The sequence below is a fragment of the Strongylocentrotus purpuratus genome, unplaced genomic scaffold (assembly GCF_000002235.5).
Source record: "Strongylocentrotus purpuratus isolate Spur 01 unplaced genomic scaffold, Spur_5.0 spur5_scaffold_6, whole genome shotgun sequence".
In the NCBI taxonomy this organism is placed as follows: Eukaryota; Metazoa; Echinodermata; class Echinoidea; order Camarodonta; family Strongylocentrotidae; genus Strongylocentrotus; species Strongylocentrotus purpuratus.
Window position 1 is genome coordinate 36,923,500 of NW_022145612.1, and position 72,089 is coordinate 36,995,588.

General features: G+C 37.9%; 4 protein-coding genes and 1 non-coding gene across 7 annotated transcripts; 2 read left to right on the forward strand and 3 right to left on the reverse strand.

Moving 5' to 3' along the window:
- Positions 1 to 2,658: 2,658 nt before the first annotated feature.
- LOC577618 (dnaJ homolog subfamily B member 9) lies at positions 2,659 to 12,469 on the reverse strand. Of its 2 annotated transcripts, none has more exons than XM_777833.5 (5): positions 12,239 to 12,469; positions 10,039 to 10,314; positions 8,212 to 8,600; positions 7,597 to 7,642; positions 2,659 to 3,251 (listed from the first exon to the last, which is right to left on the reverse strand). In XM_777833.5, exons 2-5 carry the CDS (start codon positions 10,262 to 10,264, stop codon positions 3,175 to 3,177), a joined length of 738 nt encoding a protein of 245 aa, XP_782926.4. In that variant the 5' UTR covers positions 10,265 to 10,314; positions 12,239 to 12,469; the 3' UTR covers positions 2,659 to 3,174. The 2 variants fall into 2 exon arrangements, with proteins under 2 accessions (XP_782926.4, XP_030828245.1); XM_030972385.1 differs by having other exon boundaries at positions 12,235 to 12,469.
- An 11,596-nt stretch (positions 12,470 to 24,065) lies between these two features.
- Positions 24,066 to 34,018, reverse strand: LOC577804 (retinol dehydrogenase 8). Of its 2 annotated transcripts, none has more exons than XM_030973005.1 (6): positions 33,883 to 34,018; positions 31,980 to 32,256; positions 29,540 to 29,719; positions 28,762 to 28,855; positions 27,323 to 27,587; positions 24,066 to 26,563 (listed from the first exon to the last, which is right to left on the reverse strand). In XM_030973005.1, exons 2-6 carry the CDS (start codon positions 32,242 to 32,244, stop codon positions 26,444 to 26,446), a joined length of 924 nt encoding a protein of 307 aa, XP_030828865.1. In that variant the 5' UTR covers positions 32,245 to 32,256; positions 33,883 to 34,018; the 3' UTR covers positions 24,066 to 26,443. The 2 variants fall into 2 exon arrangements, with proteins under 2 accessions (XP_030828865.1, XP_783105.4); XM_778012.5 differs by having other exon boundaries at positions 31,980 to 32,264.
- On the reverse strand, positions 31,289 to 31,361 carry TRNAK-UUU. Its single transcript has one exon. It is a non-coding gene; the product is annotated as a tRNA-Lys (tRNA).
- A 2,964-nt stretch (positions 34,019 to 36,982) lies between the features above and the next one.
- LOC589628 (kelch domain-containing protein 10-like) lies at positions 36,983 to 53,778 on the forward strand. The gene is made up of 7 exons (XM_030972248.1): positions 36,983 to 37,132; positions 37,898 to 38,049; positions 39,218 to 39,460; positions 42,160 to 42,429; positions 48,399 to 48,513; positions 50,441 to 50,580; positions 51,251 to 53,778. The coding sequence occupies exons 1-7, from the start codon at positions 37,051 to 37,053 to the stop codon at positions 51,458 to 51,460; spliced, it is 1,212 nt and encodes a 403-aa protein (XP_030828108.1). The 5' UTR covers positions 36,983 to 37,050; the 3' UTR covers positions 51,461 to 53,778.
- Positions 53,779 to 58,635: 4,857 nt separating this feature from the next.
- Positions 58,636 to 66,605, forward strand: LOC115930058. Its single transcript, XM_031000535.1, has 2 exons — positions 58,636 to 58,807; positions 59,486 to 66,605. Exon 2 carries the CDS (start codon positions 59,613 to 59,615, stop codon positions 65,076 to 65,078), a length of 5,466 nt encoding a protein of 1,821 aa, XP_030856395.1. The 5' UTR covers positions 58,636 to 58,807; positions 59,486 to 59,612; the 3' UTR covers positions 65,079 to 66,605.
- Positions 66,606 to 72,089: the final 5,484 nt, after the last annotated feature.

Sequence of the window (72,089 nt, forward strand, 5' to 3'; positions counted from 1 at the left end):
AACAATATAGCCTCATCCTGAAAATACTGTAACATCAAGATAGCCCGGAGTAAAATCAGTTCCAATACATGCTTACTCCCATGATAGATTGTTTATTTATGTTTGATGTGGGGTTGTGTATCTAGATGCTACACAAAAATAAAATTGGTCGCTTTTGCCATGGAATTTAACAAAAAATATTCATCAAATAAAATCTACAGTCATAACTATTTGTCCTTTACATTTTTCAGAATTTAAAAATATTTAATAAATATTGTTGTAAATTTCTTCAAATTAATGTTTGAAAAATCTTGGGGAATACATGATGCAAAGTCAATACAATGATCAATCCCAGTAAGACTACCAAGTAAGGCACAATACCAACTGACACTTATTTCAAAACATATAATACAAAATAAATAATATGCCAGATAATCCAACATTTGACAAATAGCACAGGAAAGGAGGGGGTGGGAGGAAAAAGAAGGGAGGCAAACTTTTTTATCACATTGACTCAGTAACATTGTTGAAGGTTGATGAAAACACTGTAATTTTTGTATGAAATGTTACTTAACATATTTCATCTACTGTACTAACCCTCTAACATGCAAAAAATCCTTTGAAAATTCTCAAACCACAAAGATATACTTATGGTTTTCTTTGAAGGCATCACTGTGCAACGCCCTTTAACTGTAAATTATCCCAACCATTTTTGAATTTTTCCAACCGTTTTTCCATGAAAATAAGACATAAGACAGGATTTATAAAATCTGTCAACACTGAAATGACTGGAATGGTATGTAGAGCCAATTCATTGCTTTGTGGCAATTTACATTCACCTAAAATGTTATTAAATTGTAATAATATAGTTGGGAGCATTAAGGAATCAATCAGATCAGTGTCCACCAATTTGTATCATTAATAATGGTTTGTTTTTACTAAAACTTTCAGATTATCTTTAATTGTACATCTAGCATTGAAGTCACTACCTTAGCACCATTTTCTCTCATCTGAACAATGTTACCAAGTCCCTTTAACATACTACATGATAATCATTTGAAACTTCCTACTTGACCAAGTATTTCTACAGATTCATGCTAAATTCTATAACCTTTCTTTGCCTTATGTAAAATAGTACCTTTAGAGAATACATTGAATTAATGAGGAAAAGCTTTTCCATATTTATATTTACCCTAATAAAGGGATCCCAAATTGTACCTATACATTTAGTAAAGGATTTTACTGTGAATTTTGTTGCAATTTCTTTTGATTAACATGGATATTAGGATTGAAGAATAATGTAAAATGAAGCAAGACTTATTTTTAGCCCATTAAGAATATATTATAAGATTTATGAATGTAGCCACCAAGAGAATATAATCAAATACAGCTTTTTCTTATAATACAAATTTATATGGACCTCTATTATACCCAAAAATAACATAATACAGTGTATTCATTTGCCACAATCACACACATTTGTTTTCTTTTGCTTTTTAAGTTCCCAAAACTCCAAATAAGATACTTACATGTACCGGTATATTATCTTTACAGATAGAAGGAAGAATTTACACAAATATAATGAAAGCCCAAGACAGTCCACATAAATGAAGGCTGCTGCTCTTCATAAACAAACATTGATCAAAAAGACGTGGGGCAGAGGCAATATGCCCTTCAAACTCCTGAAACAAAGCCACCATACATGAAAAGAACCACTATAAAATAATTTTTTCAATTCAACAGACTGCAATGCAAGAAATATTCAAACACAAAAAGTTTGAAATACATGTAACCCCCTAAAAGACACATTGAAACTTAAAAGAAAAAACAATGGGAAGTTACTGAAAGTACATTATTATATCTGATTCATGTAGAATGAAAAGAATACATCATCATGATCATTTTTATCATGTGAGGAACAAAAGCGTTAAGAAAAGAAAAAAGATACATTTTTTTGCTCTATCTTGTATTTCTTATCTTGTCATGGGACATCATAAGGTAATTATTTGGAAATTTTAAAAAGTAATTTAGTCACCACCAAATTTGGCTGTCTATGTATTCTAGTAACAACTCAGGCATTGATCCAGAACGACCAAACTCCCCTTTCTATTGGGCAGACACATGGTGTACTTCAATTTGGTTACAAATCTTAGTTATGCATATTCATGATGATTAAAGGTAAAGACCAGTTATGGTCATGCGATTGCATTGTGAAAGAAACGTTGTGGAATCGATCAGAAAAGGTTGATCATCTAGCATCTAGCATCTGCAAGGTTCTGGAATCATCAAAATGATAAGAAATTTGGCCCATTCTTCGTAAAGTTACAAGCACTATACACAGAAAGATGTATATGGGACTACCCTATATCTCTCACAGACCATGAGAGAAACAAATTTACCAAATATATGAATTAGTAGGCGGTTTCACAGCAAATTTTTTATCATCATGTATTAGTCAAAACATATTCTTTCACATGATTGGTAATGAGAGCTTCCATTTCATTTTTTGAAATTGGGGCGTTTCCAATACTGGTCTTTACCTTTAATATGCAACGTGTGTGCATGTACAATCAAATTGGTGAGTAGGAGTTCAGTATTAAAGCACTAAGCATGGTAAACTTCTTATAATTTGTTGTAATATTTAGATTTTCATGAGTTTCTTGTGTGACTATAAAAGGCAGAGGATGACTATGAACATGATAGTGTAGTGTAATAACATATGGTAAAATCACATTCCTGTTCTGTGCTAGATTGAAACCAAGAAAATACCTCTTAAAAAAAAAAACTCCATCTCTATCTCCACAAACTAGGTTGTAATCTCTGCATAGAGTAAATTAGCCTTGGTTAGCCATGATGATTCATTGAATTCCTCGAAGTATTTATTCCTGGGCCCCGTCTTGCGAAGAGTTGCGCTTGATCCAAATCAATCGCAAGTTTGCGGTCTCATATCTCTTACGTACATAGTTGCTATCAATCGCAAATGAGTTGTGATTGATATCAACTCTTTGTAAGACGGGGCCAAGATCATTTTGTGCTCTCCACGAAAGATGAATACGACGTCTTGGTGAGTCAGTGAATAAGATAATTAGTTGTTCATCTTCAAAATTCTCAGCAAGGAGAGCAGTGTGAATGATCCTATGATTTGGGAAAGTTCTTTTTCGTCTCTTGACGGTAGCCATTTTTCGGGTCGATGGTTTATGAGCAGTCTGTGTAGGTAGTGATCGTATTACCCACTCTTTGCGTCACCGTCCTGCAACTCCTACCACTGCTACCTATTGAGAAAAAAAAAAGAGAAGACAGATCAATAGAAATTGGTATTTATAGAAGACTACCGTAAATATATATTTGCTTTATATCCATCAATGCTATGTAAACATAAGGGGAAATAAATCCATAGAATAGAGTAACAGCTGGCACTAGATGTATGGACAAGGTTTTTTAAAGGTAGAGACCAGTACCGTATTAGTAAATGAACTAAAAATGATTTGTAATTTTATAACTGTGCAGAAGATTATCTTGATATATTTGATGTGGAGCTACATGTAGAAACAATTTCTGACTGGGTCCAAGCTGTTTTTCTTTACAATGCTTTTTTGTTTTTATACTGTATTTAACTATAAGTTCTGTTACAATTTGTATGGTTTTGAAGACTTATCCAGTAGCAATGGACAATTTATACCTATAATAGAAAGTTCCTTTGGATTACAAATTGCACAACTATCCCATGTACTCAGCAGGACCTTAATGGTTGTTAGGGCAACACCACCATGGTACCTAGAAACATAGTATTATGCGCGTTAAAAATCCATCTTATTATCATTAGTACTTGGCATGTTTACAAGAAGTCTACTTCAACAGCAAATATCATACAGCACATGTGCAGGTGTTCTCCCACTATATGAGCTTGTATGACACTATGAACATCACAGACAAAGAAAGCAGACAAAATATACAGTTCCTCAGGTAGACAAAGGAACATCCCTTCACTGCTATTATGTAAAAAGGTGAATATGCATGTGACACCTGTTCTACACATTTTTACCTAATAGCAGAGAAGGGATGTTCCTTCGTCTACCTGAGGAACTGTATATTTTGTCCGCTTTCTTTGTCAGTCATGTTCATAGTTTGAGTTGCATCATCTAGAAATTTACACCATTAATACTTTGCAAATAAATTAATGTAGGCAGTGTGTAGAAATTTAGGATGTCAATTATTAATACCTAGTACAAAGAATATCATACACGTATGTCTGATTGCTAGTTTTATTCTTTGAAGTAATTTATAGAATGAGGTGATCGCAACTAACAAGCCTTGGGACCTTATGAGCGGAGGAAGCATACCAATAATATCCTACACCTCTCTTTTTTCTTCTTCTAAATATGGCTTGCTGACATGCAGAACTAAGCAGAAGGCACAACAATCTACATATTCAAAGAGCTGTACATACTAAAAAGTGTTCTACTGGGGTTGCCTTTATTTTACTTTAATCTAACCCTATTTCATGCATTTTATTGACTTCCAACACCATGTAATCAATTCTATTCAGTAATCGTTCTTTAGATAATAAGTTGAGGGTAGGATTACATGTGCTTCATTTCCACTTCAACAAACCAGCTTTCTACACGTCACACTTTTTATGGACGTCAAATCAAATTTTAACAATTAAATTTGGTAATATTGACTGTCCTGTTAATAAGTTGAGGGTAGGCTTACATGTGTTTCATTTGATCATTTCAACTTGCAAAAACTGGATAGGTTTTTCAGTCTACCATCAAACAAGCTTAACACAAGTCATGTATGTATGTCACATGACGATTTATTCTGATCCTCCTTCGCGTTTTGCTAATAAGTTGAGGGTAGGGGATACGTGTGTTTCATTTCTATCAATTTTTTTCTCCCGCAGTCCATCAACAAATCAGCTTTATACACGTCACTTTTTATAATTATGGTACTGATTGTCATTCTGCTCATAAGTTGAGGGTTGACCTCGGGTGTTTCATTTCCACTTCAATAACTGAAAAGTCTACCATCAAACCAGCTTTACACACGTCATAGTTTCTATGCATGTCACATCAAGTTTTGGTACCGATCGTCTCTCAAGATTATAAGTTGCAGGTAGCCAAGCCTAAATGTTCATTTCTCTTCGGTCCAACAACAAACCAGCTTAAAACACATCATATCATCTATGCACATTACATCAGCTGTTCTAATTTGGGTGATAACTGTCATTGCCTCAGAGAAATATTTTAACTGTAGAGTAGACCTACAACAAACCAAGGTTATCACGTGTTTTAAAAGACCAGCAACATCATAAAAATTTACCCTGAATTATGTTATGGAATTATGTTGCATGAGAAACATAACTAATTATTTACACATCTAAACATGGACATTTTACTATATCTATCCTAGTCAAATCTTGCGAGTGAACTGGCTTCATAATGTTCAATATTCAACACTACTTTAAATAATCCTCTATTAACTATTCTCAGTTCTGACCCATTATGCATTATTAGACATGCAGCAAAGAATATTTTGAATCATTTGGGCTTACAACTTTCTAAGTACTTGAGGCTGCCTAACTACAATATAACCATCACCTTGAAAAAAATGTGACATTAATTGCTAATTCTCAACTAGAATCCTTACAACACCCTTTACCATCTACAATATGGGTGTATTTGTTATCTATCTATCTTGGAGCAAAATAGTTTTTATTAAATGGAGACCAGCTAGGACAGTACCAATGAAAACAATTGTCTTGATACCTGTAATGGACCACATACATGCATTGTAAGTCCTCATGGAGGAAAGAAAAAAGAAAGAAAAGAAAAGAAATCCTTATCATCAAACCATAGGTTTATAGCAGAAGTCAGGGAATAATTTTCCTGGTATCGCATCGCAATTTGCTATGCATTTTTGCATGACTGCTATACAAAATATCTTTTGTGTAGCAGTTTTCTTCCATAGAAATGTACAGAAATTCATTTGAAATATTTATCCATCGGCTGAAATTGCTAATCAAAAAATTTGAGGAAAATTATTGCCTGGAAGTTGTTTGGGAGCTAAACATGTTAATTATTTTGGCTCAAGATCAAGCTGGTATAAAAATAAAAATCATTGCTGTGACCAAATTGCAAAGCACCGTCTCTACTTCAGGTTGTTTTGATTTCTCACAAACTATGCTTATTTTCAATCAAGGGCACATAATTGATCCTTTTTATTTTATTCTGAGTATTTCCTTAATTTTAGACAATGAAAATCAATATAACCATGTCATTATTTTTAATCTTATGTTTACAAAAAGCTTTAAGTCACAACTTTTTTTTCTTCTGTAAAATGAAAAACAGTTTGTTCAGTGAAAAACAGTTTGTTCAGTGCAAAACTCCATCTTAAACTGCTTGGAAATCATGTAAGTTTCAGGTTTTTTTATTTTTCATTCAGGGTGTTAGCATTTTAAATCTTTTCGTATTCTTAATGCTTTTCAGAACCAAGCTGACATGGGGCAAAATGCCTAAATTACCAATAAATTCCATTTTTGAGAGGAAAATCTTTGGCAATTACAAACATCACAGTATCTTCACCATTTAGGTACTGTCCAAACTAGTACTGGAAAAGTATGAAAGAGTTGCTTTAAAAACATGGTAAATTGGTAAGTAAACCTTTTTAAAGATCCAAGAAAATCAGGAGATATTATTCACTACAAACAAAGCATAGCATTCATTCAGGCGCATAAAGTAAAACTTTAAAAGACCTTTATGGCTGTGAGCAGTGTGAGACATGTGGGCTGTTCTCACTGTTTGGGTGACTGTAGCACTTCTTCTCTTGGCTATATTCCATGTGTTAATGAAAGATGAAAGCAACATTCAAGTGTGCAAATAATATGTTTTAAACATCACATCTGGGTAGAGTTAATTTTATTAAATTCTATAAAACAAAATTGGCATTCCTGAATCTATTAACATTCATTTTCCCGGTTATAGGACAGCTACCCCCAAGAACAATACCGTACCTCCCTAAAATGGCCCACTTGGACAATCAGCCCCCACCCGACCACAAAATCAGCTTTTATTTAAAAAAATTATTATCAGGGTGGATTTCCCCTTTAATGAACAAGGGGGTAATTGTCCTCAGGGGTGGTTGTCTTTTGAGTGTAATTTTCCAGGGCGTGATTGTCCAGGGGGTAATTATCCCGATACACATTTTCCCTTGTTCAAATTATTGTTGGTACATGTATTTTACAAATAATCTGAACTGTAAGCTACATTACAATGTACATATATTTAATTGTACATCTATCAAATAGACCAAATGTGCTACAATGTATAAAAGCATTGATGCATCACACTCTATAAAACAAAACAAAATTAAAAACATCATTACAAATTATCATTTATACTATCCATAGCTGTGAATAAACTATTTTACAGATTCAACAATATAAATACAGGCAAGCATCACAGCACATTGATGCTAGAAAGTTTTATTATAATTATATCCTTTCACAAAAGCAATTATTTGATTGGGTGTTCAGATCTTTCTGAAAGATCAACCAGTTTTTGGATATTACCGAGTGCTCTTTACTTGAGAATTATAATCTTTTGTCCTGATTCTTACCTGCTTCATGTCTTGCATCATGCCTTGCTTGAAATGATGTTTTTTGCTGCAAAGGAAATAAAAATTAAATATCAGCTTGAGAATGATACAGATTCATTTTATCCTACAGTCATAAAAACACATCACTAATAATAACAATCTATACATGTATTGATTAATCTATGGACACATTTACATGAGCAATATTACATAGCAATCCTAATGCCTACATGATAATATTTTAACTTATTCGGGTTTGGATATAAAAAAACATAAGATTTGGGTCTACTGTACTGCTGTATAGAGATGTCATGGTTAGACATTTAACAAATACAAATAATGCTGTAGTGGGGTGGAGAGTGAAGACAAGGGACTTGTACAGAAATTATCTTGCACTATAGCAGAAATAGACTCATGGAACACTTGTCTTCAGTCTAAATACATGTATGAAAATAATTGGTGCAATTTCAACATTTAAAGTAGATATAGAGTTTTTTTTCTTCGCCTGTTTGTTGTGTATTTTCTTAAAATCATCTCCATGCAATATATTTTGGTGCAATACCAGAAAGGGGCTGGTACAGCTAGAGATATTTCCTTAAAGAATTCTGTTTTAAATCAAAGCCCTTTAAAACTTACCGAAAAATGCCCATTTCCAAAATGTCCATTTGCAAAGGCCGAGTCGAAGCCACCAAAACCGTGATCCTTGAAGCCACCAAAGCCATCAAAACCACCCATGTTGGCAAACATTTTATCGTCATCAAAGTCATTCCAGAAAGAGTCAAAGTCAAAGTCAAAGTTCCCAAACTTCTGCTTGTGACCTCTTTTGTGACTCTCTCGACTTTTCCTTTGATGGAAGCTGCTATCAAAACCACGGTAGAATTCTTTGAAATTGAAGTTCGGTCTACCACCACCTCCACCGCCGCCGCCACCGCCGCCACCACCCCTGGCTCCCTGGTTCTCATAGGCATTTGCTCCTAATCTGTCATACTGTTTCCTTTTGTCTTCATCTGACAGGACTTCATATGCTGAAAATGGATAGACAAATATAAAATAGATGTAGACAGTCACTCTAGTAGACACATACAAAACCCCAGAAATTTAAATTTGCTCCAAGTGATACAGGTAAAGAATCTGGTGATATTAAGCACGCATTTTTTCTGTCCCTCTTTTCTCTCTTAGTCCAGCTACATAAAAAATTAACTAATAAAAAGAAAAATTAAAAAAGAGAAATTTCATTTTCTCCAGGTGATTTGAGTATTAAACATGGTGAGTTTAAACAGACAATTTCTCTCTCCCTCTTTCTATTCCTTTTTCTCTCTACAGCTTTACACAAAATTTGGTAAAAAATTGGATAACCTAGTAAAACTTGACCAACACTAGTTTTTATCACTACCCTCTCAAAAACTGATCATATGAAATCTTTTAAAATGCAAAAGCTGAATATGAAATGAAATACACACAGAAACGATTACTCCATGCCACTAAAAATCTCCATGGGGTCGATCTAAAAAAAGGCTCCACAATAGCTTTTTGCCACAAGGTTATATTTCAACATATTGGGAATCTTTTTGCATGTTAGGGGTGAGCATCACATTTTCAAGGGGTAGTGTTGAGCCTAGCCAAACCTGCAGGTTGCTACTGGTCAAACAATGAGCAAAATTTCTCGATAGGGCACAGATTTGCGCAAAAGCAAAAATGGCATACCCTTGCTAAATAAAGCAGCCTTTTCTGTATTGCTTTAATAAATCACAATCCTGATTCTTAAAGGGATCGTTTAACAATGTTAAATCTGAGATACACGGCCCTACGTGTTATCAGAGCTTTAATATGGTGTAATATTGAAGCCCTAAAAAAAATGCGCTTCAAAATGATCAAGAAGTGCCTCAAAAAAGTAAAAATCTTTGAGTGACCGGTTTTACCATACTCGTTTTCCCCAATAGACTGTAGTGTTATGAAAACCGTCAGGCGAACGGTTTTCAAAATTTGTAATTCCAATCATAAAAATCTTGATAATCAGACAGGCGATCGGCTTGTAAAAGTCATGGGGTTCCATGACTGACCTAAAGGTTTATAATTATCATTGCATCATGAGCTAAATCCAGAATTTTGTTTCAGAATCTGAGACAAAGTTACCGGATCCCTTTAAACCAGGGCTCTACATCAACTCCTTTGACAGGGGTCTTGATTACAATGTCAAGGCCTGCATGCAACAGTGCTGTTTGAATTCTAAAAGTTTATAAGTCCAGGGGGGTGCTTCACAAAGATCCTAAGTTAAACTTATCTCTAAGTTGGCCTTAACAATTATGGAAAGCTGTTAGATCTATGAAAATATTTTGCAAAAGTTATTTTAAAAGGCATAAAATGTTGAGATTAAGGAGATTTCATGTTCTTGATGTGGAATTTAAGCAAGGGAGGGGATGTGAATGGATCCGTTCCTCACTAATTCTCATAACCAATAGTTACCTTTAGCTATCTCCATGAACTTCTCCTCTGCATCAGGTTCCTTGTTCTTGTCTGGATGGTAGAGAATGGCCAGCTTCCGGAAGGCTTTCTTGATCTCTCCTTGGGACGCACTTCTATCCACTCCCAGGATGGCGTAGTAATCCTTGGTAGCACTCTGCACGTAGTCCAATAGCATAAACGCTAGGACACCCACAGCCGCCAGGTGGCAGCAATTCTGACACCTCATGGTCTGGTCCAACTCGATGACGTACTTCCTTGCAAGGTATACTTTGATTCCTGTTGAATAAAAGAGAAAAAATAAGGTCAATAAATAAACAACTTAAAGAATAAACAAATAGATAAATAATAAATAACACAATATGCAAATCAATGCATAAATAGACATAGACCCCCAAAAGAGCGAGCATTTTCAAATTGACATAAATGTACATGTATATACTATATAGACCATCTTTCGGTAGTGTGACTTACAGCGACTATATTTCACGCATGAACAAAGTTCATGGATGGCCTTTATTTTAAATTATCTTGAAAGGAATATATCACAATTCTCTTTCTGCTTCTATCAAAACCATCTTAATATCAGGATGGACTTTTATATGTTTTACCAGTAAGGGGCTGGTCCGAGAATAAGGATCGCAATCTGATCGTCCGCATAAACAAGGATTGTCTTTGTAAACACAGTCCCCCAAGTCCCCCAAAATAAGGAGTCAGGGGTAAAAAATGGATACGAAGGTATACTAGCGCCACATAACGGCATATAGGTTATGACCATTATTTGAACAATTGAACAATTGATAGAGTTTTAATTGATTTTTGGATAGTTTTAGTAGGCTATCTCCACGCCGGAGTTGCGGCTCAAAAATTGATACGAAGTCGATAGTACACTATGAAGGGGTGACCAAAGTTCGCGGACATTTTAGAACATATTACAAAATGTGATATTCGATCTATGATTTCTCTAGACCGAAAGCTTCAGTCTCTATACCGTCGGTTGTTCCACTGAGACTACGTCTGGCTCCACTAGACCTCCGGTTATAGAGACTGAACGATCGCCTATGCCAGCCTATGTTGAAGATATCACGGCTGTGATAACGCCATTACGAACGTGTAGATGGGGCACAGTTTTTCCTTCATAATCATTTTGCCTTCAGCGTAGACTAGAAGGGATGAGATTGACGGCAGCGAGAGTTTAACACGGCTTGCAAGATTTTCAACATGGATGTCGATTTTGACCCATAATTTCCTTAAAAGGGACCATTAAACGGAATATTTCAATCAAGTTAGTAAGTGGAACCGATGTATTATAGCCTAGGCCTAATGTAAAATTGGATATGCACGAGGTAAAATGACATTTTGGGGGATTTTGGGGGCATAACAATACGGCCGTGGCAAGTTTGTTCATGTTTGTGGGAGGGGCCTAACGGCTAAAATCTAGCCGTGATATCTTCAACATAGGCTGGCATAGGCGATCGTTCTGTCTCTATAACCGGAGGTCTAGTGAAGCCAGACGTAGTCTCAGTGGAACAACCGACGGTATAGAGACTGAAGCTTTCGGTCTATGATTTCTCATATTCTAGGCCTAAACAAATTCATTTATTTCAACTATTACCAAATGGACGGCAAAGTTTTTAACTACAGATTGGTTCAACTAGAAAAATTTACCGTCGAATGATTTCGGAGATATCGCGATCTTAAAATTCGATGTCCGATCGTGCGTGCGCGCTACATCAAAAAAAGTAATAAAAACAACGAGACCTAACTTCACGCACGGGGGTTAACAGTTAATTTATCAGAAAAAGCGATCCATCACAAATAAGGTAATATCCTAATTTGCAAGGCAAGATATCATACAATCAGTTGGTACCACTTTTTACTTACAATTTTGAGGAAATCTGCTCTCAAATTGAAGATTTTCAGACCCTTATCGGTAAGTTGATAATTTTTCGGGACAGACGCAAAAGATTGCAAAATGTGCCGACCTTTTGTCAATAATTTCACAATTTCGTACCCAATTCCAAAGAAAATTTCATCATTGGGTAATTTTATGTTCCTCTTCCCATTGGTGATATCAGATTTTCGAAATCTTACTGATTTTTTGAGATAGCGAACTTCGGTCACGCGCGAACTTTGGTCACACCACCATACTAGCTACTAGCGCCCTACAAAGTGTTAAGTATACGGGACTGAGGTCACTTACTGACACGACGACGTTGATCGTTCGAAGCAACCCTCCTAAGCAAACTGTGTGGTAAAAATTACCTCACTTTATCCTGCTTGGTTTGAAGACGCGGGTGATTTCAACTAAGCCTTGGCTGTAGTCATGGTAGTACAATTAAAAGTGTGAACCGCTACAGCTTTTTCCATTGATTTGATTTTAAGATGATGTACAGAAGTCAGATTCACAGCTGATCATGTACGCATACGTAGATAAGGCTACGTAATGCATATCGATTCGCGATTTTGGGACATCAACTCTTAGGAAAATTACCAGTCGTTTTAATATTTATTAATGGTTTGGTTACGTTTAAGAGTACCTCAACGACTGGACTGATGAGTAACGTATCGAGTTGACTGACGGGGACTGTTTTGATTGGTCAAAAGTGCAGCGCGATGTTCGAGCACGGGTGCTAAACAAAACAAATCATACCGGTGTGGAGTTTTACTCAAAATGATTAATATAATATATATATATATAATTATGTATGGGATATATGGTACACTGGCTTACTGATGGGGGGGGGGGGGGGGGGGGAGGCTATTGACCCCCGAAATAGAATTTAAATGTTGTTTATTTCTAATTCGATACCAGTGATTTACAAATGTTGCTGAAATGACATGGTGGGGAGGGGGGGGGGGGGGGGGGGCACACTGTGCTCCCAATTTTTCAATTTTCAATTTTTTCCCCTAAAACTCGCTCGTTACGCTCGCTTGCATTTATAGATGTTTTAATTATGTTACTTATAAAAGAACTTTTCAGTCTTTCTTAATTTGATTTTGCTTAATACTCATTAGGTTTTTTTTTTTTTCTTCTTTTTAAGATGTAATTTTTTGCACTGGAACCTCAAAAATCTTAAATTTTGTGCGCGCTCGCTTCGCTAGCTCGCAAATTAATTAAGGGGTACCCTGTACCACGTAAAGAAAGAAACACATATTGATGTCATCTCTGGTAGTGTAAATACAATCATGACAATGTAGGGGTAATAATATTAATTATTAATTATATAGGCCTACCAATGTCTAAAAATGGTGTATGTTTTTTAATGTTTCCCTTTGTAGGTGCCCCTTTTTAGTTGGTGCCCCCCCCCCTATTTTGGAATGTTTTTAAATGTTTTTAAATGTTTCCCTTTGTAGGTGCCCCTTTTTAGTTGGTGCCCCCCCCCCTATTTTGGAAGAGGCTCCACCGCCCCTGCATTATGCTACTTGGTGATGATGCGGTTTTTGTTCTGACCCAAAAAAAGTTTTTACTCATTACGCCACATGATCTACATAGGATTATAGAGGATTATGTCATATATATATATACACATGTATATAATATGTGTGTATAAGGAAAGAGAACCCATTTGCGTTGCTATTTCATTTTCATCGTTGCTCCTTTCTGCTTTCTTTTGTTGGATTAATTGCAAAGGTTGCATAAACTGTCCCGGAAACCGAGCCCGGCTCTGTACGCCAAATAACACACAATGTCATTTCATTTCATTTCATGTATTCATTTATTCATTCAATATTATTCTGAATGCATGATTAAAGCAGTATAATTAAAAAATATAATGAAGAAATATAAATTTATTCTAAACAGAACTGGCCAGGGCTCCAAGATAAATGAAGATTGATACATTGTGAGCCCTGACAATATTATTGAAATACAAGAAAGAAAGAAGAAGAAATGGGGGGGGGGGGCACAATATATACTTGTACATGTATTTCAAATTGAGTTAATGTTTTTGATAAGCTGCCCTACAATTTTGTTTAGGAAGTTCTTATTATTATTAAATCATTCATTTATTGCAACCATAAGTTGGATTTCATACAGTAAAAAAGGCAGGCATATAAATGGTTCACAATATAGTTATATGTATATATACTTTGTACAATAAAACTGTATAAATTGACACTTTAAATACATAGATATGAAAAGAAGAAGAAAAAAAAACACTCAAGAGCAATCGCATTTAAACATAATTAAAAGGTACATAGGACTTCACAGGACCAATAATCATATATCAACTGACATCAACGTATTGTCCAACAATTAAAATTGAGAAAGATTTTGAAAGAAAGAGAGAGACAGTAAACCCAAATTGAGTGGTGGTATAATGCATTATCCGTATTAAAAATATATATATATATATCCAGTCAAATTCAATTGGTATTAAATTTGTTCTCTTTTTCTTTCTTTCGTCGCGACCGCGTGCCGAACAATATGTTATGTGCTGTCAGTAAAATATGATTTCCATAATTTTTTTGTTGGTTTATTTACGTTTTCATGATCAAAACAGTATGTCCATCACGCAATAAATTGTTATAACCCAGAATTAGTGAATACGTTGGATTCACAACTGGCATGTCCTCTAGCGACACCAGTCTATAGTCGGGGCAAAAATCGAAAAAATATCAACTGTGAAATCGTTGTATACACAAGAATATAAGGGGATTTATTCATAATTTTTGGTGGGAAAGGTTTGCATAAATTATCCAGGTAAGATTTTGCGCTGATTGACCCAACTCAAACTGTTTTGGTCATTTGGTCACTCAACCCAGGTGATGTAAATGGGTACCTGGCCGCTTTAATCCTTGAAATGCTAGAGCACCGTAATGGTAGCCGCGCTAATTAAGCTAGGGTAATAATCGGAAGCGCCAGGAGTGTCAAATCTGACAGACATAAGCGCTATACAAGAACCCACTATTATTATTATTATTATTTCGGCCAATTTTTTGGCCAAAACTGACTATTATGTTCACTTTGGTCAGGGATAATTTCTTTAATCGTTATTATCATCAAAGGAGATTTAATGGGAATATTTCATGTAAAGATGTGCCCTGATGCTATAGAAAAGAAATGTCGAATGGAGGAATGGACCCCCATCAGAACAAATATGGTCAATTCGGTCACTTTTTTGGCAAAAATTACCATGTGTATTTATTTTTTTGTCCAGAATCAGGCTAAATTTCGGCAGACAGAATAATTTGATGCGTGGGTTTTGACAACTAAATCAAATATGAAAATGCGCGCTGAACAGAACAATCGATCGCATTGAATTAATTTCCACAGTCAGTTTGGACCGCTTTAGTCACTTCGATCGGTGGCTATGGTTTTGCTGCGCTGCACTGGTTTAAAGATGTCGACCCGCGAGCTGTGACGGAAGGCAGGTGAGGGCGCTGTTAGTTGTGAGGACATACTGTGTATGATCGAATCTCTTTGGTGAATCCATCATAATTTATACACTGGCGTAGCTAGACTTATTGAACAAGGGGTTGTCACAAAATCAAAGAGTCATACTTTATTTGTCTATGAATAACACACACATGCACGCGCACCCACGCACACATACTAGTTACGTATAATATTTCCACAAGTTTAAACTTGCACATTAGCCAAACTAATGTGTAAATAGACATTTTGAAAGAAGGTGGTGCCAATCCGCCTTCAATAGCTAGGCCGATTGGCGAGTTTGACTCATCTACAATGATATTAAAAGCAGAACATGATCGCAAATTGTTTATCGTTTTACGATATTTATAGAATGACATTGACAATGCCGATGATAATTTATTTGTGGGTGTTGTTTAAGGGCTCAAAGTCCATTCACATGCACAATACAAAGGTTCCAGATCAATCATAGAGTCAATAAATTACTGAACTGAACAGTATGAAAGTTAAAGGTTCCAGTGACTTTGTATGATCTTTTGGTACTACGCACGTGATCCCTCTTTGGTCTATTTCAAAGAAGCAAACGATTATGATTGTTATTTGTTTATTCATCTATATGTCTTTCTATTTTTTGTTTTGGGGGGGGGGGGGGGGAGGGGATGTACTCTGACATACGACATAATTATGCTCAGGTATTATTTTCGTAAAAGATATAGGATTAGGGATAGGATCGCAACTGGGTCCAGGGTTGTTTAGTTAGGAATACGGTTTGTGTACAGGAGACAGTCGAGGTACTTTTCGCCGGAACATGCGAGGTGCTGCCCCACATACCAAGTGTAATTAGGGAGATAAAATAATCGCCAAAATAATGTGTAGGCCTATTGAACTACATAATTATCTGAAGTACCGGTATATACGGCACCACAGCATGTAAATTAATATAAAAATTATCAATTTGAGTTGAAGCAGTACATGATTATGTTGTTGATCCAATTCTCACCACTGTCAGTGAATTGTACCATGTACCAACACGCCGACCCTCGATTGAAAATATTCTAGCAACACCCTGACATTAACTATAAGTACCCAGTCAAGCGTATATTGATATTGTTATACCACAATTACGCCTGCACAGATATAGCATAATAACCTAGATAACATGAAAAGACGATGCTTTGTCGTGAGGCAAACACTATAATGATATTTTTGTAACCACCACGCCAGACTATCATAAACTCGTTGCAGCAGAGCGAATGACAAATTTCGATTTACATGATTTTACGTAGTCAATTGTTTCAAAATTTCTTCATTGCGCAACTCATCTTCGAGTCAAGAAGAACTACCGGATGCGCAAGGAGAGCCTATACCAGAACAAGAAGAAACTAAAGAGAGATTTAGAACGAAAACGGACGTCCAAGGACAAGGCCATTTGCTGCGGGAATGACAGATATCTGTGACTGCAGGTGCCGTTCAATCTGGCGCTATAATGCAACATTGATGCTTTGAGTCACTGAGACAACCAGTTCTTTTGTCCTGAAAGCAAAGATGGAAAAGTTGACTGTCGTTTTTGTGATTTTCTTAATCAGCACCATCGGACTACGGGCCATCAGAACCTTCAGTATACTCGGGGAAGAACTCCTCGTCAAGTTGGACACCGATGTCCGAACCATAGGAAATATTGTTCATCATCATCATGGATTCGCTACCGTTTTGGGTAGGTATATATCACTCGGCTGCCATTCATTAGAGTACGTAGACAAAGAAAGGGGGAAGTGCGGGATGGGGGGGGGGGGGGAGTGGAAGGGCGATTTCCCGTCCAGTGTTGAATTTATAGAAAATTGTTGGCAGTGTCAACACATTTTTTGTCGCCACATCAAATCGTATAGGCAATATTGTGAACCTATATTATTTCTGGATGATTCGTTAGCATACAGGACGGCTAATAATTAAGGGCGACTTAACGAGTTGAGATACTACGACGATGGCAGAGGTGCTTCTTAGGACTGGTGCCCTTCTAATGTATTCTTCTTAGCTTTACTTATATATGATATATCTCTCTATTTTTATGACAGGTCTTTGCTACGCTTCCGCAATAGTGGCCATAGTGGTACGCATCTATAAATCTCCATACGTGCGGACTTATTTCATCGGATGAGGGATCCGTGGCAGTTGAACGATTGCGGCACCATCGCGGCTAAGGTACGGGTGAAGAACATTGCTCGTCCAGGAGGTCACCGGAAAGAGGAACGCAGCCTCCTTTCAAGAGTGGCCTAAAGCAGTTGGACTCAGAGCATCAATGACGAAAGTTCTTTAGTCAGCGAACAAACACATGAAGCACAGCATAAAAAATTATGTCTGAAAACATTGCTCAGACCCAACTAAACTTTAGTTTGAAATTAATCGCAAATCTTAAACCGTTCCATGTCCACCGAGGCACAGATCACTCACACCAGAATCGATAGAAGAGTGTACAAACCTCGCTCGCAGCAAAACTCGTGGCTCACCTGAAAATTACTCGGAACTGCGAAACATCAGAAAGCCTTCATAATTTATTATCATGGATTTCCCTTATTTTAATTAAATTTCAGACTGTAATGATTGAAGGAATCACAATTGATTCGTAATTTAAGACGCAGGCCAGGTGTAGAAAGATGTCGATTTAGTTAGATTTTTTCACTTTTTATCGACTATCGTTACACTTGTGTTCCTTTTAGCGACGAAAATACTGTAGCACGTCCACATGACGTTTTTCAGAGTTTTTGTTCTGCCTTAACTTTGCATATAACCTAAATTTTCATTAACAGCTTATGTTATTAAAAATGTATATACATGTCAAACTTTGCTGTGTTAATCTGTACTTTTGTTATCATAATTATGACTTTTTAGATACAATTTCTTGCTCATCGAAACATAGAACATTATTGTTAGGAACGGGTTTATTCATAACATTTCTATACTTTGTCTTTCAATGAGCAAAATCATACTTCTCCAATTACTACATTAATTTTCAGCCGATGAAAGATAGTTCTCGGCTCTACACGTACCCACGAGCACTCACGCACCTTATCCCTTATTTCTTTGCCCTTTCCCCCTTAACGCGCATACACGCACACCCACACCCACGTACATGCACACGCACACACACGCGCAAACGCACGCACAAACTTAAAACACTGCTATAAAATAAAGTACGTAGAGTAGAGTACGTTTTGTTTTGAATAAATGTATTCGGTAACATTCATTTTCATGTTGAAGTAATAAGGTAAAAATGGCAACAACCGTTACAAATTTGCCAGCAAGATTATCAATTTCATACACTAACCGTGCCAACCGAATTATTAACTTTAAACCTGGACTCAAAATCATCCTCAACCCTAATCATGACCCTAATCTAAATCTCAATTGCAACCCAATCCGTGATCCTTTGCCTTTAACGAAATAAAGCCCGGTGGAAAATCACCGTCGCAGGAGCAAGTTAGGGAGCACCAACCGCATATTTCATAATTATTATGCAACCTACTCGCATAATTATGATTTAGCAACATCGATTTAACCTATTAATTTTGGTCTCGTTTTTTCCTCATAATTATGAAACCCGCTCTGGTATTGGGAAGTGTGATTGTGGCTGATTAAACTCGTCTCCATCAGTCTCCATCAGTAGCTACTCAGCTCGCAGTTTGCCGATCGGTCTACTTAGTAGCAATACTCGGTATGTAATTTGGAGAAATCTCTTGGCTGTCAAACGTCGAGTGTAGCTGTAAGATTGTTATGCTTGGCATATTTTGATAAGAGGATGATGACTACAGAAGGTATATCGTATAAGGAATGATAGGAGGGAAACGAGAAAGATTTAAACAATAATAATCACTTATTTTGACAACATTTTAACATCTAGCAGTGGACAGGAATTTGCTTTGAAAAAGTAAGAACTGACGAGTGAAGATCACGTAGGTGGTGGTTATTTTACCTGACTACTAAGAAAGCATAAATGCTTGATAGTAAGTAACCAGACGGCCGACGGCTTTAGGTCCTCTCCTAGAGACCTGGTAATGAGGATTAATGCCTCGGAAAGACACCTGATGACTTACAGCCTTATTCGTATTTCCCCTATATGGCGAAAAGCTATCAATATCATATTTGGAAGACTTGCACTGACTTCTCGATTGGAACGATATGTTTTTTAATTACCTGACTGGTATTTACCTCTTCCGATCCGGTAAGTCTTTAATGCAGCTTTACAAACCATAGTAACTCCAGACTCGGACTCTCACATGCTTTTTCATCTTGGATGGCTTTAAGTCCTGTTGGAAACTCATTATCTACCAAAATGGAGACCACTTCTGATCTGTTTACATCAACTACAACTTCACCAACAACACTGACTTCAGTCGCGGTCATACATGCTTTTTCATCATGGACAGACTTCTTGATAGCCGCCATCGGCGTCGTCGTCATTACCGTTACGGTGGCGGGAAACTCCTTAGTGATCGTTTCCTACCTACAAGATAACCATATCCGAAGGGTTGCAGGTAATCAGTTCATCCTTAATCTATCTATTGCAGACTTGTTGGTCGGCTTGGTATCATTACCCTGTACCTGCAGAATCTTCTTCTGAAGCGGTGGGTCCTAGGAGACATCTTCTGTAAACTCTACACCACTTTTGATTACTGTGTCGTCAGCGTCAGTGTGCTGACTGTGATTTACATCAGTCTCGATCGCTACTGGATCGTGATGAAGAAATTGGAATACAAGTCTTTCCTCACAAAAAGGAGATCGCAGATTATGATCGTCGCAGCCTGGCTTGTGGTCGTGCCTGTCATATCAACGCTCATGCTATCATGGTCGTCGATACACGGAGAGTCAGAACTGTACGTACTTGGAACCTGTACCGCCCAGATAATACATAGTCTCCTCGGTTCTCTGATCATTCTTGTTCTACTTATCGTAACCCCTTCAGCGGTTATTCTGTTTCTGAATACCTCTGTTTTCATACGCATCTGCATACAAGATAGGCGTTTTGGAAGGAACAATAAAAACAAATATATGAGCAAGAAACAGGCTTCTCGTTTACAGGGCGCCTTTGACGATGGTATAAAAGATGGAGACATTGTAAATCGAGGTGGAGCACCTTTGTCCATTGATGGCTTGGGGATTCGCAGATCTACGAGTTATAAAATTAGCCATGAAAATAACCTTGTGCAAAGTAAAGGACATACGTCTTACTTTGATAGAGACAACGCAAATGGTCAAACTGGAATGGTTGTAAATGCCACCAACAAGCGGGCGTTCGCAGAATCTGAATTGGTAGCCGATGAAATTGGAAGAAGCAGTCAGCTTCGTAGTGACATCTCTGCTGCACATTCTGCTGTTGAACAAGAGGACAGTAATATATTAGCAAAACCTGTTCGATGCCATTCTAGCGATGTTAGTAAAACTGTACAAAGTGTGAATGGAGTGTGCTACAGTAAATCTTTCTCTGGACTACAGGATATCTGTTGCAATTTCTGTGCGGATTGTAACAAAACTCCTCAACCTCAGGACATAAAAGATAGGGAAAGACGTTGTAGCGTCATTAGTAAAAGGGTAGAAAAGATGATGGTTCAACAGGAATCAACTGTTCATTTTCGCGTCCACCAAACGCGTGAGCTTTCGCGTGAGCTCTCCCGAACGCAACATGCTGCCTTCATGCTCAGCTCCCTACTCCTTGCCTTTGTCGTTTGTTGGACGCCATTCGCTGTGAGTCGTGTCTATGGTGCATTTTGTGGAGGGAACTGTCTGAATGCTCTGACTAAAGATTCGACTGAGATTCTAGTTTGGTTGAATTCGACCATAAATCCAATTATTTATGCGTTCACGAATCCAAGGTTTCGGAAAAACTTCATTCGTTTGCTGAGTGTAAAAAGATGTTGCCGAGGTTCCCAAAATGACGCGACTGGCTCCAGACGAGCCAATGTTTCAACAAATAGAAGTTAACACAAAGTTCGACACAAAGTTCATCTAGTTAATGGGTGGACAAAGTAAAAGGGCCAGTTCGTGGGAAGCATTGTTGTGCATCGGTGAAGGCTCCTATACGCTTATACGAGAGGTCCCAAGTTCGACCCTAGCTCGATGCTTACATCCTTGGACAAGGTGTTTTGCCCATTTGTGTCCCTCTCGACACAGAGGTAATAATAATCGCAGAGCCTGCATGAAGTGCAACAACTTTAATTACCTTACCAGACTCAGCAGTCAGTGCAACATTAGTGTAAGCCAGCTCAAATCCATCCTCGTGGAAATATTGGTACAGCCACCCCCTTCAGTACAGTCGATACCAGAGAGATATCATTACCTGGAGGGGCAAATTAGGATATCTTTATGCCTCAACATCGAATTAAACATCGAAGTAAAAATAGCAATGTAATGTGCGACAGTCCTCCGCTTGGCTACCGAGCAAGAATATAAAAATAGAAGAATAACATACTTGATTTTTTGGTTAAAGCAAAATGTGTGACCTATATTGTTCTCTCCCACCTTACTCGCTGTGGAATTAATCAGGTTTAGAGGGAAGAATCGCTATCACATCAGATACGCCCTGCATTTCTTCCTGAATAAATTTGGAAACTGATTCAGTAGCTACTTTCTTGCAAGCTGAAGACATCACATCTGCCCATCAGTGTAATGTAGTTGGCGGGATCGATGGGGCGGAAGAAAGAAAGGAAATGAACTATAGTCAAACCTGTGTATAGCGACCGCCCAAAGGAAGCACAAAAAGTGGTCTTTGTAGACAGGTGGTCTTTGTAGACAGGTTCCTTAAGTACATGTTTCAATGAGAAACCATTTTCAAGGGAAACAAAAAATGTGGTCCTTGTAGACAGGTGGTCACTAAAGTAGGTCTGACTGTTTATATAAATATATACACAAAATACCGTGTATACGAGAATGTATTTGTTTAGAAATTGTCCAAAAAAAGTGGATGCAATATGCTTAAAGAAGAAACGGAGGAACCTTAATACGAAGATGAGATGGTGTAAAATGGTACATGAAACGACGGAGGGATATAGTCATTAACCTCCTGATGGGCATCGTTTTCTTAGAGGTAGGGGCATTTCTCACGTGGATTGAACATTTTGTTCATTGTAGGAGGGTTTTTTTCTGAAGGAACATGTGCCCCTTTTACGCTCCTCGTTCTCTTGCATTTGTAACGGAAGATCTCGTTGTTATGTATTACTTGGGACAGAATAAAAGAAGATCTTTAATTTGGGTGAAAATAAGCATTTATTTCCATTGAGCGATTGAACAAAAGACTGTTCCACTGAAATAAGGTAATATATTGTTATACAAATAATTTACTCTTTACATATTGCAATTGCATGGATAAAAATCACTATGAGGGCAGTTATAATTATGCGCCATCAAAGTCGCTTTGAATAAGATCCTGTCAAATCACTGTCATATACAAATTGAGCACAATTCATTCGAGGTAATTATTATCATCATTATTGTTTTACATAGAACGTGTTAGTCAGATCTCATTAAACCTGACATAATATAGATTTTGTATTCCCATGGCCTCAAGTTGTTGAAGGTTGCAGCAAAATTGCATTTCCAAGCTTATAAGTCGTTTCTAATTCTGTCTCTTTATCTTTCCCTCTCCGTCTCTCATCTTCCCCCTCTCTCTCTCTCTCTACCTCTGTATTTATTTCTCATTTTCCTCTAGCTCTCATCTGGAGATGACTGTTTATGCCAAGTTCTGATGTGCGTGGATATGCGTTCCTGTCTCTATTTATGTGTTTACTGCCAAACGCTAGCAAAATTCATCCTAGTTGGGCATGTATAATTATTTGCCAAAAGTGGACGAACATAATAATTATCCTATACTGTTGGGCACTTTGTCACAGATTTCTCTTTTTGGTTGTGTGAACATGTCAATCAAACTTAATCATAATTTTGATGTTGATACATGCAGTTGACCCAATGTGAATTGTATGTTCTAATGTCGAACTGGATCGACCAAATCAATTGATTAATAATATATATATATATATATATATATATATATATATATATATATATATATGATATTTTTTCCCCTTAACATGAGAGTAATTATAATCGTTTCATTATTTTGATTAAATATAATGTTTATTGTTATTGTATAATATGTTAAGTGGGGGCACGCTATACAAGAGTCCTATCTCACACCCCGGGGCAACGTGTGTGACACGTCCGGTTGTAGCAACTACTCCGAAGATTAAGATGCATTAATCTTGATCTAAGGAGACACGAACGAACGAATATTACAAGTCTTATGATTTTTCAGGTTCCAACAAAATGAAGTTTTAAAGCTTCTTGGTCGTTTCTAAAAATGGAGCAGAAAAGTAGAAGATTTGAAAGCAGAAGAATAAGCACTATCGTTGTGTCCATGTCACTCCCCCCATGCCCTCTCTCTCTCTCTCTCTCTCTTTCTCTCTCTATGTCTCTCTCTTTCCCAAATCCCTGTCCATGTCTCTCCCCTGCCCCTCTCTCTCCTCACTTAAGATATTTTGTGTCATACTCTTGGCTCATTTATGAGGTTTATGTTACCATGGCTACGTACATTGAAATATGGATGGTGGCATCCGAAAGCGGATGTTCATTACGATGAATGATGAAAACAACTATTGGAGAAGCAAGGCTGGAGTAGCAAATTTCTTTAATATTTCAAAGACATATTTTGTACACATATTGTTACTGTTGTTCGTAAATAGATCAATCAAACAATCACTCAATCAAAATATATTGATCGTGGCGAAAATCATCCAACGACGATGAAAAACGCTATTAATTTCAACAACAACAACGGCCAATAAAATGATGACAACTTAGTCCATCGAAAATATTCCATTGATCCAATAAATCTGGTTCTTTGAACGCTGTCTCTAGAAAATATGGAAAGCGAATATTGCCTTTGTCATGACAGGTTTAAAGAAATAGAATAAGAGAATGGCAAATAATCGAAAGTTTATTTGTAGATCAGTTGAAGAACTCATCATGATATCTACAGAATATGATTTCAACTCAAACACAATTATTATATACAAGAAGTGTGCGTCATTCTCGATGAAGTATTTCACGTTTGTACAAGGATGAAGCAAAAGAGAGAGAGAGAGAAAGAGAGAGAGAGAAGAGAGAGAGAGAGAGAGGAGAAAGATGTATTACAGTTTCATCTTAATAAAGATCCTGGAAATTAAGGCCTTGTTACTATGGTAATTACCAAATATCATATTTGCGGAAGATTCCTCCCGATAACGATCAAATAACACTGATAATTAAGGCCAATAATAAACAGTTCTAGCAGAGCTAATACGGCTCTTTAATTGCAAAAGTTAATGAAGGGCGTCAATCTTGATATACAAGGGGACTGGGGAGGTTACCCCCCCCCCCCCTTGCACGGAAGGCACGTGAACCCAATAGAATTGGGGGGGGGGGGGAGAAGAAAGAGACGCAATCACATTGTAACCGAACTATAGCTGAAACATTACTGGGATAAATTGTCGGTATCTTGCCCAGACCGGTGAATTACAAACTAGGTGTAGAAGCTAATGTGATTCAAGTGTTCTTAGAAATGTTCTTTTTTTCAAACTGTAAAGTTCGCCTAGAGCAGCAAATAGTTAGATTTACGAAAACAATAACTGGTCCTGTGTCAGGCATTAACATTTATTAATTTATTTATTTCATTTCACTGACATCAAACAAAATTACAGGAAGTTTTAAAATAGCAAAATACAAAACATCAAAATTTAGTCAAATATTATCAACAGATAATATACATGTTTGCTGAAGTATAGACAGCAGCAAAACAAAAGAATAAAAGGCCCTAATTTGAGGCTGGCCCGAATTTACGTGTCTTGATTAGTATGATAGCACCATATAATTATTTGTAGTATAGTTTACACAACGTCTTTATTCTGTAATCTAATTTGAATTTGACTGGCATGGGTCATTCAGTGTTTTGTGGCAAGCATGCATTTGGTAAAAATTGGTTTCATTTCAGGTCCCTTTTGACCATGGGCCAAGTGCATCAGAGGGGCCCAGCAGACATTCACATTTGGATAAACACATTGTACTAGGTTCTTCCCCGAATGTTTCAATACTCAGATATTGGTATCTAACGAACCTCGTTCGTTTGATCAAAGTGCTGACGGCTGCCGGGCTATATCTTTAAATACATATTCATATTATCTGTTTTATACTGTGCTCCTGTATTCGAACATTGATCTTTGACTTCAAACTTCTTTCTCTCTACTATTTTCAGTTGGTCATAGGTCTCTCTCTCTCTCTCTCTCTCTCCGTTTTATTTTACCTTTCATCATGCTCTAGCAAAGCCGTGACCTTTTTCTTGTTTTGTATCATGTGTAATCTTTGTTTTATTTATATTGATATACTATTTATCTTGTTATAAAAAAGCATGTATCGTCTGTACCATGTGTACCTTTATCTCTATTAAAATAGATGTTGAGTGAACTTCAAACTTCAAGTGCGTAAATCACATCGTCAGAACAGTAATAAAATATAAGTTCTGTTTGAGAGAGGGGCGACGCAAGAAATAAAAACTGTGGGGTGCTGGTTAGCGAGGTTTGCTTTGTTGTCGGTGAGTCTGTTGACAGGTTTGGTTCCACACCTGATTCAAAATGCTTCAAAAACGCCCTTGAGTTCATGACATTTTTGGCCCGCAATGGTGATCCGAATAATGAAGAATGGTCCGTCATACCTTGGTAACAGTTACTCCCGGCTTTGATATTCGTCAAAGCTATTTAGTTATGATTAGGGTTAAGGGTCATCCGAGTAGATCGACAGCCCACGAGACTGACAAAAAACAAAAATATTAAAGAAAACCCAACCTGAGGAAAGATAGAAACATGTAGGTGCTCGATCTCGTGGGCTGTGGACATTTGGGCTTTATGTTATGCTTATATTAACGGTTATGGAGTTCGGTGAATTCGAATCAAGAATTGAAGATAGCAATTCGGTTATTCGACGGAGCATGTGTCTTTTAACCACCCAACATGATAATCAGTTTGCTTGTTTGTCTGCTAGCTTCGTCCTGAACGACTTGAGTTCAGCGACCTGGTAGTCGATGTGCGAATCGCCTGTCACATCCTTGAAGAATCGCTCTGCGTAAGCTCGACATGCCTGATATCGGAGAGAAGGGGGAGTAAGAGCGTGATATAACTTTGTGGTACATGGGCGATTCTACGGAAAATGTTTACTAGCCAAAAATCATAAAATTGCAAATAAGTCCGGAAATCAATTGACCCCCCCCCCCCCCCCATTTTTTTTTTTTTTTTTTTTAATAAAAAAAAAATCACAGATTTTCAAACTGTTAGCAGCAAACAAAACAAGTCCATGTTCACTATGACTTGTGTCATGTCCGTTACTCTTACAAAGAGTCCATTTTCTCTTAAACTAATCAGTAATGTAGTGTGAGAAATTTGCTATGTTTGTGATGTCCCTGATGTGGCAACGACATTCGTCAACAAGGTGAAGAATTATAACAAATAACACTGATACTGATCATTGTGGTGGTGGTGATGATAATGATGATGATGATGATGATGATGATGATGATGATGATAGGCTTAATGATGATGAAAGTATTAACAATCAGGCCCATATTCATGATAATATCGGTGAACTCTTATAAACATAGATAATTAGGAACAATGGAGACAATATTACTAAGAGGACATTGTCTTGGAAAGTAAGAGTTTGGGAAAACTCGGTCACAGAACTCTAATCCTAGTGAAATATCATATGGTTCGCGCTCTGCCTCTGAATGGAGCCCCACTTTAATAATCTGTAAAACTTAGAAACTAAAAGGGCAGAGGATAAAATCATACCCCGCCCACATAATAGCTAATCACAAGCAAGCAATGTGCTACGAACGTTTACCTCCGAAGTCTGGTAACGGAAATGTGGTTTGTCGGTCGTCGCCACTTTGAGGATGACTTCGGCAATGTCTGACGGGTTTTGAAGATCAGATGTCGCGAGAAGTTCGGGATGGTAGATGTCCGGGTTGTCGAAGCACTTAGACAGCGTGCCATCGATGTCGGTCGTACTAGTGTTTCTTTCAATCTCAGCATGTCCTCCTAGTCGCTGGGCAATCATGTTTTCCATGATGGCCGTGCTGACCCCTGCAGGTTCAATAACACTAACCCTATAATTAAAAAAAAGAACACGACATTATATATATATATATATATATATATATATATATATATATATATACATTGCTTTACTACTATAAGCTTATGCTAATTTGGATCTTTTGACAATAAAGATTAAGAAAAAATTGACTACAGAAAGCGGCCTGGTCCCAAGAATTGTATTGGGCACCTTCCCATCTTCTATACTTCCCGTAAGTTTACTCTAATATACTCGTGATGACAAAGGTTTTCCGCCCGAATCTCTCGTGACCTTATATCCCACAAGGCCACAATGAATACAATTTTGGTTTGCGCGTGGTGCTAAAAACATATTTGCGTGCACGATCCACGAAATTATTATGACGAATTAATTAGCAATAGTCTATCATTTACTAGTATATTATCATGATTATACACTCTTATTTCCACGGAGTCAAATTTCACTCTAATTGGCGTCAGCTGGGAGTCAACTCTATTCCTAGTTAAAGTGACACGGATTCCGAATCAATTTGACTCGGATTGTGTGGCATCAGCTGAGAATTGACTAATTCAGAGTCAAGATGACTCCTTTTCCGTGTCACTTTAACTAAGAATAGAGTTGACTCCCAGCTGACGCCATTCAGAGTGAAATTTGACTCCGTGGAAATAAGAGTGTAGCGTATATGAAATTTGCTCTGTATTACTGTAAGAATTGTTGTCATATTACAGGGGCAGCCGCAGTTTTTCCCAGACAAACATGACAACAGATTATATACAGGCGGCGCTCCAGGTGGGGGGCAAGAGGCACAGGGTACAGTGCCCCCATTTTTTCAGGTGCCTCCAACGTACTTTTAAAAAAAGAAAAATGCCCCCTCTAACAAAAGAAGCGTGGCCGCTTTTATTTTAGACAAATGCCCATTTTTGTTTTCCTATAGGTGCCCGTTCCTCATTTTTATATATAAGGACCCCTTACCACATTTTTCCTTTTGTTCGGTATGGCGTCGGTCCTGTTAGTGTTACTGAGGCGTAAATCAAAATAAGATGTAATTTAATGCATGCAGAATGAACACCGTTATATACACATGAAACTATGAGGATATTTTGCATGGGAATCTTGTCTCGAACTACACGAGCTAAACGGGCTGCGGTTGGCAGCATGCAGATCTGATATTTTGATGAAAATAATATAAGCAGTTTAAGTTTTACCATATATTGAAGAACCTGCCAATCATAGCTATCTCCTGACTGAAACCCACAATGGCCTGTTTAGTTGCACCGTATATACCCATGTAAGGAAAGGCTGAAAGGGAAGAAAAACGTACAGGAGCAAAGGTGTTAAAGAAATCAAGTGTTCAAACATTACAATAATTATCAAAATCTGAACATGATTTATGTAGGTGATACGTCATTAGAAATAGAATGGTCATTAAGTTGATTCCTTGAAAGTCTTTGCGACCGTGTTTAAATAAACAAGACGAGTTTTTTTTTCTCTGAAGGTTCATAAATCCGAAGGTTTGTTCCCCCCCCCCCGAAAGGCCGTTATTCCGAAATTTCAAAATTACAAAATCAAAATTGGGTTCGTAAATAAAATTAGATTCTATATTCCGAAGATTCGTCATTCCGACAACGATGCAATGTTCAATTTCACTTTAGGAATTACGAACATTCAGAATTATGAACCCCTTGGTATGGGAAATTTGTCTTTCGGAATTATGAACCTTCGGAGAAACGAGTAATCCCCAAGCGGGTAACATGTCGATTTGTTAACAGTAGAACACGAAAGATAATCTGCTCTCCCTTCTTAACAGTGATTGCAATAAAGGGCAGACTTAATTAATTGGTAACTAATGTATAATTATCTTCATAATTAAGTAATAGCCTAAAATCTTTGATGCTATCTAAACACAGATTTTGCGTTTGAAAAAATATGTTATGACTAATGTAGGCATATTTCTTTTCATGTTTGCTTCATTGTAGTGCTTACCTCCCAACCCATGGATGCTGCCCATGTTGATTATTCGACCTGACCTTTGCTTCTTCATCCCAGGAATCACTTCCTGTGCGATCCGTACCATGCCGAAGAAGTTGATATCGAATACCCTCTTCATGACGTCAAGACTAATTGCCTCGGTGACGTTGAGAATATTGACCCCTGCAATGCTAACTGAGAACGATAAATCAATAATGAAGTAAATATATAAGATAAAAATCAGGTCTAGCTGGCACATCTGTTCCATTTTTTGTTTGTTTTTTGCTCCAACAAAAAAAAGCACTTTCTGGAGAAAAAAAGGGGAAAACTACAGAGGGAAATCTGAAAGCGAAAAAATACAATTTTAGATATTATACCCCTACATTGTGATTAATACATCAGCAGGGATGATTTGATAATTTTTTTTTCTCTCTACATGGTCTAAGATAGTATTTAAACACCACACTATGCAATTCGGTGTGATGATCTGAATATTCGTTCTTTTGCGAGCGAGCGGGTAAAATGTAAGAATTGTGTGATCGCATTCAGTTGCAACTATTTAGATCTTATAAAGAGGAATAAAACAATCCTGATCGGATGTTTAAGCACGATCTCATCATGATAGACTGAAAAGTAACTTGATTACATCAACTGTAAATTAAAACAAGCGTAGCGAGCGAGCTTTGGGGGATATTGGTGAAAAAGTTGCCTTTAGTTGTTATGGAGCAATGAAAAGAGGGGCATATATCGGGTTGAAATGGACACTTATTAGAGAAGAAAAGCATGTGTCAAAGTAAAAAGGGCACTTATAAGAATGGAAAAGGGGCCCTTATTACAAAGGAAAAGGGGCACTTGGCAGAGGTGTTAAGGGATACATATAAAAAATGTGGAACAGGCACCTATTAGAAATAAAAAGGGCACTTATCTGAAGTAACAGGGAGCACTTTACCTCTGTGAGAAAGGGGCACTTGTGGGATACTTGAATAAAAAGAATGTCCCCCGTCCCCAGAAGCGCCGCCTCTGTGTAAAACACCCCATTTAGTTGATATTGAAGACTGTCCTCGTGACGTTGCCCGGCCTCCCACTCAGTGTTGTTTAGGGTACGTGTATGATTGTCCCTCCTTTTGAACGCACCCCCTATCTAAGAACTGGCAACATTTCTGACCCCCCCCCCTTTTCGCGGGCTTTTCGCGGCCTTTTCCAGCCTTGGAGACACCCCCCCCCCCTAAATCCGGAACACTGCTCAATGTGCCCCGTTGTATGATATTCAAGATATTTTATAACCCCCTTTTCAAACTTCTCAGGAGTCCAAAGAGAGAGAGAGAGAGGGAGAAAGAAAAACAAAAAACTTTTTCATATCATATAACCAGGCGCGTACGCAGGATTTTTTTTCGAAGGGGGGGGGGGGGAGGGTTAAAATGTTAAAATCGCGCCGAAAATTTCGCAACGACTCAGCTGATTAAGCGGGGGGGGGGGGGGTAAGAGGACATATGTTTTTTTGTTTTTTTTTGTCCTAACAATTTCGCCACGACTCAGCCAACCGCAACAAAAAAAAATGATGGGGGGGAGGGGGGTTCCTCCAAAACACATACACACACACACACACAATTTGAGGGGGGTTCGACCCCCCCCCCCCCCTGCGTACGCGCCTGCATATAACCCCCTTTAATAAATTTCACAGGAATCCAAACAGAGAGAGATTTGTCGTGTTGTTCAATGGTTTTTCCATTGTCGTTGGATGATTTTCGCCAAAATGTCTACTCTCGCCCGATGAGGGACTTGAACCCGCGACCCTCTGATTAAAAGTCAGATGCTCTACCGACTGAGCTAACCGGGCTTCGGTTAAGAAAAGAAGAAACACACCCATTTTTTAAAACAATTTTCGGGTCGGACTTTGTCGCGCAAAAAGTACCCCTTTATCGGAAATTGGGAACACGAATGCGGTCTCTCCGTTCCCGGAGTGAGGGGGAGGGGGGGGGGGGGGCAAAGACTAATGCAATTGCTGACGTATTCTATATTTTAAAAAAACGGACATCAAGGATGTCGTCTTCCCCTCCGATAATGATTTCAGAATAAAAAAGCATAACCAAATAATTATGTTTACACACCGGGACAAGTTTAATGGTGCAATAAAACTTTAGGCCGGGAAGAAAGTGATGTCCGGCATTTTATGCTTGTAAAAATAATGAAAGCTTTATAAAAACAGAAATCTTACAAGGCATGAATGTTATTTTTAAAAAATTCCTCAACAGCTCTGTAATAGAAGGTCTTGGGCTAGAGTACAATGGGCTTATATATATATATATATATATATAACTTTTTTTTTATTGTTTGGCTCCAACCTCTATCTTGGAATAAAAATGCAATAAAATGTTAAGGAATATTCAATACAGGTCTTTTGTGTTTATTAAGAAATCATGCTTCTATTATTGTTAACAAAAATACCTTCACGTACTTAATACGTCGATTCGTCCATGTTTCTTCATCACCGTGGCAACAGCGTCAACAATCATAGCTTCCTTGGTTACATCTACTTGCAGGGGAAACAGTGTATCGTTGAGGGCGTCCCCTGCCTGCAACCTGAACTGCTCTTCTTGCTCCAACGGTTTGAGGATGGTGGCGTACACCAGGAAACGCTTTTGCGAATCGTGGGCCAGGAGCTGGGCCGTTGCTAGCCCGATACCCGACGAACAACCGCTGATCAAAACAATATCTGGCATCTTTAGACAAACCTAAGGGACTTTCAATAAAAATTGAAATCACACATGAAAATGGAAATTAATCAATGGAGAGCATAATTTATGGAATGCTTAAGAGTGGATTTTGAGTGTATGTGACATTTAAATTGTCCTACACCAAGGAAAAATCTTTCCTTACTTCCACATGCCCATCTATTTGTCTACAATACTCGTAGGCCTATCATGAAGAGATCTTGAATAAAAGGACGCGTTATTTCGTTAAGACATCCCCAAAATATAAAAAACAAATGCAAATAACAGTCGTTTAGCCATTCCCTTCTTCGGCTAAAGAAAACGAAGAAACAAACCATAGTCAAAGTTTATTCATTTGGGGAAAGGTCACTTCGGAAGATATATAAGATGCTTACAGAATCTACACCTATGAATGACTAAAAATAAAATACATGTCCACCAGATCATCGGATTTGTATCGTTAGGCCTAAATATTATGATCAAGGTATTGCGAAAACGTCATGTCCTGCCCCTCCCCCTTCCCTGGGCGCCCCATTCTACCTCCGCTACCCCTTCGGATGAACTTCCATTAGAATAAAAGGACACAAACATGAACGACAGACGGTTCGCAGAGCCATTTTGATATTATAGGATGAGAGGCTGGGCATGCAAACAAACATAATTTCTAGTGTACCGCATGATAGAACATTGTCTACTAAAATAGTGGGAGCTACAGCTCCAACCCCCCCCCCCCCCCCGCTGCCCCCTCTAGTTCAGCGGTCCCCACCCCAAAAATGTGAGCTGTATCACTTTGTTTCACAATTACAGTGGCGGATCAATGCTTCTTTCTGACCAGTGGGGAGGGGGGGTGGGGTGGGAGTATCCAGGTACTTTTCATCTCAGTGGCAAGCAACGCCACTTAATTATTCATTTCCCTCTTGCAACAATACATTTAATTGGTCAATGATATAAGGAGAAAGAGGCCAAGGCCTAAAAAAGCGAGCTTGTATTGGGAATTAATACCAGGAACAAATAAACATAGATTATCGTACGTTGACCTATGAACGTTTAATTTGTTTAACTTCGATTCAAAGTCCAGCTTTTATATATAAAATGTGAACTTATTACGACTGCAACATACACAAACAATATTGTCTGTATTACAAGCCTCATACTACTGTATATCTTAACGTTCTCACATGACCCCCTTCAAAAGGAAATTGTTACTATCCATCCAAGTCAAAAAGTATAAACGTGTACGTGTATGAAATATGATTAGTGCATCCGAGTATATTATGCTACACCGATTTAAATGGGAGTTCTTACAATATTTGGTTTTCAAGAGATACCACCGTTCATAATCGGGGAGCTATTGCATTAGTGAGTTGAGTAGGTCTCATTTAATAACAACTTTAATAATCAAACATTCTATCAGGTCTAAATTGTAGAGGTCCTTTGGCAAGACATTGATCTACATTTGCCACACTCCACCCAGGTGAAGTAAATGGGTACATGGTAGGAATTTATTCCTTGAAACGCAGCGCGCGTAACAGCTGCACTGCTAAAGCCAGGGTAATTATGCTGCATTATTGTAGAGCGCTACTTCTGCTTAGCAAGTGTTAGGCGCTATATAAGCAAGGATAGTTATTATTATTAAATTCTACTCACCTCACTTTTTGCTAAGAATATATCAAGATTGTTGCAAGAGGCACTCTTCGTATAACTATTATAAAGTCACAGCATCAAACTTAGTCGTCAGTCTCAATACCATTAGGGACTTTTAGATTCGCAAGAAGACAATGGGGACTGCCTTGAATGGACGTCACACGTATCAGTCCACGCAAAATAATCTAAAAGTCCCTATTGTGACACTCAGAGCCGCAATCAGTCTCTATATACCATTGTCGCCCAACAATGTACACATAATTAACCTCGCTCTACGAACATCCAGGGGCGAGGTCCTTTTGACCCCCACCCTGCTCCACACAATGTTGGCGGGATTAAATGCAACTGATCTCCCCTTCTTTTCTCCCTTTTATTTTCCTCTTCCTCTTTTTTGTTCCCTTTTAGCTCTCCTCTTTTCCTTTTCATTCCTTCTCTCTCTTTTTTTTTAGCGGGAACGGGGGGGGGGGGGGGGGCAAGGGCCTTTTGCCCCCTTCCCCCCCCCCCCGATCCACAACTTGTTGGCGGGAAAATTGCAACTCAGTGACTGATATCCCCCTTCTTTTCTTTTCTTCTTCCTCTTTTTTCCTTCCCTTTATCTCCTCTTTTCCTTTTTTCTTTCCCTTTCCTTCCTTCTCTTTTATTTTTTGATTGGGGGGGGGGGGGGTGGGGAGGCAACAGCCTGGGAGACAAGTCCTCCCCCCCCCCCGATCTCCTTCTTCCCTCTTTTCTTTTCTTCTTCCTCTTTTTTTTTTCCTTTCTCTCCTCTTTCCCTTTCCCTTCTTTTCCTTCTCTCTCGCTCCTTTTTTTTATTGGCGGGGGGGGGGGGGGGCAAGGCCCGCTCGGCCCCCTGGATCTGCGTCTGACCCCCCCCCCCTTGTTTAAAATTTCTACTGCTCTTTAGACATTTGTAGACCGTATAATTAGCCAGTTCGCAATGGGAAGATAAAGGTCATAAATGCTGGATTCATGTTTATGAAAGTTATGTAATTATTATTCATTATGCACCGACATGTCGGTACAATCCAAGATACACAGACGCAAGGGGCAAACCAAAGGTATCATAATAATGAAACGCATATAGGAACTTTCCAGTAGTTTTCGCTATACAAGTATAATTTTATTATTTCAACATTATATACCTCCATCACGTTGACAGTGATTATTCTAAAATGCACAAAGTGGGACTGCTCCATGTTTAAAAGACTTGTGGACATTTGGGGGTCATTTTTGCATTTTTTTGCATTGAAGTGGTCTTTCGGTTTCAGGGAGTGCTACACCGTTTATATCCCCTTCCCCTCTTCGTTATAGGCCTAAAATTAAGTCGGGGCGAATGAGACACGGATCATCCTTTTACATAAAGGGACTGGGTAACTTTGTCTCAGATTCTGAAACTAAATCCTGGATTTAGCTCATGCTGCAATGATAGTTATAAACCTTTTGGTTAGTCAGGAACCCCATAACTATCTTGATAATCAGACAGGCGATCGGCTTGTAAAAGTCATGGGTGCAATTATCATTGCAGCATGAGCTAAATCCAGGATTTTGTTTCAGAATCTGAAATAAAGTTACCGGATCCCTTTAAACAATTTTTTCTAAGGCATGCAAACAAATAAGGATAAATTATTCTTGATTTGTAGTGGAATCGTCTGATTAAAAGCCGATCGCCTGTCTAATTATCAAGATATTTATGATTGGAAATCGAAATAAAATTTTGCGTTTGCCTGACGATTTTCATAACACTACAGTCTAATGGGGAAGTATGGTAAAACCGGTCACTCAAAGATGTTTACTTTTTTAAAGGTACTATGTCCCTTTTGCAGCCAACCTCAAATGCTGTAGAACTTTGCAGGAATTATGAATATGTCATGTATGTCCTATCTGTGAAATTTAAACGTTTGCAGTGTCCTCATATTCAAATTATGCAAGGAAACGCGTTTACTTGCTAGACTTCACTGTCAGACACTATTGAGTGACTGACTGGCTTTTTTTCTTCTTTGGTAATAACATACATGAAAAGAATTGTAAAGGGTACATGAGCATTTGTCTACATCAATAACCCACTTCTTGTGATGGCCAAGATTAAACTGATTGAATCTTTGGGCAGCATAAAACGTATTACCATTCGGTGCAATTGTCTGAAAATCAAGACTATTACTTTTGGGCTCTATAGCCCTAAAGTCGATTTGACAACTAATAGTCATTATTTTCCCACTTGAAGACATTTTCAAGCCCCACCTTTTTTAGGGAAGTTCTAAATTAGTATTATCTTTCAAATGCAATTGAAATTTAAGGTTTTCATTTTTTTGGCCTGCAAATGGGACATAGTACCTTTAAGGGCTTCAATATAAAACACCATATATCAAAGACACTGATAACACGTAGGGCCATGCATCTAAGATTTAATATTGCTAAAAGATGCCTTTAAAAAAAATAACTTCTCCTCCTAATATCATTAATTTCTCTAGTTTTTTTTTAAATTGATATTTCTTGTTATGGAATATAACTTAATGATAAGAGCCGACAACATCTAGACGAAGTAGGGGCTAATTTACACAAGAGCTAGAGCGGGATGGACATGTGCTCATTTGGAAGCTGCACATTTGTTTTTGGTCGCAGTCATGATAGGGGCACTTTTCTCTTTTTTTTTGGGGGGGGGGGGGGTAGCCGGGCGCCCAATTTGCCTCAGTCTCAGGCCCACCACTCATCCGTCTTCCGCGTCACTCACCATGCCTGCACTCTGCATCCAGGATTTCTTAGGGGGGGGGGGGGGGGGAATTTGTAATCAATTTGAAATTTAGTGTGCTGAAATTTGAAAAATCGTGCGGCCAATATTTCGCTCAATGGAGAGGGGGGGGGGGGGGGGTAGTGAGCACTAATTTTTTTTTTTTGCTCCCGAAAATTTGATAAATCGCACCCCACCCCCCCCCCCCCCATGAGCACCCGGGGGGGGGGGGCATCTAAAAAAAAGGTAAAATTAACGTGTTTTTAAACATATTTTCACAGGGGGGAGGCGGCCCCCCCCCCCCCCCCCCCCCCCGCCGGATCCGCCACTGGTTTCATCAAAGAGATTGCACTGCGCCTGTGTACTGTGCGTTCTTGCGTAACTTGTGTTTATAATTATGCTAATACATAGGGCTACATGTAAAGTACGTGTTGTTTAACGAGCTTGAAATGGATCATCTTTATCCCTTGAAATTAGGGTCTGCTGTTGTTCTCAACACCAAACCATCCATAGATTTAGAGTGCGAGAGAAGTAAGTAATATTTTCCTTAAGTGCCATTGTTCTATTGATCAGAAGTAACCGGGAATTTAGGGTTGGATTATCATATCTGCGAGAAAATACAGACCAAAATAGAAATGTTCTAACACCAGATTCAACGTGTGGGCGCATGTTTAAAAAAATAGAACAATAAACGATGGGTTAATCATTGCACGTGCAATTTGCAAGTAAAAGATTTCAAATTTGTAATTGTTAAGCTCTTTAATGTTCTATTACCTAGTTTCATGATGTGAGTTGTATACATATATGTGATACACTCATACACTATATTATTTCTGTGTGATTTCATTTTAATTTTGATGAGTAAAGTCTGGTTTTCAGCCGGACAGTCACGTCATCTGTGCATGCAGTGACTGTAACTTTTGTAAGGCAAATTTTCATGAAATTTTCAGTAACAAACTCAGGATTTTGAAGAAGTTTACACTTTACACACCAAATTTCATAAATATTGAAGACATTTGTTGGAAAATATTATAGACCCTCTAAAAGACAATCCATGATGGTTAGTGTTACATTACTGAGCTGTGTAGCAAGTGTCATACAACCTGATTCAAAAGTATTTGTCTGTTGTGATTTGTTCAATTCAACTTCAGGAGATGTTGAATTCAGGTGGAAAATAGAAATGTGCATAACTATAAACACAGGATTTAATGAAATTGAAGACTTTGAAAACAAAGTGATTCCATATATGGATTGACTATGTTGACTTTCATAATCATTTTCTGTTATTTATTTTAGTACCTGAACTTCCCTACAAGCCTTGCGCTCGGAGTGGACACTGTGCGGTTGCCGATGAACATAATGTATACTTACTGGGAGGTTACAACCCTGATGATGATGTCATCTCAGACTACTTCGGGAGCAACCAGCACGTCCCGTTGTTTGGCGAGGTGAGTGAAAGTGTTAAGAGAGGAATATTAGGGGTTTTTCATCATATACTTTACAAAACATGGCAGCCTTGAACTTGAAGTCTCACTGAGTCCACAGACACTTGTTTCAGGTTGTATGACAAATGTTCAATCATATTGTTTTGTTTAGTAATCCTATATTTCTGATCGATTCAATTCAAATCTTTCAGTGAAGAATCAGTGATACTTTTCAACGTGGAGATACTGAATAGTAGGTGTAAAGATATTTTCATGGTTATACAATGCAATTCTTTCAAAGGAATAAGAGCCCTGGATGACCTCAACTAAGAGCTCTTTGTTCTCAACCTTTCGATCAGTATGTCCTGATTGTCAGCAGGAGAATGACTGAAATAGTTCCCGATAGAGGCTATTTATTGTCTACGAAGGGATCAGCACCCATTGGAAATGTCAGAAAAAATTGTAATCGTGCATGGCAGCATTCACATTTTGGTCTCTGTTTGACACTAAAATTAAAATCTTGAGAAATATATATCAATTACTGCGCCTGGAAGAGAAATTAAAATAAAATATTGTTAGTTTTCCAAACAACCCAAGGTACACATTTTAGTCTTCTATGTGACTGAGAGAATATGAGTCCCAACTTCACATGCCATACATATTAAGCCGAGAAAAATAGGAATTTCAAGCTAGTTGTTCCTAACACCGCATGCAAAATATGGTAGTCTCAGTATACATTCAAGAATGAAAATCTGTGTATGTGATTTCCAGGAAATTCTGAACAATGTAAATGGTCTGGTTGTTGTGTTGTTGTGAAATAGATATGGGTATGAACTATGAAATACTAAACTACTATAAGTTCATTGCTGTGGAACATATTCAGTGCCCAAGCTGACCCAAAACAAAACATCACAAATCAAGGTCTTACATGATATTTACATTGGTGTAAAGCTAATGTACAAATTTGGTAGTAAAACGGAAATAGAGGTGAATTAAACAATGTTAAATATAGTTTCATCTTGGTTGGTCTGTTACCGATTTACCAGTATCTTCATATTTATCACCTAATCTCAAAGAAATGTATATTAAAAGTATCCAAAAACCTTTGTGGCAAAGATAAGGTTAACAAATCAAAATGGAATTATAAAGTAGGTTGTGAAATAATAACGTTTTTTATTCTTTATCCCATTAGGTTTGGAGGTACCACATCCCATCCAACAGGTGGCATTTACTCACAAACGAAGGAGAATCTCACTTCCGGCTTGCCTCCATGTCGGCCATCTTGAAAGGGAAGACGATACTGATCTACGGAGGCACCAGCTATCCCTTTGGTTACCGTAGCACAAACAAGATCAGCTGGCTTGATCTCAGGAGGATAGAATGGCATGTTAAACCAGAGAAGGGAGAGAACAAACCCATCAGAAGTTACGGTCAAGTGAGTTACTAAAACATTGAAAGTTGTACAACATGTTTTTTCTCATACTCGTCACTATAGGTATTTGTATTTGTTCCGTAAATGTACTGGCCGTATCATAAGAATTTTTAAGGGGTATTATACAATTCCAAATGCAGTCAAGATGATTAAGAACACCTGAATTTGCTCAAAATTTACTTTTGTCAAATCTTTTAATCAGTGAATTTCATAAAGTACAGTACTTCCCTTTACACGTTTTCTTCTTCAAAAGATGAGCGGACCACACTTTCTTAATAATGAAAAGTAGAACTCTGTTCCTGTATAGTTATTTCCATATATATAGTGCAATGCCTCTTTGTGCTTCAAAACTACTTTTGTAATCATTAACTTTTTGTATGACACTTATGATGACACATGCCTCATGGCCTTAAAGAGATGGTTTATTGATTTCAAACTTGACTGAATTTGGTATCATTGCAATCAAAAAATTACACTGAGTAAAATCATTACATTTGTGTAACTTGTACAGTCGAGCGAAATTTATAAAAGTTGATTGAACTTGACGAAAAATCAACCCACCCAACGCCCCGAAAACATCGTAAGTCAGCTGATTTTTTAAGTGACGTCACAATATGAACAGCGGGCCGCTCAGCTGAAATGATTGACGACGGTGCGACGACGTTGATGTAGCGTTCAAGTTTCCCGTAGCTAGTAGCTGTGCGTGCGTACTCTGTGCATGTACTATGTGTGCAATACACTGACCTCTATGCATGCATCACATCTAGCGCAGCTTGCTAGCCAGCCTAGCCCATGGCCCCGTGCTCGAGCTAGCCGTGAATCGCGAACCGGACTGATCTGTTTCTCTCGGTTTATCAGGTCCTATACGACTTAATTTATCAAAAATGTCTGGACAATCCTATTGACAATTTGTCGCCTATTTTACTCCAAAAGAGTCTTTAGGTCAGCATGCAAAATGTCGTTTGCCTTCCAAGATCAGACACATACACGCTGATCGAAGTGCCCTCAGAATATGTGATTATTTTTCTGATTTTTATGCTCAAATTTGACGGGGAAAAATATAAAATATACAAACATTTGTAGAAAGTATCATTTATTCAGTGTATCTCATTCAAAATGCCAAAAATAGAGGAAATATCACCCCTGGCGGTAAATATACAAACAATGTTAACCCATATCTGAAAATTGCAATGGGTATCCAACATTGTCCCGAATGTGTGATATGGTTGTTCATATTGTGACGTCATCGTTTCGCATGTAAAATAACGCCGTCAATTCACTTAGTGAGTGGGTTCAGGAAAAGGTAACAAAATTGCATTTAATTTATTCCTCACAACAGTGAGGGCTTCAAAAGTACTTTGCTCATTTTGTTAATGTTCTCAGCAATCTGTTGAGGTGTAATTTGCCCATTTTCTACATTTCAATGAACCATCTCTTTAACCCTAATAAGGCCCGGGGGGGGGGGGGGGGGGGGCATTATGGCCCCCCCCCCCTCCACGATTTTTCTGATTGTTCGGGAACGCATAGGGATGGCGCCCCGCCGCTCGCTCACTTTTTTCTTTCAAGTCTTGGACACCCAGATACAAGGTCACGTGACCTTTTGTCTTTTAATACATGTCAGCCCCAAAATGGCTCATTTTTGTGATTTGTGTACAAAACATATGGAAATGTCATTTTTCCTAAAAATAGATCAAACATTGGTTATTGGGTCTTATTTAAAGTTTAGGTGGTTGTTTTGGGAGTGGAAATAGTTGAATTGTAGTAAGAAATGAAAAAAAAACAAAAAACAATAAAATACATAAGTTAAAAAAAACAATGAAATACGTGAGAAATTATCAAAACAAGAGATAACATAAGGAATAAGCTGGCTCTTCCAAATTTTTATGTCGTATTATTATTGGTCTAATGAATATATGTGGTGAAAAAGAATGCTTAAATATGAATAGTATATGATTTATGGGTAAAAATGTGATTATATGACCTTATTTGCATAAATTACCATAAATATGCAAATGAGTGGATTTTTCAAAAAATTAAAAATTATCATATTATTCTATACACTTCACCTGACATGCGTGCAAATTTTAGCGGAGATCAATTCCATGCTCTGCTGTTCAGGCGTGAGGTCTGCTATGAACACTCTTATTTTTTCAAAGAGATCTTAAGGGGGGGATGCCATAATGCCCCCCCCCCCCCCCCCCGGCCGTACTAAGACCTCAAATAGCCTGGCCTTTTTAGGGTTAAAGGCATCGTTAAACAATGTTAAATCTAAGATGCACGGCCCTACGTGTTATCAGTGTCTGTGATATGGTATAATATTGAAGCCCTAAAAAAAATTGTGCTTCAAAAAATAAAAAATCTTTGAGTGACCAGTTTTACCATACCGGTACTCATTTTCCCCAATAGACTGTAGTGTTATAAAAACCGTTAAGAAAACGAAAAATAAAATTTCGATTTTCAATCATAAATACCTTGATAATCAGACAGGCGATCGGCTTGTATAAGTCAGGGGAAGTAAACATCTGAGGCAATGTTACCGAGTCACTTTAAGAATCCAGAGTAATCATTGTCAGCTATCCCCTGGGTCCCTAGGAAAAAAATTCAGGTCATCTTTTTTGTGGACGAATCTTTGCGGTTTGACTTCTGAAGCTAAGTAGACAGGAACAAAGGGATCTTATCAGTTGTCTGTGCTTATTTTTCAGGCAATAGCAGTCATCAATCAATACCTCTACGTCTATGGTGGGACGACGGGGTGGGTGTACTGTTCAGATGTTCACAGATGCCACGTACAGACCGGAGTCTGGGAGAGGGTGTTCAGCTTAGAGGAGCATGCCACAGCCATGGTGAAGTCGGGCAAACCACGGAATGAAGCCATCCCTGATCCACGTTACAGACATGAGATGCTGAGTGATGATAGAAGGTTGTATGTCATTGGAGGAGGCACTTCTGATTCTGCCTTTGCACTGGCCAAGGTGAGCTTTTTAACCGGTAGGGTGGTATTCTCGAAAGCGGACTAACTTTAGTCCACGGTTTAATCCGCTGACTAACTATGGAATGCCAAATGTCCATATGAATATTTTTTTGAATAATTTAATCTGTCACTGAATTAAAATAAAATATAATAACATAATTAATAAAGAACAATATAACTATGATATAATTATGATATCATGGTAATTTAGAGACATATCAAATTATTCAAAAATATATTCATATGGACACTTGGCATTCCATACTTAGTTGGTGGATTAAACCATGGACTTAAGTTAGTCTGCTTTTGAGAATACCAGCCGTAGGGTTTAATCTCATGGAGGTAGATAACATTGATGACATACAACTTGGGGAACTCCATGATACTGACAAAAAGGTCTTTGATGAACGAAAGTTATATCCGGACCCCATGGAAGAACAGGCGTATTTTGTTAATACACCTGAAATGGGCTATCTGCCGTTTATCTCATTTATGTATGTATTTGTATGTTGTGATGATTTTATACGGAAATAAAAACAAACAAACAAACAAACCTCAGACACACCACTAAACCTACTCTAGCCCAACTCCAAAGTGACAGATTCTTGGTCTTTTGGAGAAATTGGATTTTCTGTTTAGTCTGCATGTAGGTCTGGTGTCATTCTTTTGGGTGTGAATGAGATATTAATCACTGATGATGTTGTTGCATCCAAACAGTCAGTCCTCAAGCCCGAAAAAACACGTCTAGTTTATCCCAGTCCCCACGAGCGTGACCCCGATTTGACCTCAGAAGTCGCAAATGAAGACTAGTTTTGAAATGCTCGTAGCTCCGTTATAAAATGAGATTTTCAAATGATTGTTTTTGTTTTGAAGAGTTAAAAGTTAAAATCACGGAAATATCATCTTTATTTTTTCAAAAAAGAGGGAAAAAATTATGAAATCAGTAGTTAGAACGATGACTTTTTTTTGGAAATTTGAAGTTTTGATTTCCGTCTTAAATTCCACAATTTTTTCCGAAGGCCCCAAAAGTAGCTAAAAATTATGAAAGGAAATTTATTAAGCTTTAAAAATATGGTAAAATAGTAACTTGAGGACTTTTAGATGGGTCAGCAGCCAGCTAAATACATACCGATGTCGATTAATTTTTGGAGTGGAAGTCGCTCGCATCGTTCGTAAGCTCGGACCCTCTGTCCGTACAAAATGGCGACATTTTACATTTTGCAATCTTCGTATTTGCCCACAAAACGTCCTCTTATCCTTACAATTAAGGTAGATTCCCCTTAAATTAGTATGGATACGATCACTTCTTAATACTCTTTAATTATATTTACACACGTGCGATAATAAGTCGTCATTCCTTGTTCCTAAGTATACATCGGTCCCATGTGTCCAGTTTCGTGTATGTATTACCTCTGCCCATTGTTCGACGTCAACCTACACGTCGCTCATATTTGTCTCGCACTCTAGCTCTCTTCCCTCTCTTTCCCTTTGAAAAAAAACCCTATCTCTCCCTTATATATATATATATATATATATATCTTTCCCTTTTTATCTCCCACTCTCTCAAGGCCGTACGCAGCATAGGGACAGGGGGCAGCTAGTTGCCCCAAGAAATTTTCAAACCCTTTTTTTTTCATTAAAAAATTCAAAAAATCAGTTCCTCCCAGAAATGTTCGAACCCTTTTCTTTTTTCTTCAAAAATTTAAAAATCGTTCAATTTCAATTATAAAAATGCATTTTTGTCCCCCTTCCCCCAGGAATTGGCGCATGCATGAATTACCCCCCCCCCCCCCCCTCCCAGGAAAATTCATGCGTGCGGCCTTGCTCTCTCTCTCTCTACTTCTCTCCGTCTGTCTGGCTTTCTTTCTTAAAAACTGTCTCACTCTCTCAATCTCTCTCTACCGACTTCACTCTCTTTCAATCTCTCACTATATGGCTCTCTTTAAAAAAAAAAAACTTGTCTCTCTATCTCTCTTTCTAAATTTCTCCTTTCCTCCAAATTACTTGCTTTGAATTTTCTCCTTCAATCAGATGCATGAATGTTCATAAACTTAAATTAGCTCATACCTACGTACATCTCATATTTCCATCTTTCCACACTTTCAGAAACTGATACTACAGCAAAACAACAAAGATAACAACTAAAGTTTGTTTTTGAATATATATACATTTACATCCATGTATATTTATTACCCGGTAAGTATACCAAGTTACATGGCAAGGTCAATAAAAACAATTTCATAGTAGAAGTTGCTGTGTAGAATACTAAAACATAACAATTGTATGCAAGTATTTTTAAGTTCCACGTACACCTAAAATTGCGTAATGGTACCGTATAGTACATGAGATATACAAACTTTTTTCTCAAGCCTTCTTCTGCATAGCTTGAGAAAAAATATTAACATGTATATTGGTTAAAGAATAAAGAAGCAGATGAGGGTAGAAGTAGTTGGAGAAGCAGATGAGGGTAGAAGCAGTTGAAGAAGCAGATGAGGTAGAAACAGTTGAAGAAGCAGATGCAGTAGTATCAGTTGTTGAAGAAGCAGATGAGGTAGAATTAGAAACAGTTGAAGAAGAAGCAGACGGCAGAGAAGCAGGAGCAGTTGAAAGAGGCATATTTATCTTCTTCTGTTTTTTGAGCCCCGGTGTCCACATCTTAAGTTCCAAAGGAACATACTTGCTAGCACAAGTTGGACGTAGCACATGTATACATTTAATTATTGTAGCGTTGATATTCTCTGAAAATATCTTCTTTGCGAAGAAATTGAGATGTGGTCCATCAACGCAAAAACAGGTAACTGTATGTACAATAGCTTAAAGGCATCGTTTAAGAATGTTAAATCGGAGATGCATGGCCGTACGCGTTATCAGTGTCTGTGATATGGTGTAATATTGAAGCGCAATTTTAAGGGCATATCTCAGACACTGATAACACGTAGGGCCATGCATCTTAGATTTAACATTGTTAGACGATGCCTTGAAGATTATAGAAAACACTGGCTTCGTACAAAAGCTTACAATCCCAGCAAGGTAAAATACTTCTCCCTAACTGTAAAGTATAAATCTATGTAGGCACTGCTATCTCAATCCTAGACGCTTGTAGAAAAATTGCTGGCTCCAACGTGGATAAACACAGTTTTAATATCTTCAGTAGTTACAACTATTCCATCTGATATGATCTCAAGGACTGAATGCATGTTACAGCCAGGCAGGAACAAACAAAAACTTCACTCTGCAGTTCCAAATTGTCCTGAAGGCCACAAAGAATTGATTCCTCTTACACATGCACTTTCCAAAAAAGTGAAGATGGGTCTTGGGGAAACCTGTAATGTCATGATACAAAATAGAAAGAAAATTAGAAAAATGTAAAAATAAAATCTAGCTACATTTTTAAAGATTTTCCATGGTTGAGTAAATACAAGTTTTATCAGTACCCTAGAAGTAGAACAATGCAGGTTAGGGCAAGTGTGGTACATGTTGCTTTGTACATCTCCATTACCATAATAATAATTAACGAAATTGGTTGTACTTGTACAAGTTCTAGGAGTTCACGCCAGAGAGACAAGATCCTTTTTATAAAAAAAAATACAATTGCAACTTGCAAGGTAGTGTAGATTTAGGGGACAAATTTATAGCCCTAGTCAAAGGAAAAAATATTCCGACCAAATTCTGTATTCAGAAAATGGAATGAATGAAAATTGAAATTGATATATCAATTGGTTCCATGTCAGGTCACCCAATGTCAACCCGCCCCCTTACAAAATCGCCCTCAATTGGTCATGTCGCCCCCGATTTTTTTTTGGCGATTTTGAGATTCTTGGTCAGCTCGCCCCAACTGTTTTGGTCATTTCGCCCCCTAATTTTTTGTTTCAGTTTGATGTCTTTTACAAGTTCAAAGTCACCCTAACCTTACCCTAACTCTAACCCTAACCCTAACCCTAGGACACCTGGTCCCACGTTACCCTAGGACACCGGGCCCAGCGTTAACCTATAGGACATCGGACCCCGTGTTACCCATGGACACCGGGTCCCAATGACAATGACAATTTATTCTCATGTCACTCACATTGGAGTATTGGAGAAGTTTACAATCAGTTTGAATTTGTCAATTTAACACTGTAAAATATACAATACAAATCGCATTGGGCGCAGTGCTGCGCTAGTGTACTGACTTTGTACGTAGGGGGCGACTGTGTATAGGAGGCGACTGTGTAAAGGAGGCGACCGGCTTGGGGGTGACCTGACCAGACACTCAAATTAGGTAATACTATTATTAGGTGGAGTTGGGCTCCTTCACGTTTCATTACGTGAAATTGTGCTCAAATGCGTGTGACATTGTTTTTGTGAATGTCCGGTGCAGCGCACAAGCCACAACCTGGCCCTGCCCTGGCTCTGTCCTACAAATACAATAGTAATACAATTAAAAAGGTACAAAGTACTAATGTAGACCCAAATCTAACTCAAGAGTCAAGACCAAGTCGTAGACAAAGTCACTAAAAATTCATCCCAAGATCTAACCTAGCGCTAGACCTCTAGCATACATGTAAACTTATCAATAAATAATATTAATTCTCTTCCTTCCTTGCATTAATTTAATCCTAATCTTAGTCTAGACCTAGATCTATTTAAAAAATAAAAATAACTTTGAAAAAAAATACTGGCAAGCAGAATGCAGCAGTAGTCTAGCAAGGCTAAATTTCAACATCTGTGGTTATATTCATTACCAGGGCTAAACGAAATACCTACAAGTCCTTCTTACTATCCCTAACAGTCATCGATTTGCAGTATTTAATTTAATTACAACCAAATAGTATCATATCTTTTTACTCAAAACACAGAACGTGAGATCAAGAGGCACTAACACAGATTTGCACAGGTGGGACTGGCTTTTTACCTCCGCACCGATTGCAAACATCAGTGCATTTACGGCCCAAAATAACTCCTTATCCCCTAATCTCGATCACGTGACCGCTCTAGCACCCAAGAAAAACATATTCGCCCTCAAAATATGTGATTTTCAAGCCTAATTTTCAACAAGTTATAGTTCGAAGGCACCGTAAAATCTGGTATCTTTGGTTAGGCCGAAGTCTGGAGAATACGAAGGAAAAACAATCTAATAATTTGCGTTTTTAAAAGGGTCAGCAGCCACTTACAAACTCAGGTATGCTCAAACGAGAAAAATATACTCATGCCACTTCAAGAGACATTTTCAGTGGTACAAAATACTCATTTTAAACGGGGAAAAATACATTATCAATCACGAGAAATCGGATTCACTACTTACCCTGACATCTCCGTTGGAAAGTGAATGTAAACGGCAGCAATCAAGTCATGACTTCAGCGGTGTATTATCTCGCTAATGGCGAGACCCGAACAAAGTCCGAAAAACGTACGAGACGACTGGGATAAATCTTGCGCATTTGCTCATTAGCATACGGACTTGCCGACTGACTGCAAACTTGCAGTAATCCAGCTATCTGACCTACATTTTTACTATCATTTAAAGTGTTCCAATCACCAAAATATATATATTTTGTATAATGGATCTATCAACATATTATGTTGATAGATCCATCGCATAATGCTACTATATGTCCATAAGTATGCCATGTAACAACTTTTTAAAGTCAATATATAATGTGGCCTCAGTAAAGTATAAAATCACTTTAAACTCCTGAATATGTTGGTTCATTTAAATTTGGTTTCATTGAACTCTGAAGTGTTAAATGTTTATAGAATATAAGTAGGGGATTAGTTAGAAAGCTTCCTTTGGGCTTAGAAGCTATCACAAGACACTTAACATTTTGTTAATTGCACACAAACATTTTTGTAGTTTTCAATTTTTAATGTGGCCTCAGTGAATTATAACATTAACTCTAAAAATTCCGGATTTGTCTGTTCATGTATTTTGTTTTATCGAACTCTGGAGCTTTCATGAGACAGATTGTTTTGTTATCTTCATCTCTATAGGTAAATGCATTTGACACAGAATCCAGACAATGGGAACTACTAGATACAAGGCCCGATGAGAGGCATGGTTTCCCAGGACCTAGGCGCTGTCATGGATGTGCACAACTAGGGACAGGTGAGCCCAAGACCCCTTTGGTTACTGCAAGCTACATCTTTTATGACTGTAGGAGCTGGGGGGTGGGGGGTGTTTCATAAAGCTGTGTGTAAAGTTACGAATGACTTTACAAATTATTTGAATATGAAGAGTCAAATGGGATTCCCAAAGTTTTTCCTAACATTTTAACAAAGTGTGACTGTATTTCGCATAATCTTAATTAAATTGCAGCCAAAAATACACTTTACATTAAAATGTTTTGTTAATAATGATAAGGTTAATCTATATCTGCATATTTCAACTTTAGCTTATGCAATTAAAAGGATTTGAGAGTCCCATTTAGCTCTTCATATTCAAGTCATTCGTAAAGTCATGCGTAACTTTAAGCACAACTTTATGAAACACCCCCAGGAGAATTTGTAGTTAGTGTTTTACTTTTATGAATTCTTAAATGTGTCCAAACACGATACATTTTGTTCCATGTTAATAAGCCTTTGTGTCGATGATAGCAGCCTGTAAAATTTAATGTTTGCGAAATGGTCAACTTGGTCCCAATTTGCTGAAATGTATTTATGTGAAAATCCCCACATATTTGTTAACTCTTTGATATTGTGCCTCAAAGTTTATAGATATGTCACAGAAATTAGATATCTGTAGAGCAATTTTCAATCGAATTGCCATTGTTCTTAACTTAATACAAGTATTGCATGATAATTAGGTTCGCGATTCATGAACCCATTTTTGAATTTTCAAGTTGAACAGCAAACGTTTTTGTTTACAAAGGTAATGGCCATGTTAAGTTGCTTGTCTATACACACTGTCAAAATAGCAGTCTAAAGTCTCATTCACACGTGTTAAACCATTTAAGAAAACCTACCAAGGTATCCAGTTCAGTTTAGTTCATTTACTTAACACATTCATAAACAGCCTGAACTTCAAAACAAACAAAATAATATCCAATTACAATGGTAAATAAACATTAACAACAAAAACTTTGTAAGAAGTGTTGGGGGATTAGCTAGAAGACAGAAGTCCTATTGAAAGTTAATCCCCCTAAAATGTAAAAGACATATAAAACATATAAAAACAGGGAAAGTGAGTATGCTTTAGGGCCTTCACTGTGTGCAGTTGATGTTTTGCTGTAGCAGTATTTTTAGTTGGTTTACCACCTCACATGTGAACGAAGCTTCGATGTGTTTAAAATCCACATAAATTTTCAATACAGTGAAACCTGTATATAAAGACCGCTCAAGGGAAACAAGAAAAGTGGTCTTTATAGGCAGGTGGTCTTTCTTTACAGGTTCCTTTAGTACAGGTTTCTACGAGAAATGATCAACAAAGAAAACAAAAAACATATTTTTTATAGACAGGTGGTCTTTATATACACATTCAGAGATGCCAACCAGTATGATTATATCGTATTTAGTACGATAATAAGAGTGAAATACGATCTTAAAGTCTTAAAATACGATTTTTCATCTTTTTTTCAACAAAAAAACAAAAAACAAAAACAAAAAAAATCTTTTTTTTTAAATAATTTTTGTTAACCCATAAAAAAAAGCAGAATCGCATAGAAACATGAACAAGTAAACCCCAGCAACGGTGAGCAACCCCAACAAAACCTTTGCTTTACAATTTTCTCATTAAATTTTAACGAAAGAGCTAACATTTTTCTGAAATTTTACTGGCCCAAGACCGACGAGCCAGTGGTAGTATCGAATTTTCGTGAAAATCTGATTTTTTTGGATACTCGGTCTGTTTTTGTGTGTCAAGAGGTTGCCATCTCTGCACATTACATTAGTACAGGTTTCTATGAGAAAGGACTGTCAAAGGAAACCAAATGTGTAGTCTTTACAGACAAGTGGTCTTCATAATACAGGTGGTAGCTAAAGCAGGTTACACTGTTTATCAGTCTTAAGAGCTTCCCATTACTTTCCTTCACTCACAGTGGGATATGTCAGTGGTGGGTTCGATGGACGGAAGATCTACGATGATGTCTGGATGCTAGACTTGACAACGCTTCAGTGGACTAAGCTAGACACCAAGCTTCCTAGACCAGTGTACTTCCATTCATCAGCTATTACACCGGTATGTCACACTCCTTCAATCTAGCCCATAAATACTCTTTGCAAGTAATCTGATCTATAAGTCCTGTTTCTGCAAAAGTGTGCTCTGTGGAGGCATGGTCAATTTTCTGCACTAACTAGATTCCAACCTTTAACACTGTACCAAACATGATGCCTAACTCTAAATGCATCTTACACCAAATCAAAGCCTTGAAGAAAATTTGAGTTGTGATATAAGTTTGTTCTTTTGCTATTTGTTAAGTGCATAGAGATGGCAACACATTATGCACTATATAAGCCTGACATTAAAATTATTAGTTATAACAATTTATTCCCTTTGTCATTCTTTAAATTGCCATGTTGAAGGCCACACGAAAAGGATTGCCCTTGAAATACTCTCATACTGCAAATATGACCAGTTCAATAGTTAAAAGCTTTGGACCAAATTTTGATGCCACAAGTGTGTGTACCGGTAGTCCAATATACTTTGCAGCTTCTTGAGAATATTCAGATAATCAGTATTTTCTTGCAAGCACCTGGAAAGAGAGGTGGTCTTTTTGTTGTTCTTTATACCTTATCCAAATATTTAATGTCATCAACATCAACCCTCTGGCAAGATTATTCCTGTAGACCTATGCCTTCTATCACTCTCTCTCTATGACCATCTTTCACCATTTGTTTCCCACATCCAGAATGGCTGCATGTTCATATACGGAGGGGTCCTGGATCCACAAGGCACCGAACGGAGCGATACCTTGGTCAGAGTATGGGTGCGGATACCGTCCCTCCTCCTCATGGCATGGAACAGGGTCCTCTCTCTCCTTAGGAACCCCACCGGTATAGAGAAACACACCCTCCAAGCCATGGGCGTGCCCCCTTCCTTACTACCAGACATTGGATGATGATGGTGGTGGGGGTGATGATGATGATGATGATTATCTTATATCTACTGGGCCGCGTATTATAAAGAGTTATGATTGATCTTAAGTTTGATCAATACACGATGAGCTATAGACTTACGCTCAATATTAACCTTACGATTAATAAAAAGGCTTTATAATACATGGCCCTGTTCATGTACATGTTGGGGATAGCTAAAGTGGTTTCCCTGGTATGTAGATATCTAATACTGAATATACAGTAGAAATATAGGAATATACTACCCCTCAAATCTGACTTCACATAATATATGCTAGTAACTACTAGAAATGATAAATTCCTGATATAGAAGCTGTAGGCCCTGGAATTAACTTTGTAAGCCATGTCATTTTCGTCTCACTTGCAAAGCCGAGCAAGACATAGATGTCACTATTTCCAGCTGCGTTGTTGTCGTCTTCATCAACAATCATGCTGTAGTCGCAATATTCTATAGCTTAGAGGAAAGATTACCAGTGGTGTATCTCTGTAGGTGCAGGTCAAGCTCAAAAATAGGTACACGCAATAACATTCTATAGCTTGGGTAAGTATCTCAAAGATGATCCACTACAGTTTCAATCATACCTCATAAGTACCTTATGAGGAATCACCAATCTCATGAGGATTTGGGGTCATCAGGTCAACAGTCATGTCAGATGAAAGCCATTGCACTTGACGGATATTGCATCAGAGGCAGAGGCATAACCCTTAACACACAGGCGAGACAGTGCTTGAAATATACCTTGTTATCCATTAAGTGTTACTTAATGCATCAAACAGCCATACAAGTATCGTATAGCTATACGATAACTCCCTACCTTTTGTTTAGTCTGAACGTCGTATAGAGAAACGTCTTATAGCGAATTGCAAAAGTATCATTCCAAACAAAAACAAAGTTTAATAAGAATCAGGGCCCCGCTCTAAGTCTCAATGTCATATAGTGCGAAAACGATATTAATCGATGGAGCTTATTGTTAGCATGCACTGATGATTGGCTAGCTGTCGTGTCAATTGACCTTTTCAAAATTTGAATGTACTTTATTCAAACATTGTTGTTATTTAGTCTGTATGCTTCTGTTGCTGTACGATTATTCTTTATAAAACGTTTCTTTATACAACTTTCATATAAATTTCCTCCATTCTCAAGAGGCTATGAAATTAATCTATTGTGAGATTTTTACATCGCCCGCCACCCACCCAACAGACCAGGACAGGGTTTTAAATGGTCAGTGGTTGAAAGAGTCAGAGGTATATATTTTTGTGCATTTAAGAATTTCTATAAGTGGGCTTTCCATTTAATGGCATATGTAATTATTTCCATCATCAATGTTCAGATTGTATAACATGTCTGTTTCTTGACTTTGTAATTCAAGTGCCGGACACAATATATTGTCTTAGAGACAAATAATGTAAATGATGCGTGAAGAATTAACGCATCATATTTTCAGAGCTAGAATGGCATTACTTCTTGTCATTTTACAGAATTAATGGCCTTCTGGCTCTCAGCTGACAATATTACAAACCTTTGACTGCTTAAGATTTTCTTAAATATACTAATGCAATCAAGTAGTCATTCTATTACCTCAGGTAAAAGATGTTCCTCAAACTGAATTTCTCAGTCCCATGGATCAGTAGACTTGCATATCTTTGGAGAACTAGGTTGTAGCCATTGCATAAATAAGTTCATTATGCAATCTATCTGCACACATTAGGTGCATAAAAAGCCTCAACAAGAACAGGTAGATCCTGTAATGAATGAATGAAATCATGCATCACTTTTTTAATACAATAAAACTCCTAGATCCTTGTTATTTAATGAAAAAAAAGGAATTGATTTTAAGATTGTTTCAAGTCATTATCAACAAATAAACCCAAGTTAATTAGGCTTACCGTAGCGCATACACAGAGACAGCGAACCCAATACCTCAACAAAAGTGCATTAACCTCTTGCTGCACATCACGCAATTAAAAAAAATCATTGGATAGAACTGGAAACTATTACGTTTACACTAGTACATAAGATTACTATAGTGTGATAGTCTCAGTAAATACATCACATGTGATCGCGGAGAGTTGAATAAACACCATATAATTGTACCTTGTCTCTGGGAAGTCAAGACAATCAGTCATATCCTATTTTGGGAACATGTAATCACAAGAAGGGAAATGTACTCGTTCTTCTGATGGAAGTAAAAATGAATTTTATTTTGATGAATGAACATGCTGTGTAATCATAATTGATAAGGCTGCATGGCATTTTATGTTTTGTTTGTACATAATAAAGATTCTTCACATGTTAAAGTTATTTACTAATTTCATTTTCTTTTGTCATTAAGCATCTCTGAATTGATATTTAGTATTTTCTTTCCTGTACATGTATCTGAATATCTAAATGTCATGCAAGGTTCTTACACAATGTAACAAGACTTTGTTTTTTCAAGTACTTTAAATTTTCTTTTTGTAATCTACACTTTCCACAGATTAGTTGTTGCTACTTTAAAACCAATCTCCGACAAGCCCATGGGGCTAGCAAGGGGCAGATTGTGTCTGCAAAGCAGGCATCACATTTAGATAAACAAATTAGATGAATTGCCTTTTTTTTCTTGCCATTTTGCATGATTTTAAAAAAAAGAAGACAAAAAGAGGAGAATTAAGAAGGAAGGACAATAAGATGAAGAGAAAAGAGAATAATAGAAAGACAAGCAGAAAAAATGATAGATGTAAATGAAAAGATAAGGAAAAAGTAGAAAAAGAAGTACATTTAAAAGAAATAAAACATTTGATAAATGAGAAGACAATATGAAGCAAAGTGAAAGTGAAAAAAGAAGGGAATAAAGAGAACAAGAAGAAGAATTATATTGAGAAAAAAAAAGAAAATGAGGAGCATAATGAGAAAAATCGAAAAGGAAATGTTCAAGTGAAATCGGAGAAGGAAAGAAGAGAATATTGAAAAAAATGAGTAGTCAAAAGGAAGAGAAGAAATGAAGTGAAGAGACAAAGGAACATGAAAAGTGAAGAGGATGATAAGTGAAAATGAACTTGGGAAGAATAAAAAGAGAAGAGAAAATTAGAATAGAGCATACAGAGGAGAATGCGAAGAAGAGACTGGGATTTAACGGGGTAATGAAGAGGAAGATAAGAATATGGAAAGGAAAAAAAAGAAGAAGAGAATGTGCAGAATACAAAGAGCAACATGAAGATAATTGACAGAAGAAGAGAAGAAGGAGAATAACTTGGGGATATCATGATGTGCTTCTTTCCCTGTAGGATATTACCGATGGATTTTTAAGTGTGTGCTGTTTTTTTTTATGTACATGTAGTAAATAAATGGATAATATTAAGATTTTTTACTCAATGTACATTCATTTTGCTGTTTTTAAGTACAATTGGAAAATAGTTATACAAGAACTGAATTGAGCTATGTTAAAATCATCTTAAATGTATACACAAGCGAGAATACGCAATGCTCTTAAATATAGGGTCGATATTCTTATCACTTACTAGTAATCGACTTTTCATGAGAGGTTAAATATTTAAGAAATCCTGATTTGATTTTTAATTTTTACCGGTGCCCAATCACCGGTACATGTAAAAGACAGACTCGCGTAATATACTTTCTGAATGGTGATAAATGTAATCAAAATGAAATTGTGAGAAACAATTGACTTGGGTATGTGTCGGAAAAATACCGGCTTGAATCGCTTGCCACGTTTGTGCCTAAGTTCATCAGTGGGGGATCTAGGGGGCGGGTCCCCTTCCCTGGCCCCCCAAAACAGGTACATTTAACCTTTTTTGAATAAAAAGAAGACGGGCTCCCTCCCCCTGACGCAAGGGGTGCATGCTAATTCGGCGCTAAATATTTTCCCTCGAATTTGGGAAAAATAATTAGTGCTCCTTGAACTTGACTTGGTCTTAATTTATTCAACTGTATCATTAAAGTGTCTGAGAATAAACAAAAACATTGTATTATTTATATTTCCTTGCTTTTTAGACAACCTAATTCTTTTAACCAGACTAATGATAATATAACTTTTGTTATTACGGTATCCAATAATCGATCTTGCGCCACATGTAAAATGCAGACTCGTATAACAAGACATCTTTCTTTCTAAAGGCTATTGTAATTAATTGATTAATTAATCCATAATGTTAGCTTTCTTGGGTTATCCTGCCCCCCCCCCCCCGTACATGTCTCCGACATAAATAAGCATAGTAACAAGAGATCATCACGTGAACTAATGATTGTTTCGTCATAGATTCGAGCTCATGCGCAATGTGAAAAATAAGCGCATTAAAGCGCGTACGGTGAATATCCTTGGCAATTTTTGTTTACATTCCTCACAATATCTATATTGTTCTCGTAGTGTTTATTCACTATACTTTTCTCTGCCTTTTCAGCCAATTTTGCCTAATTTTGGTCGATTGTGGGTCTCATTTCTCGTTATTGTCAACATCTAAGCAATTTTAAGCTCTAGATCCGTTGCCAGATTGAGAATTTGAGAATTACCAGCGTTATGAGTCCTCGAACTACGGTATGAGTATGACCAGTAACATTATGACCGTAGACACAAAGTTAACGTGTATCAAGCGATACATGTCGGGCAATGCCGTTATTTATCCGACAAACCCCGAGTCATTTGTTTCTCAAAATGTTATTTTTGTTACTACATTTACTAGACTTCAGAAAGGAAATTCTTTATGCGAGTCTGACTTTTAGACGTAGCCCACGATAGATTATTGGGTATCGGCAGATAACCGAATTTAACCCATTTTCCACTTTACTTCTGTTCCTCCTATTTTAGATTTGTTCTTCTTATATTCTCTTATTTGTTTCTTGATTTTCATTTTGTATCTTCTTAGTAGGTCTACAGTCTTTTCTTTCTTCGATTTCTTCTTCCTTTTCTCATCCTATTCACTCTTTCCATGGGCTCTACGTTTTGTTTGTTTTTCACTTTTATTTTTTCCCTCCCTTTCCACTTTTAATGTTTAGAATTGCATTGCATAATCACAAATGAATGAATAACTTCGGATGTTGACGCATGAAGCATTCTAACTTGATAAATAATTTGTTTGAGCATAATTACAGTTGAAGAGAGGGGTGCTAATGAGTGAGATAAGAATATTTAGAGAGGATGGACTCATGAGAAATGAAGAGAAAAAGATTAAGGCGTTAATTTTATCTGTTCACCCTCTTTTTGTCTTGTTTCTTTTTAACGTCTCTTCCTTTTCTGTTCTCATTCTCCTTATTGTCTCATTTCCTTTTGTATTTTACGTTTACTTCTCAAGTTTCTCTAACTTTCACTTTTCTCTCTTTCTCTCTCTCTTTTCATATTTTGCTTCATTTCGTTCACTCTTATCCCTTTTTCAGTCTTTATCTCATATAATTCTCCTTCTTTTATTTCTTCTTATTTTCCTTCTTTCCCTCTCTTTTACTAATGTTTCCTTCTTTTGAAATTTCATTTCATTTCATTCTTTTATTTTGCATGACGAACGCCTTCGTTTTTCACTTTATCTACTTAGTTGCTTTTATTACTGTTTTTATTATTATTTTAATCAAACTCATGCAGATTTTAATCTATTTCCTTCTTTTCATCTTTCCCTGCATTTTTACGTATTCACCAGGGTCATCTGAGAGCAGACGTCGAGCTTCAGGGTCATCTTCTTCACCTCGCTAAGAGCGTGAAAGACGAGATGTCCTATCTCGAGTTTGTCGAGAAGCGGAGACTTCCAAACCACGAAAAGGTTTACATCTACATCCCTCGTCGCTATCGTCATCGGACGGATAGACACTCTCTTCACTTCTACGGCTACTACGAGTACCATCATGGCAAACGTCAGCTCATCATCCCGTTGTCGAAGCTCCTCAACCAAATCGCGGTTGAAGAGCTTCATCGACTCAAGTCGGAGTCAAAACCGTCGACAACGTCGGCTACTCCATCGGGGTGTCGACGTCGGCTTCCACTCAACGATGTCCTTGGATTGGAAGTGAAACTCAAAGAAGAACCTCTCTTTGAGTTTCCCCAACACAAGGACGTTGTTGAGTGCAGGCCTGCTCCCTCCACCAACGTCCCTCTCGTTCCATCTTCCGCCTCGAGTTCGAGGAAGCGTAAGATGGATGATGAGTTTCGTCAAAATGAGGACGTTGTTGAGAGCAGGCCTGCTCTTTCCATCAATGTCCCTCTCGTTCCATCTTCCACCTCGAACTCGAGGAAGCGTAAGATGGACGATGATTCGTCATCATCTTCCTCTGCGAAGAAGGTTTGTTATAATAACGTAGTTTCAGGTCCACCACGCACTGGGTAGAGGATGTGTTTCCTCATACAGGTTTAGTATTCTCCTTTCAATATTTTTGATAGTCATTTCGAAATATAGGTTCGAAATCGACAACAAAACTTGAAGAAGAAGAAGAAGATGAAGAGGAAGAAGAAGAAGAAGAAGAAGAAGAAGAAGAAGAAGAAGAAGAAGAAGAAGAAGAAGAAGAAGAAGAAGAAGAAGAAGAAGGAGAAGAAGAAGAAGAAGAAGAAGAAGAAGAAGAAGAAGAAGAAGAAGAAGGAAAAAAAAGAAGAAGAAGAAAAAAAAAAGAATGATGAGGCGATTCATTGCCAAGGGATGGGGGTCAGGGCAATATTATCATTGACATCACTATGATGTCAATTAAGAAAAATTAGTTCTTAAAGCCCCTCTAAAGTGTTTGGAGCCCCAAATTCGCCCAAAATGGCAAAATTTCACTTACATTGTATACAAATGTGAAAGAGGATGTCATTAAGACACGCTTCTGCAAAGATTTCCCCCAATAATGAGTTTGAAGACATTATTATTGATAATAGAATACATAATTTGGGTTTGTTGTTGTATGCAGAAAACCTAAATGTTGTATTTTTCATCAACATTCGACTTCAAACACATTGATTTGAAAATCCTTGCAGAAATGAATCTTAACGACATCCTCTTTCGCATTATGATACAATAAATTTAAGAGAAATTTTGCCATCAAATTTTGGGGCTCCCAACACTTTAGAGGGCTTTAAAAGGATTGGGGGGAAACAAGGTAAGAGTGATTTTTTTTTAAACCGCCAATGATAGGGGGCGGTGAAGTATGTATAGAGGGTCAGTTTTACATTTTGCAAGATCGCATATAACAAAACAAAACAAAATCATTGTAAGTGTAAGATTTAGAAAGTTTTCTGTCATGACGTCGGTTCAGATTAACCATAATTTCATTTGGTCGTAAGAGGGCGTTTGTAGTTCGCCAGCCTAAAAGTCACGAAATTTGAAATGTTTTGTGGACAGTGATTCCATCAGTAATCCCCGACAATCGAGACAAGCCCAATGTTGTAAGTACTATAAAGCTGTTATTTGTATAAATCAATCTTTAATTGTTTGTATGAGGCCAAAAATGGCACAAGATATAAATCTAGTTTTCTGTAATTTTAAGATGAAAAGTACGTTAAAATGTTGTCTGTGCATGTAGCACCACATATAGACAAACGTAGGATAACGTGTGTGAATGCACAATTTGTGCATATATCAGTTTGTGTTGAGGATAATCTAGATTTGTGTGTAATGAGTGATGATAATTGACATGAAACAAGAGTATGAATTGTTTTCCTTGGTTATAAAGAATGTCAAGGGTGTAGAAGCAAATAGGAATTTAGTTCAGGAACCAAGTAAAGAGTGTAAGATAGAGGCAGGAAATAAGGCTGGTCGAGGGTTTATTTGTGTATGACGTTAACCTACCAGATAGAGAGGTATGATTTGTAAGGGTTATATTTGTAAATAAAGGTAGAATTTGAGACAGTTCATTAGAATAAGATAAATGAGGCAGTTATACAGTTTGTGTTTGCACAAGTGAGCTTTACTCACATAGTTTATTCTTGAAGGTTTTCTTTACTCAGTTATGCATATTAAGGTCATTTATGGCAAGCTAGTTGTGCGATACAATAGATGTTTGTTTATTCATGTGAATTTGTACACATGCTTATGATTGCTTGTTTGTTTTATTGATATTACAGATGAACTGCATTTTATGCACGTATCTCAACTTGGATGTCGTCGTCCTTTCTTTAAGCCTACTGTTGGGGTCACTTCAGCAGAATTTAACGTCACACAAAGTTCATAACAGCTTTAGCATTCGTCACCATGAGTCAAGTAGGTGTTGATGATGTCAATCCAGAGGATTCTGCAAGTCAGGTTGGGAAGAGTTCCACCACGTCATCTGGACTTAGGACCAGGGCCAAGAGGGCTGCAATAGCAGCAGAATTAGCAGTTCTCCAGGAAGAACAAGAGATAGAACTCGAAGAAATACGCCTTAAGCAAAGGAAGGCTAAGTTACTCTTACGTGCCAAGCTCAGCGCAGCAGAGGCAGAAGAAGACGTGTATGAGCAACACAGGAGTGGCAGTAAGGTGTCGAGTATAGGGAATAGGAGTTCCAGTCAGCAGAATGTCAAGCAGGTGCATGAAAGTGCAGAGCATGCTACGGAACATCATCATCATGTCAGCAATCATGATGTCAAGGAACCTGCGCTCCTACAAGAGACTATTCCTTTTCCAGCTCAGCAAATGGCTTCATCTCCCATTTCAGGTCAAGCTTATCAACCACGAGACGACCGAGAATTTTATCTGCAGACCCAAGTTCAGCAACAACGATGGTTGGAAGCTATCAGTCTGGCTAATGTAGAGATGATGAAGTTTGATGGGAGTCCTTTGCACTTCCATGAATTTATGATGTCGTTCGACAACTTAATTGGTCGATCTTCACTCGATAGTGGGACAAAACTTATGAAGTTATATCATTGCTGTGAAGGAGAAGTTAAGGGCATCATACAGTGCTGTATGGTCATGGAACCACTGTATGGGTACCAACGAGCCAGAGAGCTGTTGGTGGAACGCTTTGGCAGCAAGTACAAGATAGGAGAAGCCTGGATCAAACGTATAACCACTGGTCCAATCTGCCATGCGAATGACCGGAAGGGGCTGCAGAAGTTTGCAGATGAGTTGAAGATCAGCATGGAAACTCTTCGAGCAATGGATCTACTGCAGGAAATTAGTAGCCAGAGAGAGTTGCTGAAGGTGGCTGAGAGACTTCCATATTACCTTAAAGGTAGATGGTTAAAGTTGGTGAGAGACATCAGACAGCAGGAGCGTTCTCCCGATATCTCGGACATGGCAAGGTTTGTCTCCAACGCTGCTGAGGAAGCCAATGATCCTGTCTTTGGAGATCTGACAGCAACAACAAAAAGAGTTGAAACTTCAAACCCAGCTTTCAACAAGAAGAGTACAAGAAGTAACTACATGTACGCTACAGAGGTAACAGAAGTAGCAGTCAACCTGAAGTGCCTGAAGTGTAGGCAAGAACATTCCTTGTTTGGGTGCGACAGTTTTAAATCCATGGCACCCGAGATGAGATTTCAGTTTGCTCAGGACAACAGACTATGTTTCAACTGCCTGCAATCTGGCCACACCAGTAGGTTTTGCAGATTGAATAGAAGATGCTCAGTTCAAGGATGCCAGAGAAAACACACAAAATTTCTCCATTTTGCACAGGATGCATCTTCATCTGCAGGAAGGATGACAACGACACAGGCTCCAGTTGAAACCCAGAACAACGAAGTCCATCAAGTCCAGAATGGGTTCGTTAAGAAGTGTGTCACAGGGGCCGGAAGGTGTGTGCTTCCCATTGTTCCAGTGAGGGTTAGAGCTCAAGGAGAGAATGTATTTGTGAATACATATGCACTGTTGGATTCTGGTTCAACCAGTACATTTTGTACAGCCACTTTGGCCAGAGAACTCAATGCTACTGGAAGGAAGCAAGGTTTAAGCCTGACAACACTGGAGAAGCGTAATAGCCCCATAGAGACCTCAGTGATTAGTCTGATTGCAGACACGGGACCAGATACAGACTGTGTGAAGCTACCCTGTGTGTATACCAGAGACGCCATTAATATCAGAGACACACACATTGCCAATGTGGATGACATTTCAGGATATCATCACTTAGAAGGAATCAACCTCCCGATCATTGAACGACATGAAGTTGGACTGTTGGTAGGGCAGGATTCACCTGAAGCCTTGATACCTATCGAGGTGAGACGAGGACAGCATGGCCCTTATGCTGTTAGGACCAAATTGGGTTGGTCAGTGAGTGGACCTGTAGGTTCCAGTTCAGATGGTGTACCCAAAGCTACATCTAGCTTCATTGACAGTAATGATAGACTGGAGGAACAAGTCAGCCAATTCTGGAAGATCGAAGCTACAGATGTGCTTAAGAAAGACAAGGCAATGTCAGTCAATGACAAGAAGGTAATGGAAATATGGGAGAGGGACATCCAGCGGGAAGGTGCACATTTCCAACTACCGGTGCCCTTCAGAAGGAGACCACCTAACTTGCCTGATAACAAGTGGAGTGCAGAACAGCGTTTGAAATCGTTGGCAAGGAGATTGCAAAGAGATCAAGCAATGTATGTGAAATACAAACAGGGCATAGAGGATCTCCTCAGGAAAGGCTATGCAGAGGAAGTTAGTATGGAGACTAGGCAACCCAAGGACACCCCTGTTTGGTATTTGCCCCACCATCCAGTCTTGAATCCCCAAAAACCAGACAAGATGCGAATCGTGTTCGATTGTGCGGCCAAGCACCAAGGGGTATCTTTGAATGATGCAGTGTTACAGGGGCCGGACCTTATCAACAATTTGATGGGAGTTTTGCTTAGATTCCGCCAGCAACCAGTAGCACTCATGTCAGATATAGAGGCAATGTTCCACCAAGTGAGGGTACCTCCAGAAGATCGAGACGTGTTGAGATTCTTGTGGTGGAAGGACGGAGACTTCAACAAGGAACCGCTGGTCTACCGGATGTGCGTCCACCTCTTCGGAGGTACGTGGAGCCCAAGTGTGTGCAGCCATGCACTTCGTCAGACAGCAAGAAACGGTGATGGTAATGGTAAAGTGGAAGCATCTAAGGCCATTCTCGAGAACTTCTATGTGGACGACTGCCTGGTGTCAGTTGAGAATGAAGAAACAGCGGTGAAACTTGCTGCGGACTTGATGGTCTTGCTCAGTGAAGGAGGCTTCAGATTAACCAAATGGGTCAGTAACAACCCATTTGTCCTGCAATCCATACCAGAAGAAGAGAGAGCTAAAGATGTGAGGGGTCTGGATCTCAATCATGATGCGCTTCCAGTCGAGAGAGCACTTGGAATCAGCTGGGATGTAGAAACTGATTGTTTGCTGTACAAATTTAGACCCAAGGACAAACCCCAAACCAGGAGGGGTATCTTGAGTGTTGTATCTTCCATCTACGACCCTCTCGGTTACGCCAGTCCTTTCATCCTAAAGGCTAAGATGATCTTGCAGGAACTAACCAGACTTAAACTTGCATGGGATGAGGAGATTCCAAGCAAGGAAATAGAGAGATGGAATGAATGGTTACAGGAACTACCCAAGATGACTGAATTCCAGGTCAACAGATGCATCAAACCACACGACTTTGGCAAGGTAGCAGAGTATAAGCTACATCACTTTGCAGATGCTTCAGAGAAAGCCTATGGAGTCGTTTCCTACCTGCGGATGAAGGATGTTGAGGGTCAGGTGCACTGCAGCATACTATTTGCAAGGTCACGTCTTGCACCCCTGAAGAGGATGACAATCCCACGGCTTGAACTGATGGCGGCTACACTCTCTGTCACTATAGACAGTATGATACAACGGGAACTGGATCTGCCGCTCCAAGAGTCAGTGTTTTGGACTGACAGTTCAATAGTACTTCATTATGTGAAGAATGAGGATAAACGTTTCCATACGTTTGTAGCAAACAGAATTACAACCATTCATGAGGGATCTGAACCAAGGCAGTGGCGACATGTTAACACTGATGTCAATCCAGCCGATGATGCCTCGCGTGGACTGACAGCTGAGGAATTGACTGGACGATGGAAAGAAGGGCCAAAATTTTTGTGGTCAGAAGAATGCGATTGGCCTAAAAGCTTGACAGTGAATGAGTCTAGCTTAGAGCATGACCCAGAGGTAAAGCAAGACAAGACTGGAGTGTTTGCTGCAGCCGAATCTGAAGTCAAGGCGACAGATAGACTCCTTGAAAGTTACTCGTCCTGGTTCCGGCTGAAGAAAGGTATTGCATGGATCCTGAAGGTCAAGGAGTGCTTGAGAAGAAAGGCATGCAAAGATATGAATTTACTGGATATGAAGCAGCCAGTAACAGTTGATGAGATGACTGTAGCTGAAGAAGCAATTGTCAGATACGTTCAGCAACAGACCTATGCTGAGGAGTACAGAGTCTTACAGCAAAATAAGACTACACAACGGTCACCCACTCGAATAGCAAAATCCAGCCCACTATCTAAATTGAGCGTGAAACTCACAGACGAAGGATTGATATGTGTTGGAGGAAGACTACACAATGCACCACTAGAAGAGCAGACAAAACACCCAGTGATTTTGCCTTCCAAGCATCATGTAGTACAGCTTTTGGTGAGACATTACCACATTATGTGTGGTCACTCAGGGAAGGAGTATGTGCTATCCCTACTCAGACAACGATTTTGGATAATCAGAGGGAGGTTAGCAGTTCGTCATGTACTACACAAGTGTTTCACATGTAAACGTCAACGTGCAAAACCAGTGGAACAGAAGATGGCAGATTTGCCGGCAGATAGAGTGGTACCAGAAAAACCTCCATTCAGTAACGTGGGAGTTGACTGCTTTGGCCCATACATGGTGAGACAAGGAAGGAGCTCTGTGAAGAGATATGGATGTATATTCACTTGTCTGGTTATAAGAGCAATACACATAGAGGTACTGCATTCATTGGAGACGGATTCATTTCTGAATGCCCTTCAGAGATTTATTTCACGCAGAGGACAACCAGAGATTATCAGATCCGACAATGGTACAAATTTCATAGGTGCTGAACGTGAACTGAGGGAGGGATTGAAACGATGGAACCAGGAGAAGATCCACGATAATCTCCTTCAACAAGGAATTGATTGGAAATTCAATCCACCGAGAGCATCCCATATGGGTGGATCATGGGAAAGACAAATCAGAACTACGAGAAAGGTCTTGAATGCAGTCATGAAGCAGCAGGTTCTGAATGATGAGGGCTTAACGACTCTTATGTGTCTAGTAGAGGCAATTATCAATGGGCGTCCACTCACCATAACATCTGATGACGCAAGGGATGCAGAGCCTCTCACACCAAATCATCTGCTGCTCCTGAGGTCAAAAAATGCTCTACCACCTGATGTGTTCCAGAAACATGATCTGTATGGACGTCGACGCTGGCGGCAGATTCAATACCTGGCAGACTTATTTTGGCGCAGGTGGGTGAAGGAATACCTACCTTCCTTACAACAGCGGCAGAAGTGGCTGAAAGAGACGAGAAATCTGGAGGAAGGTGACATCGTGCTGATTATCGACAATCTGCCGAGGAACAAGTGGTTGACAGGAAGAGTAATCGAAACCTATCCTGGGAAGGACAAGCTCGTCCGATCGGTGAAGCTGAAACATAGCACCGGTATCCTAGTCAGGCCTGTGCAGAAACTATGTCTTTTGGAAGAAGCAGATAGCGTATTGGTGAACCACAGCGACTAATTGGAGCATTCATTTCTTATGTGAGATAATTATATTGATGCACGGTGAATTAAACGTGCGAGGTGAGAGCCTAGCGCCGCCTCTTGTGAATTTTTGTGTCGCAATTTTCCTGATCCGTGACGAGCGTAAGATCCTGATCATCATGTTTCAGTTTTGGAAGAAGCAAAGAGCGTAAATTGGTGAACCGTGGAGAGCGATCTCAATTTAAATGGATCCACAGCGAAGAACGACTAAATTGGAGCATTAGTTTCTTATGTGAGATAATTATATTTGATGCACGATGAATTAAACGTGCGAGGTGAGAGCCTAGCGCCGCCTCTTGTGAATTTTTTATGTCGCGATTATCCTGATCCGTGACAAGCGAAAGATCCTGATCATCATATTCAAGTTAGACTGACGTCGACGCAAGACAGAACTCGTTTACAGCAACAAACTTGTTTAAGCGCAAGAAATTGATAAAAACAGTCCTCAGACTTTATACAAGACTATTTGCGGTAACATTGTGCCCTTGAGGTAAATCGGGCACGTTATATTTAAGGACAGTGGACTCTACTCTTGAAGAGTAATAAACATTTCAGCCTTGTTATAGACTATGTCATATTATGTTTATTAGTCAATACTTGAAGAAAGACTATAATGGACTTCAGAATACATGTATTCATTTCAGTATTGAACTGAGACTATTGCTGAAAGATTTTTGTTTTTGTTTGTTCGAACGATATTCATACGTAATTTCTTACATGTTTTTTCCTAAGAGCAGGAGTTAAATATTTGACCACTACAAATGAGAATCATTTGTCATGATAACATGTTATTTGGTCAATGCATGAGCATACAAATATGTAGTGTCTAGTTCAAGTTGAAACTTTAAAGAACCGAATTGTGTTGATATTTGATGCATAGACCCAAAAGAGGATATTTGATATGAAGGGGATAGTTGAACTAAAGTTTTGTATACCGGAAGTAAATTGACAATTTACTCAAGATTGCGAATGATGAGAAAGTTTAATCACAGAAGCACCATTTTCTGAATTTGAAAATCATTTTTGTGTGTAACCCTGTTGAACTTAGTGGTGGGCTACTGAATTTTGCTTGAAAACTCACAAAAAAGGGGGTTTAGTTTCAAGAATCGAGTACTGAAATACACAGTTCTGAGTAGTTAGCAGCTCTAGTGCATAGAGGTACATGTAGAATCATTATGTTTGAGCTGATATATTTCGTATTTTCCTTTGGTAATTCACTAGATAACTCAAAGTGTGTAAGGAATGTCAAGGACTTTAACAATCCTTGTTATTGTTATTTGCTACAGAGTGTCAACAATTGTGTTGAGATTTAGTTAATGTGTACTCTATTAAGGCAACTGATCGTTTTGCCCAATGTTACTTTAATTGACCTGTCGGTATACATTTTTAGACGACAAGTGTTTGTTGTGTATAGGCTATAAATTCACCCTAAAGGCATTTACTGTAATGTACTACATTGTGTAAATGAAATTAATGGAATGTGCTATGCAGAGTTGAGTGTAAATTCTGAATGTTTAGTTGTGTTTTATTAACAGAAATTTGAATGGAAGTTGAAGTTATTTGGATAAATGCTTTGCTGTGGCTACGCATTTAAGGGGCCGGGATGTAAGATTTAGAAAGTTTTCTGTCATGACGTCGGTTCAGATTAACCATAATTTCATTTGGTCGTAAGAGGGCGTTTGTAGTTCGCCAGCCTAAAAGTCACGAAATTTGAAATGTTTTGTGGACAGTGATTCCATCAGTAATCCCCGACAATCGAGACAAGCCCAATGTTGTAAGTACTATAAAGCTGTTATTTGTATAAATCAATCTTTAATTGTTTGTATGAGGCCAAAAATGGCACAAGATATAAATCTAGTTTTCTGTAATTTTAAGATGAAAAGTACGTTAAAATGTTGTCTGTGCATGTAGCACCACATATAGACAAACGTAGGATAACGTGTGTGAATGCACAATTTGTGCATATATCAGTTTGTGTTGAGGATAATCTAGATTTGTGTGTAATGAGTGATGATAATTGACATGAAACAAGAGTATGAATTGTTTTCCTTGGTTATAAAGAATGTCAAGGGTGTAGAAGCAAATAGGAATTTAGTTCAGGAACCAAGTAAAGAGTGTAAGATAGAGGCAGGAAATAAGGCTGGTCGAGGGTTTATTTGTGTATGACGTTAACCTACCAGATAGAGAGGTATGATTTGTAAGGGTTATATTTGTAAATAAAGGTAGAATTTGAGACAGTTCATTAGAATAAGATAAATGAGGCAGTTATACAGTTTGTGTTTGCACAAGTGAGCTTTACTCACATAGTTTATTCTTGAAGGTTTTCTTTACTCAGTTATGCATATTAAGGTCATTTATGGCAAGCTAGTTGTGCGATACAATAGATGTTTGTTTATTCATGTGAATTTGTACACATGCTTATGATTGCTTGTTTGTTTTATTGATATTACAGATGAACTGCATTTTATGCACGTATCTCAACTTGGATGTCGTCGTCCTTTCTTTAAGCCTACTGTTGGGGTCACTTCAGCAGAATTTAACGTCACAGTAAGTGTTGGCAGAGGGGGATACAAAATAATGAAACATTCATTCATTAGACTGGAGATGCAAAATGAAATAAAATAAATTTATATATTGACTTGGAGACGAAAAATGAAACATAATTATAGGTTATTACAAGCACAAGGGAAAGGCTGATAATGATAGTTGGGGGGGGGGGGGGATATCGCCACCAAGGCATCAAGATTATTTGGGGGTGAAGAAAAAAAATACTCATAATCGCCAAATTAGTGAGGCTGGACACACACACAAAAAAATATAATAAAAGATAACAATGATACGTCTATAGTACTGTGCTGGTTTCTAATACAGCCATTCAAGGGATTACCCATAATGTCGATTGAACAAATAATATGTCTTTATCATTATGAATATCAGTGCAATGTTATATAATGAGAAAAAAGAAGGGCATTTACATATTTTTTTACGATTGATATGACTACCAGTGCAATATTTTGCAGTGAAAATGGGGACGTATATACTACCTGTATACAAACCTTTACTATAATGTTATGACAATAGTGCAATGTTCTGCAATGTAAAAAAGGGACCATTTACATAATCATGACGACCAATGCAGTAATCTGAACTTTAAAGAAAAATGGGCATCTAAAATGTGCATACTTATAATGTGTAGATTTTCCCCTTTGTTGTCTTTCCTATCTTTATACACATCACCTTTCTGTCAAAACGAAAACGCTGCATACCTCACTTGTTAGTCAATGTGAGTGCTGATACACACTGGTGCACTTGAATAAGAGCTACTAGTACTGGTTGATTGATTCCAACACAAGAGGGGGCTATAGCATAATCAACTTTTCTCCCATGCATCACCTTCTGAACTGAGTGATTAGGCCAATTTTGAAACACATTGTTTTTTTACAGTCTTTCTTATTATGTGTACTATTCTTCGATTTTATTGCTATTTTTATTTTTATTCAGTAATTCTTCCCCCCCCCCCCATCTTCTTTGTCTTTACCTATCCCATGCATCAGTTTAGGTTAAATCAGTTTTTTGGTCTTCTTATTTTTACTCTTTTCTTTGCTTACACCCCCTCCCACCTCTCCTTCCTTCCATACAAATCAAAGGGATGGTAAATCGGCCTTTGAAACATCTTAGGGAATGATGTAACAACAATACAGAGTAGTAATTTGTATTTCCTGTGACACTATGCATTAGGAGGTGTTCAGAATGAAACATGTAATATGCTGGTTGCAATCCTGCAACACCATAATGCAAATGACCCCTTCCCAACAGTAATTGGGGGATACTCTTTTTCGTATAGAGAGGGAAATAAGATTAATTTTTAGAGATTTTGATTACAGATTTAAGACTCCATCATACAGGAAATTTAAGTAATTAGTTCATACTACAGATACAAATATTGCTCATCTTCACAAGAAGAAAACCAGAAATAATATTAAGTTTGAAATAAGTGTGCAATCCACAGATTTATATCTATAACTTATATCTGTAAGTTCGATGCTCCCCCCCCCTCTTTGTCTATCTGTCTGCTTTTCTCTATTTATTGCCCCCCCCCATCCTTTCTGCTGCCCTAAATCCTTTCTATTGCCTTTTTTCTTTTTTCTTCTTACCCCTCTAACTCTTTCTCCACCCTCTGATTTTGCTATGCCTCTCCCATCCCTCCCTGTACCTCTGTTCTTATCCCTCCTTCCTGTCTTCGCCCTCTTTATATACATCCCCTCCACCCCCCCCCCCCTCCTTTGCTCTCTTTTTCTTCCCCTCCCCTTTGCTCTCTCTTTCTTCCCCTCCCCTTTGGTGAATATGGAATGTTATCTCTCCTCCTACCTGCGTTGAACTGAATTACTGTTTCGGAATAACTGTTTTGGACTAATCCTTTTGGAATATGATTGTTTTGGACTGACTGTTTTGAACTTATAGCTTTGGAATGATTATTTAGCTTGGTCTAACACTTTTGGATAAATTTTTTAGATCAACTATTTGATTTTTCTTTGTATAAACGTTTTGGACCACATTTTATGCTTTTAAAACTAAATCGTGTACATTGATTCTATTGAACTTCAGAATCTGTTTATTTTTAGTCTTTTTTATAAAAATAAATCTAGAAATATATTCCGAAAATCTGTCTGCTGTTTCATTATTTTCAGTTTACCGAGTTTTTTTAATAGTTAAAATTAGTACTATCTATTGATATGTGAATCTAGATGAAAAGTATGAGTTAGAATATAAAACAAACAAGAGTTATTGAAGCGAGTATGTGGAAAGTGAAATAGAGATTTTCGTGTTCGCATTTGAGCTAATTATGTAGTGTGCTAAACAATATTATGCTAAAATTGAGAGAGAGAGAAAGGTAAGGAAGGGAGAAAAGATGAAGAGATAGAACGAGAGAGAGAGAGAGATAAGAGAGTGAGTAGGGGATAGAAGGAGAGAGCTAGAGAGAGAGGGAGGGAGAGACTAGAGAGAGAGAGAGAGAGAGAGAGGGGGGGGCGGGGCAACTGTCCAACGAGACCGAAAAAACAAAGACAGTATACCAAAAAATATATATAGCAAAGAAGAAAGTTCTAAAAAGTCCCACATCCCACAATACCGACAGCCCGCGAAACCGACTTCTATACCCATGACAAAATAAAGAATTCAATAGAAGAGGCCAGAAGGCCAAAGAAATCGTCTCGTGGGCGGTTGGTATTGTGGGAATTCGGTCTATATTAGTGAACCCTTTGAAAAGGGGACTATAGAAAGCACACGAGACTGACATTTTCGGTATAAACGGGCTGTCGGTCTCGTAAACTGTAGCAGCCAACTCTATATTGTTATGATTTACCAGAATATACGGCCAGATCGGAAATAATAATCCTCAATAGCTACATAATGTCAATGACTGAAATCAACATTATCATTTTAAAATCTAAAATAAAAGACAACTATTCATAAGTATTACCAAAATAATATGCAAAAAAAAAATGAATACCAGCCTTGGAAAAAAGTAAAATACTACTGTGCTTGATGGAAAGAATTTTTTTTAATTTGATTTCACCACCATTTACCTCATCATAAATTTGAATTTGAATTATTATTATTATTATATATATATATATATATTATATATCTTTTTACAAATAAACGAATCAGCAATCCATTTCACAATATGTTACCCCCTAAACACACATTTAAATCTGTAAATTGGTGATTTCCAGAATGCGATGCAACAGATCTTCATTTTCCATTTTTTTGTTATTCAACCGTTAACAACTGAAGCATATTAATCTAGTCTACAATACTCTGAATTTGAACTTTGCGGTTCACCTCTAATATCGAGAAGAAAAAAATTGCGATACGTGTTTGCTTGTATGAACTCCTATATCACGGGATGAATAGAATGCATGAAAAACTCGTGCATTGTTATAACATGCAATACAAATTATGAAAAAATTCAACTTGACTTTTTTTCAACCTTGAAGGTTGATTGAAGGTTGATGGATAGTAAAACAAAAATTTAAACGAATCGAATGGACATGCAATCTTGATATCGCATCCACTATGTGAAGAATTACAAATCTAAATAATCCATCTTTCTGAATCTGATAATATGATATTTTTAATTTTATTTATTCATTTATTTTTTAGATTTAGATTTTTTTTTCTCCTGGGGGGGGGGGGGGAACCGTCTGTATACATGCGGGGGAGGCAACTTTTTTCCCCTTCTTGCTTATCCATATAATAGGACGATAAATACTATTAAATTACTTGCAGTATTATGAGAATTGCCATTGCAATTTCTTCCGCTGAGGACATAATTATTTAGTCCATGCCAAATAGGGATTAAGCACTGCATGTTTGTTTACAAACGGATCGCCTTTCCTTAGTCATATCCTCCTGACTGTCGGCTATATAGGGACCAGATGATAAACTAAATCACGATCTTTTTCACATTGATTCGTCCCATCAAACAGACATACTATCCATTGTCAATTCGAGCTGTATACACAATAGGCAGTGGTGTGATCATCCTCATGGCGGGATTCGAAGGTAATCAGGATGAGTAATAGAGGCCAAATCGGTCTAAAAGCCATTTGAGAGAATTATAAAGCAATAACCCAGGGTAATTTAACAAAAATGGATGTATACAACATGCAGAATGTTTTTTTTTAGAATGTATGTATTCATTTCGGGGAAGATTCCGTTTCGTTTCATTTCATTTCATTTATATCCAAATTAACTGCAAATACGTGCATAATCTACCTTTCCTCTAAATAAGCAATTTTGAAAATACAATGGTGAAAATATCGTACAATGTTGATACTGTCTTTGCTATAATGTTCCTCTTTATTGATTGATTGGTTTCGAATCTATTATATTCTGGTAGTAAGTCACTCGAACTTATAACATCATAGGCTTGAGATTAGACTGATCCCCCCCCCCCAAAAAAAAAAATTAAAATATTACGGTC

What these genes read in the sequence shown, in the direction of transcription:
- LOC577618 (XM_777833.5), bottom strand. Translation starts at nt 10,264, where the DNA reads ATGAGGTGTCAGAATTGCTGCCACCTGGCGGCTGTGGGTGTCCTAGCG. An exon ending in GTTCATGGAGATAGCTAAAG is followed by an intron (nt 8,601 to 10,038) that starts GTAACTATTGGT and finishes ATCCATTTTCAG; the next exon opens with CATATGAAGTCCTGTCAGAT. An exon ending in TGATGCAAGACATGAAGCAG is followed by an intron (nt 3,252 to 7,596) that starts GTAAGAATCAGG and finishes TTTTCTCAATAG; the next exon opens with GTAGCAGTGGTAGGAGTTGC.
- LOC577804 (XM_030973005.1), bottom strand. Translation starts at nt 32,244, where the DNA reads ATGCCAGATATTGTTTTGATCAGCGGTTGTTCGTCGGGTATCGGGCTA. An exon ending in TGGACGAATCGACGTATTAA is followed by an intron (nt 29,720 to 31,979) that starts GTACGTGAAGGT and finishes TATCGTTCTCAG; the next exon opens with TTAGCATTGCAGGGGTCAAT. An exon ending in CAGCATCCATGGGTTGGGAG is followed by an intron (nt 28,856 to 29,539) that starts GTAAGCACTACA and finishes CTTCCCTTTCAG; the next exon opens with CCTTTCCTTACATGGGTATA.
- LOC589628 (XM_030972248.1), top strand. Translation starts at nt 37,051, where the DNA reads ATGGATCATCTTTATCCCTTGAAATTAGGGTCTGCTGTTGTTCTCAAC. An exon ending in CTGCCTTTGCACTGGCCAAG is followed by an intron (nt 42,430 to 48,398) that starts GTGAGCTTTTTA and finishes TCATCTCTATAG; the next exon opens with GTAAATGCATTTGACACAGA. An exon ending in ATTCATCAGCTATTACACCG is followed by an intron (nt 50,581 to 51,250) that starts GTATGTCACACT and finishes TCCCACATCCAG; the next exon opens with AATGGCTGCATGTTCATATA.
- LOC115930058 (XM_031000535.1), top strand. Translation starts at nt 59,613, where the DNA reads ATGAGTCAAGTAGGTGTTGATGATGTCAATCCAGAGGATTCTGCAAGT.